The 70,473-nt window shown below is 45.7% G+C and overlaps 3 protein-coding genes across 3 annotated transcripts; 1 reads left to right on the forward strand and 2 right to left on the reverse strand.

The window, feature by feature from the left end:
* Nucleotides 1–3,128: 3,128 nt before the first annotated feature.
* CSTF1 (cleavage stimulation factor subunit 1) lies at nt 3,129–13,315 on the reverse strand. The gene is made up of 6 exons (XM_081255467.1): nt 13,001–13,315; nt 10,662–10,862; nt 8,674–8,951; nt 8,312–8,509; nt 7,163–7,553; nt 3,129–4,336 (listed from the first exon to the last, which is right to left on the reverse strand). The coding sequence occupies exons 2-6, from the start codon at nt 10,828–10,830 to the stop codon at nt 4,077–4,079; spliced, it is 1,296 nt and encodes a 431-aa protein (XP_081111593.1). The 5' UTR covers nt 10,831–10,862; nt 13,001–13,315; the 3' UTR covers nt 3,129–4,076.
* Nucleotides 13,316–13,471: 156 nt separating this feature from the next.
* AURKA (aurora kinase A) lies at nt 13,472–31,297 on the forward strand. The gene is made up of 9 exons (XM_081255468.1): nt 13,472–13,555; nt 17,193–17,236; nt 19,752–20,031; nt 21,818–21,872; nt 22,945–23,136; nt 23,927–24,065; nt 28,369–28,517; nt 30,369–30,543; nt 30,685–31,297. Exons 2-9 carry the CDS (start codon nt 17,198–17,200, stop codon nt 30,862–30,864), a joined length of 1,209 nt encoding a protein of 402 aa, XP_081111594.1. The 5' UTR covers nt 13,472–13,555; nt 17,193–17,197; the 3' UTR covers nt 30,865–31,297.
* A 1,124-nt stretch (nt 31,298–32,421) lies between these two features.
* On the reverse strand, nt 32,422–43,722 carry FAM210B (family with sequence similarity 210 member B). Its single transcript, XM_081255751.1, has 3 exons — nt 43,496–43,722; nt 35,002–35,177; nt 32,422–34,787 (listed from the first exon to the last, which is right to left on the reverse strand). Exons 1-3 carry the CDS (start codon nt 43,679–43,681, stop codon nt 34,571–34,573), a joined length of 579 nt encoding a protein of 192 aa, XP_081111877.1. The 5' UTR covers nt 43,682–43,722; the 3' UTR covers nt 32,422–34,570.
* Nucleotides 43,723–70,473: the final 26,751 nt, after the last annotated feature.

Consider the following 70,473-nt stretch of genomic DNA (forward strand, 5'->3'; position numbering starts at 1 on the left):
CTGGGCCAGTGAGCCATGGCCGCTGAGCCTGCGCGTCCGGAGCCTGTGCTCCACAACGGGAGAGGCCACAACAGTGAGAGGCCCTAGTACCGCAAAAAAACAAAAAACAGAAAACCCAGCTCCTTTGGTCAAAGTAGGATTTCATAAATTGCCAACAAATTCATCTAAATACCCTAGTATAGGGATAATACAGGGAGGACTGCGATTCTACAGCTACTTATTATTAGTGAGAACTGAGCTTAAGAGCCTGAATTTTGATCCCAAGGTTGAGAGGGAAAAAGAGTAAGAGCAAGACTTGAAAAAACGGATGCAAAGGAAACACTGCAGGTGGAGAGGGGGTGTAAAGCTGGAGGAAAAGGCTGAATGCAGACAGGAAGATCAAGAAAATCCGGGGCAGAAAATGACACCACAGGCCAGTAGTCATTGCAGGTGAGAAGCCAGGAAGAGAAGAGTAAATTGGCCAGAAAATGACTGGGAAAGAGGCTTCATAGATGAAAACACCCACTAAGGGAGTAGCAAGGCAAAGGCAAAGGCTCTAGAAAAAGGGCAAAAACATGAGGTACGAAAGCTATGGACGTGTTGAATGTTTTATAGTTTTTGTTGTTCAAACCCACTTGGTTACTTTTGACGTCTCTTGATCCCGGGCCCCATTTTAGTTATTCTGTTTTAGTTCTTCAAACATATTCTACATATATATTGTGCATCTGCTAATTCCACTAAGTCTGACTCGTTTCTGATTCTCATCACAGTGGCTGTTTCCTATGTTCACTTGTGAACACGTGATTCTTAGCGCTTTCTCTGGGAGAAGGAATTGAGGCCTGGTGATAAGATGTGCTCATCCATAAAGAACTGGTGCTGGCCTGTCTGGCACTCATGGCCACTATCAGCTGGAGTTGCTTGAAATTCTCAGCTTGCTTTTCTCCAAACCACATAGGTAGTGTGGACTGGTTCAACCTTGCTTGTGGATGGGATTCTCGAAGACCCTCCCCTGTGCCAACACTCGACCCTTCCCTGCAAACCTGAGCCAGTAGTGTTGGGCGGCATTCCTCTTTCTCTGAGGTGGGGATTTTGTCCAGTTCACCCTTTTGCTGAGGGGCCACCTTTTGGACTCTGGGTTTTCTTTCTGGGTCTTGATCAAAGTTCCTAACCCCGTGAAGACTCAGAGCCCAGAAATCTTTAGGCTACAAGGGACTGACAAATGTCCTTGGTGCAACCGGCAGCTCTGTCACTGTTAATCCTCTGGATTTGTGCTTTGTGTGGGGTCTGCCTCAGAAACCCCCTCACTTTCTTGCTAGCTCAGCTATCTACTTAGTGATTAAAAACAAATTCTATCCAGGTTCGTACTGAAAGGGTTCTGTCTGGCCTGCTGTTTTTTTTCAGTAGAAGTGTCCTGCAAGAAGTAAATGTTATTCCCCTCCCCCAATTCTGTTTATATCATGTTTTTAAAAAAGGAGGTTCAGTGATTGAAGTGCATGTTGGGGATGATTTTGATAAAGTTCTTCAATCACAGAAAAGGAAGCTATCGCCTGGAAATGACTTGCCTGAGACTTAGATGCCCCCAACATCTCCTTTCCTAAGAGAAACCAAAGCTTAAGGCAAAAGCCAGATTTCTCTGAACGATCTAAAGAAATAGATTATACTAAAAATTGTACATTCATAGAAGAGGAAAGATACGCAGCTAAAGGTGATTAAGCTACGAAAATCTGGCTTCTAGAACAAAGCACTAAAGAAACAGTGTGAAAAGTGTCAGTCCAAAGTCACAACTGCTGTTCGAGAACTTACGTTCAAATACAGAAACATTCAAGGCAAGCTCCAAAACCAAACAAACAAACACTAGCTTTAAATTATCATTATATACAAAAAGTTTATTTTAGAAATCACATGTCTTTAAAAAATAACATAGATGTTATGAGTTCTTATCTTAACTGGATATTACTCACCATCTGAATGTCAGGGTGTTATGTGGTAAAATTAAGTGGTACAATTAATGATGTGATGAAACCAAGTCCATGTAATATCCCTGGCATTTACACCAGTTTCAAACATTAATGTGATTTTTAAAAGAAAAAATTTTTTAAAAGAAGTCTATTTTGGAAACACACAAAAGCATCTTGATCTTGTAAACAGAAGTCCTGAAACTACAGATCTATTGCTGAGACTATTCCAAAAGCTGGAAAAAGTAGGCAGTATCATTTAAATTCATGAACAGTTAAAAAGGTCCAATGGAACTTGTATCAGGCGTGCAGTGTGGTCATCCCAGTGCGTGTGCCAGAGAGAATAAGCAGAAAAGTTGAACCTTTGCTTTATAGTTTCATAGGCTGAAAGTTGGAAAACGTGGGTAGTTTTGGTTGGTAATTTTGGGGTAGAATTGGTTATCCTTGTTTCTATTCAATAGGTTTCTTTCGGTCGTACAAGAAGAGCACCCACAGATGGCCAAGCTCAAATACCACAGAATGAGAACACAAAATAAATTTAAACTCACTACGGACCAAAAAATATAGCTCTTTGGAAATCTGAACTAAAACCTGTGACTTAACACGTTAAGAATGCTGAAAATGGTTTTATAAACCAAAGAGTTAAAATGATCCTTAAGGATGAAGTCTAAAGCAGAATTTTTTTTTTTTTTTTTTTTTTTTTTTTTTTTTCTTTTTGCGGTATGCGGGCCTCTCACTGTTGTGGCCTCTCCCGTTGCGGAGCACAGGCTCCGGACGCGCAGGCCCAGAGGCCATGGCTCACGGGCCCAGCCGCTCCGCGGCATATGGGATCCTCCCAGACCGGGGCACGAACCCGTATCCCCTGCATCGGCAGGCGGACTCTCAACCACTGCGCCACCAGGGAGGCCCTAAAGCAGAATTTTTATACAGTAAACTTCAGAAGACTATAAAATTCCTGTAACATAAGACGATTACTTTTATTTCATATCTTTATCAAATGATCCCAGACTGTATTTCTAGGTACTCCTACCCAGACCATGAGGTATTTGTATTGGGAGATAATGATAAACCAAAGTTTCTCTCTGTAAGGGGAGCTCAGGGCTCTCTGACCTAGCTAGAGTTGAATCCAGAGAACCACTGTCACTGCCTAAAAAGTTTCAAGAACCAGAAAACCTGATTAGTTTGTTAATTGCAAAAAAAAAAAAAAAAAAAAACAACTTCTGAGAGTGCAGCTGCTGGGTGTATCCACGATGAGTAGTTACAGCTCATGCTGAAGGGAACTGAAAAATAAGATTTAAAATTACATAAGAACGAAGTCAATCGATAGTAATCATTCCTGAAGATGAGCAACACCTGCGAGCAACACCTCGGGCTCAGCGGGCTCACCTAATTTTGATTTTACACTGGATGTGTTTTCAATGTTTCCTATCAAATGGTAGTAATCTCATCAGAAACACATTTACTGAGGACAAGCATTTTAGGTTGTGAAAGGATAATGTGGGACGTGTGATGGGAGATATACCTTCTATAAATCTTCAGGAAAAGCTGGCCATTAGTTTCAATGAAGTGAAAAATGTGTTAACAGTAACGTCACAGATCTGAACTTTATTATCAGAATGATGTCACTTTAGGATAGAATTGATACTATCGATTTTCTAACATGGTTGTAATATGGCATAAAACTCTTGATTCTCAGAGCCATATGCCCCCGTATCTGCCAAAATGTATTTTGAAAGGAAATGTACAAAGGGAATGTAGAACAGGCACAAAAGTTGACAAAATATCCAGATGAACATTCCTCATGACAGATCCACTTGAGATCTAGAAAGCACTTGAATACTCTATCCTTCTTCAAATGATCAAGGGAAATAGCAAGTCCTGTATTTACAAAACTGATGAAAATCACACTGCAATAATCAGTGACTGCAGAACAACCGTACAGATCTGTGTTTCCAACTTTTTCCACCATGATTCTCCATCAAGGTAAAAAAAATTCTTTCATACAAATCCCAGAAGGACGCAGAGGTGGCAGTGCGGCTGCCGAAGATGGTACAATGACTTACTACTGAGGCTGATGACGGGACACACGGGCAAGGAGGGGCAGAGTCCTCGAGACAAGAACCCTGTTTAACGCCGGCGGCTCTAGTCCGTGGTTGACCTCCGGTACCAAAACCGCGCCCTGAAGTCGTCGCTGCAGGTCATGAAGCCGGGGTTGGTGGGCGAGTGCACGATACAGCGCACGATATTGTTGTGGCCCAGCGAGAGCAGGTTCCGGCGCTCGGCCGTCCTCGAGTCCCAGCAGCAGAGGCTGATGGTCCTCTCGTCAGGCAGCAGCACGTAGTCCTCCGTGTGGTTGAAAACGGCCTGCGTCCGGTGCACCTGTCGTCCGCTCAAGCCAGCACCTGTGCAGTGACCGAGAGGTTAAGGACTGGGCGCCAGGGCTAGCTTTCCAGTTCACATCTTAGAGCCCAGACTGTTCTACTTTTGTTATTAGCTCTGTTGACGTAAAAACTGCATTTTAAAATTGCTGAAGTAATATACATTTATTGTGCAATTTTGGTAACTCTAAAAAAAGTATGAAGAAGAAAATCACCTTTGGGCCCACCACCTAATGCAACTCTGTTAATGTTCTGATGTATTTTTAGGCATAAAAACACCTTAAAAAATACCAAAGTGGTGCCACATTATCTAACTTCATGTTGGATACGTTGTGTTTTTACTGGCTGCAAAGTATCCCATTGTTTGGAAGCACCATTAGGTAATGATTCTTTTCCTGCTAGGCAGTTAGTTTGTATCCAACTGTAATATTGTGACAAACATTCTTTGTGCGGAACACGTTATTTCTTTAGGACTAAATTCCTAGGACTATAATCACTGGGATGGATGAACAGCCACTCTCCAAGAGGAAACTCTATGCTTTTTTTTTTTGACCATGAATTAAAAAAAGCCTATTTTATGTTTCAAGTATTATATGAACTATTAAAAAAAATCTGCCTGATAATTTTACAGAGTCAACATTTTGATGAATATCTTTTCCAAATATCTACGTGCGTTGTATACTCGTTTGTAATTTTTATAAATCAGGGCACACGGCATACAGTTTTTATTCAACAGTTTGTGGTGGAGACCTACAAAGAGGGAATATAGCTTAACGGATAAAAATACACACTGGGCTTCCCTGGTGGCGCAGTGGTTGAGAGTCCGCCTGCTGATGCAGGGGACGCGGGTTCGTGCCCCGGTCCGGGAAGATCCCACATGCCGCGGAGCGGCTGGGCCCGTGAGCCATGGCCGCTGAGCCTGTGCGTCCGGAGCCTGTGCTCCGTAATGGGAGAGGCCACAACAGTGAGAGGCCTGCGTACCGCAAAAAAAAAAAAAAAAAAAAAAAAACACTTTGGTGCTGGATCTGGACTCAGTACTTATTAGCGATGTGACTTTGAACAAATGACTTAACATCCCTGGGCCTTAACTGTCTCCTCTGCTCTGCAGGGATAATTACAGCACCTGCCCACAAGATGTTGCAGGGATTAAAATGAGGTGTAATGCCCATTCAGCTCTGCAGTATAAGTGTTCAACAAACATTACTATGAGTGTTTATTTTTAAAGGCTGCATGCTGTGAAAGGCCATGTAACAACTTACTCAGTGCTTCTTCTGGACATTTATATTCTATCTAACTTTCTACTACTCCAGATAATGCTGGGATGAGTATCTTTTTCTGTGTGCACGTGCATGCTTCCCAAGAATCTTTTTAGGTTAAATTTCTAACAGTGGATATAGCAAGTCAAAAAAATGTATATTTAACATTTTGATAATATGACATCAAGCTGCCCTTCAGAAATATCTTACCAACCACACTCCTAACAACATGTGATTTCCTGGAACGTTTATCAATACTGTATAATACCAATCTTTCCAATTCCTGAAATCTGATGAGCAAAAAGATACTTCCACATTCATTTCTTAGGTTTATAGTGAAGCTGGTCATCTTTTCTTGGGTTCACTGAGCAGTGTCTGACCTATGTTTATTACCTATGCTATGAATTTTTTTTTCCCTAGCCAGCATTTAATTTCGTTTAGAGCGTTTAAAATTTTTAACATAAAAATTTCTAATGTTTACTTGATAGTTTTCCCTTTTCCTTCATTATTACAAGAGCCCTCTGAATTCTGCTAAAGATTAAAACTGGAAAAGCAGATCCACAAGTGCTGACATGAAGGGGTCTTAAACTGTGAATTAGAAAAAGAGGGAATCTGCATATAAATTCATTATAATCTCACTTTAAAATCAAATCCCAATTCTCCAGAAAAACAAACCAATCAGCCACATATAACCATAAAACATCCCAAACATCCATAAAACAAAAATGACTCTTCCCAAGACTTGCTAGCTAAACGTATCATTTACACCAGAAGCCAGAGATGGCAGGAAGCAAACTCTGGTTACAATGAGATAAATCTATGGTAGGTTATGCTGCACCCTAGTGGTTCAGATGTCACCAACTCTTCAATTTTCTTCACTTATTAACATCCCAGCAGTCCCTTACAATAGTGCTGTTTTCTTGTGAGTTTTAAAGTTCTGGTCATGGCAATTTCAGTGTATGACACAAACATCTCACAACAGAGGAAACTAGCTGAAGTTTTCTACCAAACAGCCTTTGCTGCTACAAGGAACAGAAGAATGAAACACAATATTTTAATACTTACTATCAAATAATTAGACAAACACTGACTACTAGTGATAGGATAAATTGAAACAGATCTCATAAAAAGAGCTCACAGGCACAACTGTTACAATTAGAGACCGACGTGAATTAGACTATCAGACTAACAATTTTGTGTTTCTGTCTGAAGGGCCCACTTTATATCTAGGTTCAGAACACTTGGGGTCTCTTTTGGGGCTCCTTCTCCTCTCTCAGGCATGAGCCCAGATCCTTCCTCTCGCTTACTGAGTCTCTTCTCTGGACTGCTTTCATGTTTTTGTGGGAAGTGGGCAGGCCATGGGTCTGCAAACGGACCACCTAATTCTCAAGTGTTCCTTGCATGGAATCAGACCCAATTTGAGCTGTTAACCTATTGAGAAGGGCAAAGTGAAGAAAGGGGGGTTCCATTGCCGGCTCTGCCTCTTGTTTGATTCACACAGATGTATTGTGTGGATCTAGTTCGAGGATCTAAAAGAGAGTTCTGCAAACTAAAATGCCTCAGAAGCGTGAAGTAATATCAACGTCTCACATACCTGTGTATCTGACCAGGGTTCGTCCTGTTGATATTTCCCAAAGTTTAGCTACAGAGTCTTTTCCACTTGACAGAATGTATTTTGAATTTTTGGAAAAGATGGCGGAACACACTTCAGCACCGTCATGTGCTTTCTCAAAGGTTGTGATGCAGCGGTTTGAAACCCCGTCCCACAGCTTGATGCAGCCGTCCTTGCTGCCCGTCACGTACATATTGGCACTAGGGTTGTAATTAACGGAACATATGGCATCAGTGTGTTGATCTTGAGGATTGCAAGAGACAAAGCACTGAAATGTGTTGATATCATAAAGTCGAAGAGTAGGATGCTGAGTTCCAACAAGTATAAAGTCTCCAGAAGGATGAAAAGAGATGGAGCGTAACATTTCAGCCTCCTGTTGGGAAAGAGACCAAGCGGTGAACAATTAAACCCAGAGGAAATGTGGAAAATATTGGGCTGATGCAAAGAATCCATAGAACGGTGACTAGATATTACACAGGTAAGAGAAGAACAAAGAACTCTCTGGAATACACAAAAGGACCATCTGAACAAAGATTTCCGAAACTATCTACTGGTGAGATTATTCCAAAGATCACAGGTGCGCTTCATCATTTGCACATAAACAGTGGGTAAACTCAGAAGGGAATACTATCAATCTGTGACAGATTCACATACGATTAATGAATAAAAATAAACTATAAGAATGGTTTCTTTCATTTGTCCCAGGGCTCCAAATATTGAGGTGGAAGCCACTACTAAAACATTAGTCTTTCTGAACTGCAGATTCAAAACAGAGCAACAAATGTCGCTTTTCCAGCAAACACCTGAGAATTTCAACTGAATAATTTTTAAATTCCCCTAAGTTAGAGAAGTTCGTCGTGTTTTCTCTTTAAACAGGAATCTGCAACCTTTAAAGAGTGATGTGGATTCTGAGCTGTACCTGTGACCGGCAGCCATCCTCACTGGCCAGAGGAAGTGGGCGCGTGATAGCACGAGAGCCGTGCCATTTGCAGCGGGCGCTGCGTCCTGGCTGCCATCCTCTTTATTTACAGGATGACCACCGAGACGACTTTTAAAAAGAGAAGAGCCACACAACAGCTCATTGTATTTAGGGAAAAAAATGCATACAGCTCCTTTCCAAACATTCCTAACCTGAATGTATTTGAAGGCTCTTTTTGCAGATGGTTTGGAATAATCAAATAATTTAAGAGTGTAGTCCCTTGAACCAGAGGCAAGGATCTGTTCCGTTGGGTGGAAAGCGAGACACGTGACTTCATCCACGTGGTCGTAAAGAGTTCGAATCACTGGGTGGTTTTCCATGTTCTGCTGTGCAGTCTCATTCATCATGACCTAGGCCAGCAAGAAGAGAAGAGAATCTCAAAGTGTAAAATCTGTCTGGCTCAAAGTATACATCCTACAGCCATGCTAAGTTAAAACTGGTTTAAACTATGCTCTCATTCTCCCAAGAATGAACAACAAAAGGCAAATGGTAAGTACATTACCAGGATTTTTACCTCTATTGGCATGGCACTTTTGGCCAACATTCTTTCTGTGTCAAGTATTTTTATGGAAGCGTCAGCAGATCCAGTAGCTATTAACTGCCCATCTCTACTATAGGTAGCTACACGACATGGTCCTTTATGGGATGTGACATAGCATGTTTCATACTCTGAAGCCTCTGGGGACATAGTCTGGACATCTGCATCAAACTCCAGGTCAATTCCTGTGCCAGGGGCAACTGTATCTGACCGACCAATTGCATACTGAACTGCAGTATCATCGTTTTCCATTCCTGAAAGGAATAAAAATTAAGGGCATGAAAAAACGTTATTTTAAAAAGACAGGACAAAGTTCTGGATCCAAACTGGGAAAGGTGTTTGCTGATGTCAACTTACTCTTTCTTGGAGCTGCACGGTACTTAATACTGTACCAAGTTATGTATTGTGACCTGGGTGCACACACAGTGACAACGCTGTAAGGCAACAGGCGTTGTGTGGCAGGCTAGGCTCCAACAGGTAAAGTCACCTTCCCAGATACTTGCCTCCAAAAGTTTCTACTTTAACCACAACTACAGAAACTGAAAAACAGCAGTTCTGTAGCTAAATTGTCCGTTTTTCCCCATTCCAAATTTTAATATTTTTAGTGTTGAGCTCTGTTAGTAGCAGCTCTGAAGCTCATTAAGTCACAGCTATATTGACAGTAGTAACATTAATGAAACAGCTTTGAAAGAATGTTGAGGTTTAAACAAACTGAAGTTCCACAAGGAAATGCACTTGAAATTGAAAAATAACGACATAGCACATAAACAATTTTTATTAATATCGGAAAAATCAGAAATGCAGATAAACAAAAAACAAACATAACCTTGTATTATATCACCCAGAGTTAATTACTGTTAACATGGCGGTATGAATTCTTCTGGACCTTTCTCCACGCACACAGTTGTTTCATTTCTTAAAACACAAATAAAATCACGATATGTAATGTGGTGTGACATACTCGGTCATTTACTCATATGGAATAAACACCTGGCCAGTGTAATAAACGTTCACCCACATCATGTTGTTGGATCCAACTTTATGAATATGAGAACATGTACAACCAATTCCATATTGTTGGGCATTTCAGTGGAATTCATTTTATTTCCTCAGGCAAATTCGAACAGTTTACACTGCCAAGTCAAAGAGAATAAATACATTTGGCAATTCTGTATTTTACTGAGTGCTTGCTACAACACAGGCAAGCACCTGGATACACTGTTGAACAAGACAAGGTTCAATATCTTTATTAAACTTGCAGTCTGGGACTTCCCCAGTGGTCCAGTCGTAAAGAATCCGCCTTCCAATGCAGGGGATGAGGGTTCTATCCCTGGTTGGAGAACTAAGATCCCACATGCCGTGGGGCAACTAAGCCCGGGCACCACAACTACTGAGCTCATAAGCCGCAATGAGACAGCCCACGTGCTGCAAACTACAGAGCCCTCGTGCCACAACTAGAGAGAAGCCTGCACATCACAACAAAGAGCCTGCATGCCACAACTAAGACCTGACGCAGCCAAAATAATAAAACCCAAACCAAAACCCAAACCAAAACAACTTGCAGTCTTTTGGCAGGTGGTATGGATTGTGTGGGAAACGCAAAACAATATAGAAAATTTCAGACAGTGATTCTGTTATGAAGGAAATGGGACTGTTGTTTTAGAGCCCTTGGGGAGGTACGGGGAAGATGTTCGGGTTATTTTAGAAGAAATGACGAGGACTCTGAGACGACATCTGAGCTGAGACTTGAAGTCAATAATACAGCGGCAGAAAGCTCCAGATAATCCACATAAAGACCCTGAGGCCAGAATCTGCTCAAAGCCTTCACAATCTGGACCTTGCTTTCTCCTTCAGTACCTAGCACTGTGCTCGACACATACTAGGCACTAAAACTAAAGGGCAGTAATCTTGAAAAACATCTGAAACCTTGTCATGGGCTCAATGAATTTGCGTTCACAAGTTACCTAGTTTGATGAGGTGCAGGAGCTGCTCCGAGGGTGCACAGACAGACTGAGGCTTGATTTCATTGATGAGGCCGTTAGCAATGCTGATGTAGCCGTCATAGAGCAGCTGGCTAATGATCAGCTTGTAGAGCTGCTGGCGATCCTTCAAGCCCACTTTGGTTCTGTACATCTTGGAGAAGAGGAAGATAATTTCCCTGCCAGCTGCAAGAGAGAAAACAGGTGATGATGAGGGGCAGAGGCACTAGTAAACCACAGAAGCAACAAAGGAATCTGGTCAGCCTTTCCAGGGCTTAAATCCCAGCTCTATCAGCATTATCTTTGGCCAGCAACTATGTTTCTCTGAGATCAGGGTCCTCAGCTGTTAAAGTCAGTGAAAGCTAAACAAGATGATACATGTAGAGCATTGAGCACAGTAGCACACAGAAATGTTTCAAATCATGTTAGCCAACATTTACAGTAGAACCTCTCTTCACGAACATTTTTTCTCTGCTAAATTACCCACCTGCAATTTTTATTCTTTACCGCTATCCCAGAATCTTCCATTTCTTCTGTTAATGAAACCCTGGCTAATGTTTGCAATAGGTACAACAGCTGCTACTGCTGGACGTCCAAACACTACTGTTTCCACCAGCTAAGCTGTTATGTTTACTAATGTCAGTTATGGTCATTCTTAAAACATGTTTCAAGGCAACCGAGCTTGTTACATTACATAATTTAATTACAGAATACTTTGGAAAGCATTGTTGAATAAAATATTGGCAAATAGGATATGGCCAAAATAACTATAAAAAATGGAAAAATTGGAAGGACTGTGCATTTAGATTGATTTACAAGTGTTTAAGTTCTCTCTCAGGCTCAGAAAGCAAAAGAGAAAATTACAGATGGTTTCCAGTTTATGCCAAAAAAAAAGAACTCCAACTGGTTGACATGATTAGATAATCTGATTATAAAAATCAACGTCTGTACACGTGTAGATCTGTACAGGTATCGGAAGGCTGCAGGAGCTGGGGAACAGCAATAAAGAATAAAAGTCACAGGCAGACAGGTAGCTGTGGCACGGAAGAAAACTGGAAGGCAGAGCACAGGAGAGAGAGAATATAAGAAAGAAGGGCGGGGAGTGGGCAGTTAACACCACTTCACAGGGGTGATTCTGAAAGTGGGAGGTGCTGTAGGAAAGGGGCGGGGTACAGTGTTTTTAACTACCCAAGGCCCTCTGGAGAATTACTGAGGCTACTGATGATAAGAATAGCCAATGTTTCCTAAGTGTTTACCATGTTTCATCTCAATCCTCAACAACATCCTATAAAGGAGGTCCAGTAATCTTGTTTACAGGTGAGGAGGGGAAATAACTTGCCCAAGGTCTCAGAACTAGTGCCTGGAGGAACCAGCATTAGAACGCAGGCGGTTTGACTCCAGAGATGGTGTTGCTCTAATTGTTGCGTGTACTGCTCCTTAAAAACTTAATGATAAACTAGCTAAAATTCATTAGACATTCCGCATATAACACACATGGTGTAAGCAACTAATATGCATTACCTCATTCAATCTTCAGCTTATCCCATTTTAGAGGTGGGCAACCGGAGAGGCACAGGAAGGTTAACTCACCCAGGATCCAACAGCTTGTAAATGGCGGAGCCTGGATCCTAACCCAGAGCCTGCCTGAGCTCTTACTGTGCTCTACTGATGGGTATTAAGCAAATATATATAAATCCATGCTTGTGTAGACAACACTAGGACACAACAGAGATGATGAAACCGGCTCAAAGAGGTTAGGAAATACTGCAAGTAAAACGTGGCTGCGTAACTCGTCCAAGATTAAAGTGGCCACCAGGATTACCCACCCCAGAGCCCAGAGCTTAACCATTATTCCATCCTTCACTCGTGCCAGGCGCATCATAGGGCTACCAAGAGATTAAAATAGGAAAAGAGAGAACGAGCCCTGCTTCTCCACTCCCATAGAACGTCCGTTCGCTGGGCTAGAAAGCGCCTAATTACCGTCCCCAATTTGCAGGTGAAGGGTCTGCGGCCCGAAGACAGGAAGAACCCAGTCCAGGACTGGTTGTACCCGTAGTTGGAAGGAAGACCAGGGAGAGAACACAAACGCCCCCTTCACCGTACGCTCCGCTATGACCCCGAGCTAGAGGCCAGCGAAGAATGGAGTGAGGGTAAGAGGCCTTTGAGGAAGAGGAGGGACAGCGCGGACCCAGCCTGGCAACTCAGGGCGCATGCCGCCCCGCTCACTATTGACTCTTCCCGCCTCGCCGGCGTCCTTCCTGTGGTGCCCCAAAGGCGCTAGCCGACCGCACCCGCCATTCCACGCACCCCGGGCTCCCCCATACCTGCTCGTCCTGCTCTCTCGGTCTCCCGCTCTCTCCTAGAAAAATGGAGACGCGAATCCTGCCCGATCGATCGCTCCGGGCGCACCTTCACTGCGCACGCACAAAGGGCACCGCGCCGAGCGCTGCGCTATCGATTGACCCCACTCGCTCCTGCCCTTCTCGCCATCTTACGGGCGTGTTCTAGAGATTCGTTCACCTTCTCCGACTTTATCTCCGACGCGACAACCCTGACGCCAAGGGACTGCTGCCTCACAGACAAATGTCGGATCCGGAGAGCACCGCGGGCGCTAAAACGGCCGCGAACGTGGCGGGCCGTTGTCTCCATCACTTCCGGAGCCTTACGAAGCAAGTGCGCCTGCGCGCCGTCTCCGCCGGGCCGTGACTCAAGCCGTCGAGTTGGTTTTGAACCAATGAAAAGGCAGCGCCTCTCTAGCCCCGACCAATCAGCTTTCGGGTTCGAGGGTTTAACTCCTATTTAAAATGAAGACTTTGACTCCTAACGGCTGAGCTCTCAGGAGGACTCGGAGGCTTCGGGTTGGAGGTGGGAGGCCGTAGGTACGTAGACCTGGGGCATCTCTGTGGGGCGGGCTGGAGGACCCTGGGTGGCCTTTGGGGGTGGGTGGGAGGGAAGCGGTCTTTGGGGCCGCTGGGCCGGCGAGGGGAGGGTCGGGGCGAGAAAGCCTCCCTTGGTCCCCCAGTTCCTCCCTGCGTCCCCCCGTGCTATTCCAGCGTCCCCCCATCAGCTCCTGGGTCCCCAGACGCCCTGTAACATGCCGCCTGGTGTTTATTAAACACCTGGAGTGCGTTGGGTTGTGTGGCGTGGGTGGGGAGGCTCTGGGGGTGCTTTCTGATGGGATTCTCGTGTTCAGTGAGCACCTGGGTAAGGAAGTACAGAAGGTTTTTGCTGTCTTGGAGTTTACGTTCTGGGGGGTGAGGAGACAGACGATGAACTAGCAAAACTTCCACTAGGGATGAGCGCTAGGAACCGGGGGCTACTTTGGGTAGACTAGCCAGGAAAGGCCCTTGTCCGGGCGGGACGGATGAGTGGGTGAATAAATAACTAACTTCCTCAAAGAAGCCTTCCTGGGCCAGTGCTTCTCAAACCATAGACCTTGGACTACCGTTATCGGGATTATTTGAGCGTCCTTGTTAAAAATGTGAACCCACCTAAGGGATCAGAAGCGCTTGGGTGTAGGACTCAGGTGTCTGTATTTATATCAAGCTCTGCAGGTGATTCTTATGCTTCGTTGAGAACTAGTGGTCTAGCCCAGCCACATACTGGTCATCTGGGGGTGTCTTTGAAACGCAGGATCTAGCTGTTAGGTCTGGGGTTGAGCCTGAAAGTCTCCATTTCTAGCACATGTCCTCCTGATGTAGATGTAGCCATCACCCTTGACTTTCACTGTTTCCTTCTCATCCTTAACCTTCCTAGTTCTTTGAATTAAATGCTTCTCAGCAACATACTCATTTCCTCTCCACTCTCCTGCATCTGTGCAGACGTTTGCAGGTTTAACGAAGGAAGGAAAAGTCTCAACCCACAGTGCTATTAAATCTGTTTTGCTGTTTAGACTAGTAGGATCTCTGGTTTGAACTGCAGGGATCTTGTGCAGGTCGTCTGGACATGTGACTCCTGAACTGGGCTGCAGGCCAGAATCACCTGAGAAGCAGTCTTCTTGCGGCTTTCTCCAGAATTTCTGGATCAGAATCACGTTCCATTCCGTTATTGTTCTTCCTGAGAAGGAAAGTGCATTACATTGGAGTGAATGCCTGTAGCTTCTGTTGAAGACTGTTGAATCAGTGTTCATTGGCCTGTGTGCTCTCGTGAGCCTGCTGCTTGTAACTGTTAGGGAGAGTGAAGAAAGCATCAGAGCGTGTGTGAAATTCACATAATAGGAGAATGTATTTCCTTTTCTTTTTTGTCTATTATGTCTTAATGGCTGTTTGATATAAGGACTCCAGGCTCTTTAGCCTGGTCCCGTCTTCGAGGTGGAGTTATCTGATGACTTATAAAGTGGATGTGAAAGCGTGGGGCTGAGGAGTGCTTTCTGATTGGATTCTAGAATATAGGGAGCATCTGAGTAAGAGGAATAGAGAAAGGTTTCTGCTTTCTTGGAGTTTATGTTCTACTTACTCGATAGGTTGTTGTGCCTGACTCACAGGAAGTGATTCTAACGCTTCCTAAGTGTTAGAAACTATTTTTTTTTATTACTGATCTGCTTTGTTAATGGATTGATTCATTCCCAAAAGATGAGCGTACATACTGTGTGCCAGGCATGTTCTGGGGAGGTAACAGTGAACAAAATGGGACTAAGCTCTTCCTCCTGTGGAGCTTACTTTCTTTAGAGATACTGAGCAGGTAGCTGGGTATCTGAGTCTGGGGACTCAGATGGTAAACAAGTACAAATAATGTTATGTAACGTGTTAAGTAAAAGTAAAAGAGAGATGATCTGAAAGGGACATCTCAGCATGAATGAAATGAAGGAACAGCCACACTTCTGTTATAGGGAGGAGCCTCATAGGTAGAGGGAACAGGAAGTGCAAAGGCCCTGTGGCAGGGGACTTCTCTGCCAGGGAAAGGGAGGAGCCCTGAATGGCTGGTGTGCAATAGACAAGAGGAGGAGATCCGGTCACAGAGGTGGTCAAGATCCACATTCTGTGAGACTTTATAGGCCTATATGTGCAAGTAAGATTTTGAATTTGAGTTGAGCAACCATGAGGGGCCTCTGAACCAAGGACCATATATCTGACTTGTTAATGGGATCATTGGGCACAGTGTTGCGAATGGACTTAATGGGAGAAGGGTGGAAGCAGAGTGACCATTGGGAGCCCTTTGCAAATAATTGCGGGGAGAGAAAACTGGTTTGACGAGGTGGGAGTAGTAAAGGCTGTGAGCAGTGATTTTGAAGACAGAGCCTGTAAGAATTGCTGATGGATCAGATAAGGGGTTTGAGGGAGAACCGTGTAAAAGATTGTGCGAAGACTTTAGACTTGAGCAACTGGCAGGATGGATTTGCTGTCTACTGAGATGGGGGCAGCCCAGTCCGCAGTCCGAGAGAGCGGGTTGCCGGAGATGGGGGTGGGGAAGGGAGCAGGACTTCAGTTGGGGACAGTTTAAGATTGAGATGCTCTCAGATTACCAGGTGGTCAGAGTTCCGATGGAAATTTGGGGATCCTCAGCCTGTGGATGGTACTGAAGGCCAGGAGACGGGATGAGCTCACCGAGGGAGTGAGTGTAGTTGGGAAAGAAGTGTTTCTGGGCATCCCCCATGGCAAAGGGGAAAAGAAGTGTGCCGGAGAGAAGAGGTTTCATTTGGTGTGTTGGGTTGAGACGCCTGGCAGACCTTCCTGGGGGATCCTGAGCAGGTTGTTAGAGAGCCTGGCAGTCGCAGGAGAGGGGAGGGCAGTAGACGCAAATTCGAGGTCTCTTGATAAAGATGTTCAGAGCCCTGGGGCCCTAGGCAGGTGTAGATGGAGACCTGCGGAGTCCATTCCGGCGTCACCCCAGACACTGAGATTGGTGGTACACGTGAGGCTGATCAGCAAAGGCGGTTGCGGTGGGACAGCAGTGAGGTGGAGACAAATCTGCGAGCTGAGTGAAGAAAGGGGTGGAAAGAGTGCCGGATCCCCTGGCATGCAGGGAATGCGCGTTCGAGGAAGGCCGAGAATTGACCTTTGGGTTTAGCAACAGCAGGGGTCAGTCTGGAGCTGGGCTGGCGGTGGGGATAAAAGCCCTGTGGGAGGGAGCTTGTGGCAGCGTGAGGGAAGTGGTAGAGACTTGCAGAGCTTTGCTGTTGAAAGGGGAGGCCAGAGATGTGGTCATAGCTTGAGTCAGTTTTGGGGTAAAGAGGACCTTTTTTATTCTGAAGGCGGCAGGTGTGGAAGCTGGCTTGTACAGTGATGGAAGTGGTCCATTAGAGAGACCATGGGGCAGGACAGGGCGGTTCAGGAGTGAAGTCTGAGTATTGGGGAGGGGCGGGCTGCAGTGTGTGAGGTGGGGGGAAGGCCCCCACGCCTGCACGTGGTATCAGGCAACAAAACATTGCTCCCTTATCAGCCTCATTTGGATGACAAAACATGTAAAATTCTGTGTGATGTTGAGGCTTTTTCATCAGGATTTATAACCCTCATCCGGCATAACACTTGGAAGCAGGTGGATTTTTACAAGTTAAAGGTGGTTCTTTTTTCTTTTCAGGCATCATGGACAAATGTAAAGAAAACAGCATCTCGGGGCCTAAGGTAAATCGAATAATCTGTAATCTCAAATCACATTTATAAAACCCAAAGGGAGATTGGGTTTTATTTTATTATTTATTTATATTATTATTATTTTTATTGGGGTATAGTTGTTTGAGATTGGGTTTTAAATCTAGAATTCTTTTTACCTTTACCTTGGGTTGTAACTTTAGATCCCTCTACCACGTTCCTGCGTGGGAAATTAGTCATTTTTCTACGCATTCAATAACACTTCGTTGCTTCTTTCACCGTAACTTTTATTTCCTCTGCTTTGTCTTACAGTTAGCTGTTTAAGTATCTGTATTGCTCCATTGCATGCTGGATAATGATGTACGTAGTAGGTGCTTAATACTTGCCCGCACTTCCTTGCTTGCCAGAAATTAATTTCTTTGCCATAGTTGGTTCTGCTCACGCTTTAGAGGAATGTCGAGCAGCAGTTCAGTGGGCGCTTCCCGGGAGCCCCCTTGGAGCCAGGTTCTGTGTCAGGTGCAGGGATCACAACGGTGAAAAGCACGTGGTCTTTGACTTTAAAGAACTTAGAGCCCTTCTGGGTAGGTGTGTGAGCCAGGACCGTACTATATATACATATAGCCTGAGTAATTCCTAGGAGGGGTGCTCAGTTCAGCTTGGGGTAGATTGGAATCCAGGAGGAGAGACCCCCTGGCCCTTACTTAGCATTTGATGAATATTTGTGGAGCAGTTAGGTGAATGGGTCTCTCACAGAAAGATCCTTTTAATATAAGTAATCCCCAGGTTTTTTTTTTTCCTTCTAGGAAATTAGAAGAATATAAATACTGCTTGTTTTTTGGTTTGTTTTTTTTTTTTTTTTTTTTGAGGGAACGGGTTTGGTTTTAGAAGTCTTCATCTTCGAAAAATGGATACTTAGCCTTTTTTACTGGCTGAAAGTGTAAAAATGACCAACCAGAAAAAGGCTAAATTGGTTCACTGTATTTGATTCTCAATTCTGATGATAAAAATCATTTTAAAAAATTGCTCTAGGGACTTCCCTGGTGGCACAGTGGTTAAGAATCCGCCTGCCAATGCAGGGGACACGGGTTCGAGCTGCCGCAGAGCAACTAAGCCCGTGCGCCACAACTACTGAGCCTGTGCTCTAGAGCCGGTGCTCTGCGACAAGAGAAGCCACCGCAATGAGAAGCCCGTGCACCGCAACTAGAGAAAGGCCGTGCGCAGCAATGAAGACCCAACATAGCCAAAAATAAATAAATAAATAAATTTATATAAAAAGAAAATCGCTTGATGTTTAAAATGTTTTTTGCTGCCTGAATGTCTGCTGTGTTGTGGATGCTGCTAATTTCAGAAGCAAATCTCTTTTTCCTGTAAGTTGGAAACCCTCTCTTGGAAAGCACTTGTACCAGCAAGCTGGTGATGGATTCTGAGGCTTCTCTTCTGGCACTGTTGTTTATGAGGAAATTTCCTCCACTGAAGCTAGAGGAAGTGCCCCCTGCCCTGTGTTTGATTAGCTCAGGGCCTTAGAATTTAAGTATTTTAGAAACGTGTGACATCCAACTTACAGGCATGTAAATAATATATTTTGGTAGTAACTTTTTGAAGAGCCTGTGTTTATTTTGTCTTTTGCCTCAGATGCATTTTGTCAGTATTGAACACTTGGAAATTAAAACACTACTAAATCAGTAGTAATTAGCATTTTGGACTATTAAAACTGTGGTCATTGTAAAAAAAAAAAAAAAGTAGTAATTAGCTTTTGTGGAAAATCTGGCGAGTACAGAAATTCTCCAAAACTTCTTTACTCAAAGATAATCACTGTTGAGGGCTTCCCTGGTGGCGCAGTGGTTGAGAATCTGCCTGCCAATGCAGGGGACACGGGTTCGAGCCCTGGTCTGGGAAGATCCCACATGCTGCGGAGCAACTAGGCCTGTGCGCCCCAACTACTGAGCCTGTGCGTCTGGAGCCTGTGCTCCGCAACAACAGAGGCCCACGCACCGCCACGAAGAGTGGCCCCCGCTTACCGCAACTAGAGAAAGCCCTCACACAGAAACGAAGACCCAACACAGCCAAAAATTAATTAATTAATTAATTAATTAATTAAAAGAATAATCACTGTTGAATATTTTGATGTATTTCTTTCAGTCTTTTTTCTAAACATAGGTATTGTCAAAGAAATGTTGTTGGAATTGGGATTTTGGTATAAAGTTTCCAAATTGCAGCTTCTTGCTAAATAATCATTCCCAAGTCATTGTGAATTCTTAGTGTTTAACGCCTCCCTTTTCCGATGAAAGTTTGTTCACGAGCATTTGTTTATGGGGGCGTGCTTTCTAGGGGTGGCTGTTGGGGAAGGGGAGGCAGTGTCATTCAGGTGTTGCAGCCGTATACTGACTGTATGCTCTGGAAGTGCTGATTAAATCGCTTTCCCCTTCCGTCTGTTATCAGTGAGTGACACTCATTTTCTTATATTGGAAAACAGACTTTTGGAATATTCTCATGATATTCAGCTTTCGTTCATGGAGACCATAAAGTTCCTTTTTCCTCCCCAATCTAGACGACAGTTCCACTTGGTGATGGCCCCAAACGTGTTCCGGTGACTCAGCAATTTCCTTCTCAGAATCCGGTGTCTGCGAACAGTGGCCAGGCTCAGCGGGTCTTGTGTCCTTCAAATTCCTCGCAGCGTGTTCCTTCACAAGTGCAAAAGCTTGTCTCCAGCCAAAAACCCGTACAGCCCCTGAAGCAGAAGCCGGCGCAGGCAGCCAGCGCCCCTCGTCCTGTCTCCAGGCCGCTGAGTAATACCCAAAAGAGCGAGCAGCCCCAGCTCCTAGCACCTGGTAATCAGCGCTCTGAGGCTCATTGGAGAGCCGTTCTTTTCAGTTGCTAAAAAAGCAAGTGTGTAGACGTGTGTTTATTGTTTGGAACCCTCGCTTTTACGTCATGTTCTACTGAGGCTGGGGAGAAAATCTGGTGTCTGGGTGAAGTACCAGTGTCTCCCGTGGGCCAGGCCGTACTCCCACCCTCAAGGAAGAGTTGGCAGCCGGGGAGGACACAGCACCAGGGCCGTGTTCTTTGACTGCATATTAGGGGCGGAGGGGAGGGATGGGGTTCTTGTAGCAGGTACTCTTGGAGCTGAACAGCTCCAGGGTTCTGGGGCATGGAGGGAAGTGCCGGGCGTGGGGAGTGGGTGGACTGAGGCGGGCCAGGTCAGGTCGAGGTGGGCACTGCTGGCCGCGGTGAGTGGGGCTCCATCCCGTGTGCACTGGGAAGCTGCTGAAAGGTTTTTGAGCGGAGGACGGGCTGACTTGCCTTTATAGAAAGTTCATCTGAATGTGGGGCATGAATTGGAGAGTAGCGTTGCTGGACCCAGGGGTACCAGGTAGGAGGGAAGCCACTGTGGTTTGGGGCCGATATGGCAGCGGCCTGACCCAGGCGGAGCGGGTCGGTGCTAATAGTTAGCATTTACCAGGTGTGAGCGCCCACACAGCAGGCTTCCTTCATCCGCGTTGTGTCATTCTGTACTCGTAACCACTCTACAAAGGCAGCCATGGTTTTTAACTTGGTTTTGGGGAGGAGGAAGCTAAGACTTCGAAGTGTTAACTTATTTGAAGACAGCCAGGATGGAGTGGTGCAGACAAATCCGAGAGCTCACTTAGGATGCAGACTTGACAGAACTGGGCAATAAACCGGACATGGGGGTGGTGGTTATACTGGTGGCCTTAACTGAGATTGTGAACCAGGGAGGGGAAGAGTCCAGCTGAGGCCTGAATTCAAATACCTGACCAGAGCAAAATGTGCTGCTGTTAAGAGTTTGAAGTGCTGGAAATAGACAAGTGGAAATGTCCCATGTAATTTCCCCTTGGCCACCAATACAGTGGAAGGAGGGTGGTGGTTGGCTTATGCTTTGTTGCACGTTGTGTAGCAAATGGACAGCTGGCTGGCCCACCTCCTGGGGAAAAGGTGACGAGATGGGAGCTTGTAATGGATGGGAAGATTGGTAATTCTGCTTTAGAAGCTCTTCATTTAGAAACTGAGGCTTCACGGAGATTATCTAAGGGCCTAGGTATATGTATCTGCTTGTCTTTACTCTCGAAGTTCTATAAAGACTTGAAATGGCAGGAGTCAGGTTACAGTGTAGTAGTCTTTTTTAAAAATATTTTATTTATTTATTATTTATTTATTTTGGCTGCGTTGGGTCTTAGTTTTGGCACGCGGGATCTTCGTTGAGGCATGCGGGATCTTTCGTTGCAGCACGCTGGTTTTCTCTTCTCTAGTAGTGGTGCACGGGCTCCAGGTTGCATGAGCTCTGTAGTTGAGGCACGCGAGCTCAGTAGTTGTGGTGCATGGGCTTAGTTGCCCCTCGGCATGTGGGATCTTAGTTCCCCGACCAGGGATAGAACCTGCATCCCCAGCACTGCAGGGCGAATTATTTACCACCGGACCACCAGGGAAGTCCCTTTTTAAAAAATAAATAAATAAATAAAACTAGAAATAGTTCAGATCTATCATTCTGGACATACACTAATATTTTGGTGGCTATTCTTTGATTCATCTCTAATCAAATATTTTTAACTTATTCTGTATAGTTATCCTAAAAACAGGTTTTTAACTTACTCTATCTAGGAAATAATCCTGAAAAGGAAGCGGCATCAAAACAGAAAAATGAAGAATCAAAAAGGTAAGTTTTATCTTGTTTACAGAGTTCTGTGCCATCATTCTACTAGAATACACCGTGTAATTGCAAATTTAGTTAAGGGAACACTTTTAAAATAGGTCTTTATACTGTATTTTCACCTAGAAAATATAGATGTTTCAAATTTCCAATCTTTAAAAACAGGGAGAAGGAATTTTAATGATGGATGTTTGTTAGGGACCCGAGTTTTTCTTACTGCTTTCCAAATTTAGAAATGACTTGTAGGAATCTGTTACAGAAATGTGTGAAGTAAAAATTCCTCTCTACCTTCAGAAGTAAGTACTACATATGGTTTATGTATGCTTCTATCCTTTTTTCTATTCTAGTAAAGAGGTGGAAGTTAAAAAAAACAACAACAAAATGTGGTCCTATTGCAGAGCTATGGACTAATACATGACTGTCTGAGTATTTTGAAAGTTTTGATAGAATTATTATACTTGTTCCTCATAATAAAGCTTGGCTGTATTTTCCCCTGCTCTCAGTCTCTGAACTGTCTAGATTCTAGAATGTGATAGGAGCCAGGAATGAACCCACAGCCTCTTTTGCTCTAGCGCCTACCGGAGGCTTTCTGAGAATCTACATCCAATGGTTCTCACCCCACTGCCCTGTGGCCTCCATCCCGCTTGCTTAACCAGAGTGGTTGTTCTCCAACTGAGAATGTTCACATCTCCGGGGCTGGAGGAGGCTGTGCTTGGTTTGAAAGAGGCTCGCAGGTGGTTCTGCAGCATTTTTCCCTCTCCAATTACTCATCTAATCCTTCTTACGGTCCTAAGTGTTGTTGTTAATAGGTCTGTGCTCCAGAGCGTAGTACTGCCTTGGGACACTTTCCAATGAGTGCTTCAGCTCTAACAGTCCAGGTTGTTCCTCGTCACAGAGTCACTCAGCTGATGGCGGGTGGGTGACTCATTAATTGTGGTTATTGGTTTGGTTCTTGCAGAGGGTACATACTCAATACAACTTTGAATATAAAATTTATAGGATGTCTACTACTCACTAATATACATTGTTAGAAAAGATGTGTTTTCTTCACATTTTAAAATGTTCAATTCTTTCCTAGAAGGCAGTGGGCTTTGGAAGATTTTGAAATTGGTCGTCCGCTGGGTAAAGGGAAGTTTGGTAATGTTTACTTGGCGAGAGAAAAACAAAGCAAGTTTATCCTGGCTCTTAAGGTATTATTTAAAGCTCAGTTGGAGAAAGCAGGAGTTGAGCATCAGCTGAGGAGGGAAGTAGAAATACAGTCCCACCTTAGGTAAGTTTTCAGATTGATGTCCAGGAGAGTGGTGTACAGAACTTTAAGAGTTAAATGACTGTCAACTTCTTTGTAGAAGGCTGGCTCTGTAGTACTGCAGAGAGTGACTAAATTCACTAGACTTAAGTGCTGAGGTCCTGAAAAATCTCTTGAAGGTTTGTTTTGTTGATGGAGTAATTTACTGGAGGTGTTCTTGTTTTGTTTTGTTTTGGTGGATAATTAAAGGGAATGATACCTTTTATTCTGAGTCCAGGTTGCAAACTGGCAGCCTACAGGTTGACTTTGGCCAGTGGATCTTTTTCTTTTTGCTTTCAGTGAATTAAAAAAAAAAAAAAAGCAAAACAAAAAAACAGCTAGCCTGTGCTCAGCTGCCCAAAGCTGTCAGCGGCACATCCCGTGCCATTCGTGAACGCTGCCTGTGTTGTCTGTCTCATGGTATTTGGGTTTCAACTACTGTGGGAATGCCATGTCTTTTTTTTTTTTTCCCAATTTGCAGAGACTTAATATTTACCTGATTTCTTTCCCCACCTAAGAATATAGATGGCCTAAAGGAAGGCAATAGTCTTAACTAAACCCAAGGTCCATTAATACCTTGAAATGCATGTAAATTGATAGCAGTGTACATCTTTTTCTTACAGTGGGTCTGTAGTTTCAAATTCTCAAGGTGGGTGGAAGGTGGGATCTGTGGCCAGCAGCAGTTTTCACCACTGGTTTCACATGAGGATTTGTTTGATACTCAGTACATATCAGCTCCAAAACCAGGTGTTAGAGTGTTCGTCCTTCGTTGCAGGCATCCAAATATTCTCAGGCTGTATGGTTATTTCCATGATGCTACCAGAGTCTACCTAATTCTGGAATATGCACCCCTTGGAGCTGTCTATAGAGAACTTCAGAAACTGTCAAAGTTTGATGAGCAGAGAACTGCTACTGTAAGTTTTCATTTGTTGTCCAGACTAGTTCTGTTTCCTCTATACCTGTCCTACCTAGCAGTGTACCTTTCATTATATAATAGAGGGGGTTTTGTCTCATGGGAAGATAGCTTAATCAGATCAAATATTTGAAATGGAAAAATCAAAATAGCTTAGGTGTACCTTTTATATACAGATAAAATCAGGTACCAAATGGAATATTGTGGTTGGTTTCCACAGCTGTTTCTGTGGAAATGTATAGTTGCTCCCTTTAAAAAAAAAAAAGAAAAATTTGTTTTAGATTAGTTTTTAGACTTATAGAATAACTGAAGATAGTACAGACTTACTTTCTCCTATTAATACACACCTAATTTCTCCTATTTATATTTTATCAGTGTGGTACAGTTGTCATAACTAATGAACCAATACTGGTACATAACTATTGACTGAAATCCATACTTCATCCAGATTTCTTTAGTGTCTCATGATTAGATTAGGGTTATGGGTTTTTGAGAGGAAGATCAGAGGTAAAATGCATTCTCGTATCAAGGGTACATACTATTAACCTGGCTCATCCCTGAGCGTCGGCCTTGACCACCTGGCTGAGGTAGTGTTTGTCAGGTTTCTCCACTGTAAAGTTACTCTTTTTCTCCCTTTGCATGCTCTGTCCTTTCAGAGGAACAGCCCATGGGGGGTTATGTTTCATCTCCTATAGGGCAGGGTATCGACATAAGTTATTTGGAATTCTGTACCAGATATTTCTCTATTCTCCACTATTTATTTACTCACTCATTTTTATTTATTTATTTATTTTTGACATTTGGAAGTAATGTTTACTTCTTATATAAATTTGGTAATAAATTTTGTAATCCTGAAGGAAAAAATAATAGAGAAATGGGCAGAAGGTAATGTTTGAAGTGATAATGGCTGGGAATTTTCCAAATTTGATAAATGATATAAATCCTTTGATTCACCAGACAAAATTAATCCATAGACATAAAAGACATATAACAACAACAGATATCCACACCAAAGGCACAATGATGTTAAAATAGTCAGAAAATGTAGTCAATCCTTTATTAACATGGACTTATGGATTATTTTATACATTGAGTATAATCTAATACCACTTTGCTCTCATTGTTCCAGTTTTGGCCACTGGGAGCTCTCTCGTGGTTCCTGTGTCCTTTGGATATGTCCCTATCATTGTGTGTGTTGCGTGCATGTAAAAGCACTTTCTTGTTTCCTGGTGCTACAAGATGTTCCAGCTTCATCTTGTACATTTCCTATCCCCGTCTTAGAATTTGTTATTTCTCCACGGAGCTTTGGTTCCTTTTACTGGAAAATGTTATTAGAAACCAAGATCTGGGCGCTGGATATGACCATTGCTACTGAGTGTCATTACTTCTAGGCTTTCAGCTGACAGAAAGCAAGGAAATATGTGTATAGTAATCCATGTAAATGCATGTATCTAAAAGTATTTCTATATTTATCCATCCGTATCTATATTAAGCAAAACATGAGTCCATCATCGCATGGATCATTTTACCCTCCTCCCTTGCTTATCTGTAACCTCCACCCCAACATTGAGAAACTTGGGTTCCACCCTCCGCCATCCATTTATCTGTTCAATTCCAGTGTTCATGTGTAGTGGTAGCATTGTTAACCAGTTACCCTGTGGGAAACAACTGTATGCATTTGAGATTCATCTGTATCTTTTTAGGGTTTGATAGCTCATTTCTTTCTATTGGTGAATACTGTTCCATTATTATCTCTTCACCTACTGAAGGGCATCTTGGTTTCTTCCAGTTTTCGGTGATTACGAGTAAAGCTGCTATAAACAATTGCATGCAGGTTTTTGTGGGACATAGGTTTTCAAACTGGCTGGGTAAATACTTAGGGGTGCGATTGCTGGCTTGTATGGTAAGACTACATTTAGCTTTTAAGAAACTGTTAAACTGTCTTCCAAAATGGATACACCATCCTGGCATTCCCACCCATGAATGAGAGTTCCTGTTGCTCCTTACCAGCAGCTGGTGGTGTTGAGCTTTTTGGATTTCAGTCATTCCAGTAGGTGTACAGTGGTGCCTCACTGTTTTAATTTGCAGTTCTCTAATGACGTACAATGTTGAGCATCTTTTAATGTGTTTGTCATCTGTATATCATCTTTGAGGTGTTTCTTCAGATCTTTTGCCCATTAAATATTTTTGTTGTTGTCTTACTGAATTTTAAGGGTTCGTGTGTATTTGTGATATGTGTCCTTTATCACGTTTTCTCCCAGTCTGTGGCTCGTGTTTTTATTCTCTTAACTGTGTTTTTCAGGGGCAGACTTATTTTTTTAAATTAATTAATTTATTTATTTTTGGCTGTGTTGCGTCTTCGTTTCTGTGTGAGGGCTTTCTCCAGTTGTGGCGAGCGGGGGCCCACTCTTCATCGTGGTGCGCGGGCCTCTCACTGTTGCGGCCTCTCTTGTTGCGGAGCACAAGCTCCAGACGCGCAGGCTCAGTAGTTGTGGCTCACGGGCCTAGTTGCTCCGTGGCATGTGGGATCTTCCCGGACCAGGGCTCGAACCCGTGTCCCCTGCATTGGCAGGCAGATTCTCAACCACTGCGCCACCAGGGAAGCCCCGGGGGCAGACGTTTTTAATCTTAATAAAGTTCAACATTATCAGGTTTTTGTTTTGCCCCCCCCCCACGAATTCTACTCTCCTTTATTGTGTGAAAATTGTTTGAAGAAGCTGAGTCTTAATTTGGGCTGTTTTTTGTTGAATTAGCCGATGATGGGCCTGTTGAATGGTGGTTACTTTGTTCTGTTTCTTGGTGGAGGTCTCTGGGTAGTATGTACACTCATTTTCTTTTTGGCATTCATGTAAGTGGCATTAAGTTCAGGTGGTTTTACTTTTATCTTCTGCTGAAATCACAGCACTATTGGTGAATGACCCTCCGGTCCTGTCTGTGCAACGAGGACGTACTATTTTAAACTTAAATATTTGCCCTTTGGGTAAGTAGGAATCTATTTTATTTGCTTTTTAAATATTAGTTAACCAAACTAGTTTCTTATTTAATTGACAACTAATATTTGTAGTACTCAGTTTTCTTCAGTGCAGATGGAGTTTACTTTGGTGTAAACAGATAGCTCTTTGAAAGAAAAGATTGGTTCTTTCTAGATTCCTTAGTAGTTTGGAGATATATATACGCACCTGTTTTTCTTTTCTGATTAATTAAAATAAAACATTCTAGAGAAGTGTTAGGGACCTTTATGTGTACCCACAATCTAACGTGGGAGGTGTGGAGGGAGCTGGGTGCCAGAGAGCTCTGGTTCTTGCCGAGGTTTGAGCAGGCACAGCCTGTTGCCCCCCGGAATTGTAACGTGTGCTCCTAGAGCATCATCAACCCAACTTTGGTGCAGGAGACGAGCTTTCTTTGCCTTCACTTTCAGTTTATTATGGTCTAAATTTTGGTCTCTGGCTTTGGCTGAAAATAATGAAAAATGTCCTTTCTGACGATAACATCTGGTTTCTACCCATTTGTTTAGTACACCTTTTTGGGTATAAAATAATGTTCAGTCCTGTCTAGAGTTACTTTTGGGAAACAAACACTTCTCTAACTTAAGTCAGAGCTAAATATATTCTTTCAGTATACTATAAAACCATTCTTATTTATATGTTAAAGCAAATTCTGGACCTGCTTGCTAGATCTTTTAGTTGAAATGGAAACAAAACGAACGAGAGGACTGACTTGCTTGTGTACTTTGAAGCTGACTAATGAATTACTATGTAGTGTGTCACCAAATTTAGCCCACTACTTAACGTGTCAGGACAGCTGCTCTCAGTTTATTGTTCAGGATTTTTTTCCTCCGGTGCTCTTAGAGTAGAATTTTAGCTTCAGACAAATCCTTTTGTTGTAAATTGGCCTTGGTTTAAAAATGGGAATGGTCTGTACTTAAGAGTTTTTGTTTTAAATGTTAAAAACCGTTTACACGTCTGACTCCCTAATTTATACCAGTTTTTCAATATTGTCTTAATTCATTGCTGCTGGGCCATATATTGCCACGTGGGGATGTAGTGCTGTCTTGGTGTTTTCCTGTCTTTCAATATCACATCTGCTGTGTGAGCAAATAACGTAGCACAGAATCACTTGTACTTAATGCTGCGCACTAACTTGGTTTGTTTTCTTGTAGAGTCATCCATTGTCTCTAGTTTTGGCTTTAAAAATCTACGAAACATGTTAAAATCTATGTTGGGTTTCCTTTCAGAAGAGATGTCTAAAATTGTTATGTAAGTCTAAAACACAGACTTTCAATACTTTTTTTTTTTTTTGAATAGTATATCACAGAATTGGCAAATGCCCTGTCTTACTGTCATTCAAAGAGAGTTATTCATAGAGACATTAAGCCAGAGAACCTGCTCCTTGGATCATCCGGAGAGCTTAAGATTGCAGATTTTGGGTGGTCAGTACATGCCCCATCCTCCAGGTATGTAACTTCAGACGTGGAACTTGTTTGTTTGGTTTAGCAAAAGCCCAGGGGCTAATCATGAGCTAAATAGTAAAATACATAAAGTATAGATGTGTGCTGAGTTGGGGCAGATAACTGACACACGTACTTTGGTGTAATTTAGGCCTGATAGTAAACTAGTGTCTTCAAGAACATTTTTATTCTGCAGCCATTTTGGGCTGTTTATCCTGTCCTAAGCCTGGGGTTAAAAGATGCATAATGTCCTTAGAGACTAATGAAGGGACAAATAAGTAAAAGATATGACAGGTGTATGACAGGTGAAGTGCAGCATGTGTACAGGGGCAGTAACACCTGACTGACTGGTGTGAGGGAGACTCCACTGCTTCCCGGACCAGGAGACAGAAGTTTCTGAGGGCATCGCTTGCAAAGATCTAGAACCAAGAGCACGGTTCTTCAGGGAACTTAAAGGAACCAAACTGGTTTGGATGGAGCTTTCAGGGTGGGGGGCAAAGATTCTTTCGTCCTCTGTTTGTCAACAGAACAGTCCTTTCCTGTCTCCTCTTAAAGTGGAGAGATCAACCTAATGAAACAATTTAAGTGAACTTTGTCAACGGAGCTAAAACATTTTCTCCTTTTAAAAATTTAAGTGGAGTTTAAATGAGCTTTTGGAACCACGTGTGAAGTGGGGCATTTAAAAGCATACATCCACCAATAAGAGTTTGTCGACTTTGGGGTAGGTCTTTAAAAAGTTTTAGCCAGATTACCTTAAAGCCAGTTGAAAAAAATTGTGTGGTCTAAAATAGATGCCATTGGGCGTGGGGAGCTTTGTTTTTGTTACAGACCACTCCTAATTGTTTCCAGCAAGGCACTGAACCTGCTGCTGCAGTCTCTGTTTAAAAAAAAAAAAAAAATCTGCTGGTCTGCTGCGGGTGGGAGCTGTTGGCACCTGGCTTCGTGGCATCGCAGGGCTAAACTGTACCTTAAAACCTCCCAGTGGTGTCATCGTGATAGGAAAGGTAGCCGATCCTTTTCTGAAGAGGACACTATAAATGTTGGTCACTTTTCCTCGCCTCCCGTACCTTGCTAACTGTAAGAGCTCCTGCGATATTGTGCTGTCATTTGAGAACCCCCCGATTCGGGCCGTCTCCTGAATCTCAGTGGTGAAGAGAGGCTAGATGTCTGGAGAGGTAGCTCCTTAATCCTGGGTCACCACGCAGTCGAGCGAGCATTTGTGCGCTCACTGGGCACCAGGCAAAGAATAACTGATATAAACCAGCAAAACCTGCATGGTCTTTGCTCCTGTTTTGATGTTTGTTTCCAACCTCTGTTATAAAAACAACATACAGACGTGCCGAATTGGTCACCTGTCTATCCAGTGCCTACACTCAAATAGTTGTTAACATTTTGCCATGTTGGGTGTGTCGTCTACTTATAAGTTGCAGACAACGTGCTTTGTCCTTTGAGTGCTTCAGTGTGCATGTCCTAAAAATAAGGACATTGTCCTGTATAATCACAACCATTATCACGCCTGAGAAAATTAACAGCCTTGTTAATATCTGCTATTTAGTCCATGTTCAAATTTCCCTAGTTGTCCACAAAATTTTATAGTGGTGATACTTTAAATCCTATATTTTATATCATTTAAGGAAGGTCTGGAGTTGGACAGATTTGGAGTGCAGCTTGATTGCTAGCTGTGAGATCTTGTACATCTCCCTGTCTAAAAGTGGGGATTTATAATAGTACCCGCTTCGTAGCACAGGATCTAGCCTAGGAAAAGCACTCAACGTTAGTGTAATGGTTGGTGATTTTGAGCAGCTGTTGTGCATCAGAAACAGAAGCACGTCAACCTGAACCTGCCTCCGTTTTTAGGAGAACCACCCTCTGCGGTACCCTGGACTACTTGCCGCCTGAGATGATTGAAGGCCGGATGCATGATGAGAAGGTGGATCTCTGGAGCCTTGGGGTGCTTTGCTATGAATTTCTAGTTGGGAAGCCTCCTTTTGAGGCAAACACATACCAAGAGACCTACAAAAGAATATCACGGGTAAGACATCACTAGAAAGGGCCCATCATTCTGTTAGAACTCCTTCCTTATCAGCCTTGACTTTAGGCTACGATCTGAATGTTTATCCTGTTCTCTCTTAGCCACGTTTGTGACTCTGTCACTTATTGTACACTTACCCAGGTGGAATTCACATTCCCTGACTTTGTGCCAGAGGGAGCCAGGGACCTCATTTCCAGACTGCTGAAGCATAATCCCAGCCAGCGGCCCACCCTCAAAGAAGTACTTGAACACCCCTGGATCACGGCAAATTCAAAACCATCGAGTAGTCAAAAAAAAGAATCAGCTAGCAAACAATCTTAAGAATCTTTGGGGGCAGAAATCCTTGAGACATGCTGGCGTATCTCCCTGCTGCCTGCCCGCCATCCAGATGCTACAGGAAACACTGTTGATGAGCAGGCAGTGCTCGGCCTCCCAGTTCAGAGCTCCGCCTCTGCAGACACGACACTGCAGTGGGAGCCGTGGTTATATAATCAGTCTGGAGGCAAGGTTCAAGTGCAGCCACCCCGCAGCCTGTTTTGAGTAAGGTGTCCTTGTGGAAGATGGACTTGCAGCCTGGCTGTGGGGTAGGGCGGCTGCTTGGTCCTGACTCGACCCGTTGAAAAGCTGTGCAATAACTTTCCAAGTCCCTGTGTGCGTGTAACTTATCGGGTGGCCCAGTCTGGTAAAGCTGTCGGAATGAACATGTGATTCTTTCTTTTAAATGTTAAAATAAAGACTTTGGTATAGACTTGTATTTTTACCTCCATGGCATTCCTTTAGGACCGCTCTCAGTGTCCGTCCAGTACCCCCGCCGAGCCTGCTTGTTGGTCCTCAGCCGCTTGCCTCCTGGTGAGACTGAGCGGGGGCCTCTGGGGGACCACCAGAGCTGCAGGTGGTCCGGACAGAGGGGAGGAGTCCTCCACATCCACACCTGCCCAGCTCCGGCCTCTGACTGTGTTCTCAACAGGATGGCAAAGGGCTTCACACGTGGGGTGAACCAGTTCTTGGCAAATGGATTTTCCAAGTGTGGCTTTTGTCTTGATTCTCTGGTGGAGGAGTGTTTGCCTACACGGAATCCCTCCTCCCCAGCCGTACTTGGGTCTGGGCGCGTCAGTGTTCATCGTGGCTTATAAAGTGGACGCCTGCTGCCCCTGCAGTACAGCCAGCAGAGGCTGCTTCCCATGGGACACACTGGAGTTGTGGCATCTGTGTGAACTTGAAACCTGAGTCCACAAATACACCTGTCTGCAGTGCATGGGTAATTCTTTTCACCACCTGTTCACTCTTGGCCTAGAAATGAGGAGGTGCCATGAGAGGAGCTGGTCTCAGGTTCTATGTGTTCCTATCACGTAAAGTGACGTATTTCTAGCTGCCAACATCTGTCCATCAACCAAAGATGGTGAACTTGACCATGATGAAGGCCAAGGTGGAAGTGTTGAACTTACTGAGAACTAGGAGAGGAAGTATGCTTTCCTGGCCGACTTTCAGTGCAAGAGGCCTACAGAGATCAGAAATGTCTACACAGAAGGACGTGGCTATACGCTTCCATGTCAGAGTTGCCGAAGCAGTCGTGGAAACTTAAGAACTGAGTAAAACTGCTGTGTCCAGTTAGCCCCCTTGGGACAGAGGAGCTTTTGGTTCCCACAGTCTTGAGCTTTTACATCCAGAGTAGTAGTTCATCCATTCACCCCGGTTGTAGTCAACACAACATGACTAACCCCACCAGTGATACTAGCTAAGCTGTCATTTCCCCAGACAATCCCACACAAGCACAGAAAAGAGCTCACTGTAGCAGCACAGCATTAATAAACTAGTCACACGCACTGCTGCTTCATAATCAGCAGCAGTGATGGCTTTTTAAGAATAAAAAGTCCTTCATAAACTTTACAAAGATGTTTATTTGTTTCACGGAATTTAAGCTGCTCATTTTGTCAGATAAAAAATTAGAGGTGAACAATGGCTTAGTGTTTAAAATAGATGATCAGTTTTATTCCCCTAGTTCCATAAAAACAACGTAAATACAAGTGATCTGTACATCTTGCTGGTGAATTCACATAATGCTGTAACTCCCTGATCCTTTGATTGCCTCTCCTCTCTAGTTACTCTGTTCTGTTCTGACAACTGGCCACTGGAGTGGAGTGGAGTGGAGTTGGGGCTTAAAAGAGAACGCTATGGCTATTTGGTATAATTTGTTTTATTGCTTGCCCCTTCAGTCCACTCCCATTCAAGCCCTTAAACCTGTAGGAATCCCTATCGGCTTTTTTGCATAGGCATTCCTCACGATCTATGGTTGGGAGGCCGGTGAGGAAGGCGGTTAGGAGCCCAGAGCCAACTGTTCACACACAGACAGCAACACAAAAGTGCTGGTCCTGCCCTCATGAGGAATTACCTAGCACTGGTGCCGTCTTTCTCTGCTGTGAATGTGTCCTGGGGATTAGACCCCAGAAAGGCAGTCTAATTCCAACTTTGAATTGCTAAAACCCTTTGGCAGTGGGCTAACTGCTTTAAAAGGGGGTGGGGTGGGGGTGGAATAACAGATCCACTTTAAAGATCTTGCAAGTGGAGAATCTGGCTCACAAAGATTCTCATAAAAGTTAACAGAAATAACTGATTGACATGGGTTACTACGGGCTAACGAAACTGTCAATAGTCAGATCTCAGTAAAACCAGGACGATCAGCTTATAGTTCCTTGAGTTTTCTGATTGTCACAAATGTAGTTAATCAAACCAAAAAACTAAAATAAAAAAATAAATCTGGGAGCCAGAAAGATAAATGCAACCCCTGAACCATGGTGTCAGGGCAGGCTGGTTACACCGGGGTTCCTGGGGTGTGCAGCCAGTGTCCTGTCAGTGATGCTGAAGCCCACGGGAATATATTCCTTCTCCGTTGCTTGCTCCTGACTGTCTCAAGGAGAAAGTGTCAACTGGGATCTGTGTGCTTGCATTTCTATCTTAACCAACGTCCCAAACAGAGAATGAGGGGCCTAAAGTCACACGCCCTTTATCTGGTAAACTAGCTCGGTCCCTGCCCGGCTTGTATTATTTTGCGGTTGTCTCCCATTGACAGCAACTGCTAGTAATTTTACTTTTTTAGAGAGTGATACAAAATCTTTTTTTGCATACATAGTTTTAACTCAATTAAAAAATATAAGTAGCAACACAATGTAAACACTGTGACACTAGTTCTGGAATGTCTGAAGTCTGAGACAGTTAGGCCAAGATTGTCTCAGCTTTGCGTATGTGCGCAGTATCCAGATTCCTCTGAGGACACAGGCATCCGGGGCCAACTGATGCCATTACGATTGGATGAAGTTTCCGTATTTTACCGAAACAGAGACAAATGATTCTGACCTACTTTAATAAAGTTTGGGAAAAATCAGCCGAGGCAGGTCCCATCATGTCCAGGTTTGAAGGTGTCTTGGGATCAGTAAAACGTACCGGAAGTACTTGTTTTTCTTTCCCCCCAAACAAGTGTAATGAATGTCAAAGTGTTGATGCTAATTAAGATCCTGATCCCATATTGTGAAGTCTTAAATTCTGCTTCATTAATTGTAGCACTGGCAGCTGTTCTGCACAATACTGCATATTAAAACGAAGGCAGCCTGACAGCAAATATTGGAGGAAGGGGAATTTTAAACACCAGCTTAATGAATCGCTGCCCTTTAAGAACTTGAGCAAAGATGAACCCCTGAGGCTTCTGCACGCAGAGCCTCACCAGTGATCTTCCAGAAGGAACATTTCCTGGCTGACGGTTTTGTTTCAGATGATAACTCAAAGGTGATGCTTTGCTGACACTTTAGATGATGCAGACAAGCCCTCTGATGAATAGCATTACCAAAACTTATAAAGCAAAACAATTACCGTGATTTGAAACCCTGAATTTTTGCTGGCGAAAGTAAATGCTATTCATGAGAAGACAGCAACTAGCCCGTGCCTCACCCCCACCACAAGCCCTACGTCATAAAACCAGTCCAAACCGTATCATTTCAACGAAATTAGGTTTTCAGGCCCACAACTGAAGAGTTCATCAAGGCTTTGCAGCTGGAGGTTTAAAAATTCCCACTTTCCGAAAATATCTGACAATCAGGGGCACGGAAACGACGGTAATGCTGATCCTCACGGGTGCAAACAGCTTGTGGATGGCATAGGCCACCACGAAAGTACTTGTGCCTGCTGCCATTTTCGACTGTACCAGTGACTCTTTAAACCCGAGTTTAAGCAGGATGGCTGACATGTCCACACCACTGGAGGGGAGAGAGGCAAACAGACAAACACAAAAGATGTTTACTACGGCAAGGGATACGGTTAACCGATCAATTTGGCTATGACATTTACAGTATTTTAAAGAATGTGATGAGAGTAGCTAGATGAATATAAAGTCTTAGGAAAAAAGTTCTTATTCCCAAAGACACTTGGATGACAGCGAAAAATAAATATCTATTGCTGTCAAAATCTTACCTTGAAACAACCATGTAAAACATGCCCAAAGAGATTAATGAGATTCCAATGTGCAGCGACACGCCAACGGCACCATATTCTTGAAAGATCTTTTTCAGCTGCTGCGACTTGCTTTGCTTTTTCTCCTCTGTACCGCTGACGTTGCCGCCTGGTGTCACAGTGATTTTGCTGGTGTCCTGCACACAAGCCAAAGAAGGGAAGACGCTTTAGGGCAGGAGCAAGGATGTTAGTGGTTGGTCATCAACAGCTTCCGACTCGGGCAGCGTTCTGCTCTTTCCTGTCCAGTGAGGGATGAGTTACTTTCTTTCTTTGTCAGCTGAGGCTAATGCCCGCTAAGCCACTGAGTGCAGTGAAGGGCTGGGTACCAGGTACGATGGGCAGAACGGTGGCCCCAAAGGTGTCTAGGTCCCCAGAACCTGTGAATATGTTACCTTACGTGGCAGAAGGATTTTTTGCAGGTGGGGTTAAGTTAAGGATCTTGAGATGGGCGAATCATCCTGGATTTTCTGAGTGGGACCAGAGGGACCTTAATCATGAGGGTCCTGTGAGTGGACAGAGAGGGGCAGGAGGGTCAGAGGAGCAGATGTGAGGCCAGAAGCAGTCAGATTTGCAGAGGTTTGTGCTGCTGGCTCTGAAGACGGAGGAAAAGGCCATGAGCCAAGGAATGCAGGCGCCTCTAGAAGCTGGAAAAGGCAGGAAATGGATTCTCCTGTAGAGCCACTGGAAGGAACCAGCCCTGCCCACACACGGACTTTAGCCCTGTGAGACCCCCTTTGGGCTTCTGACCTCCAGGGCTGTAAAAGAATTAATGTGTGTCGTTTCATGCTACCAGGTTTGTGGTGACGTGACAACCATGCCAGACTCTACAAGACAGTGGGTACGAGACAAAACGGAGCAGAAACCATGACGTATTTACTTCTGGAGTCAAGATTTACCCCTGAGATCTGAACGGAGAAAGGGAGGGCTAGTTCCCAGGTCATAAATGCAGTGGCCGGGTTAGTACAGAAAGCATTCATTGCGTGGGGTGTTTGTTAACAATTACTGAGCACCCACAAGGCCTGGAATGTTTGGGAGAAAAAAAAAACCCACCACCTTGGATTAAAACGACAAAACTCCTCAATATGGAGAGTGCCTTTTTCATCAAAGGATTTCTTCAGCTCTAACGGCAGACCTCAGAGCTCTTCTCACAGGCAGCATCTGGGTCAGTCAGCTCCGGCTACTGACTTTGCAGCGGGACGGCTGCTTTCTTGTATTTTTAGAACATGCTGCAGTAGAGCCATGCTTCACAGGCTGCGGTGGGGGGTGGGGGGGTGGGGACACATGACATGCAGCGTGGCATCCCCAGGGATGAAAGTGAAATGACACAGGTGCACAGGGAAGCAGCCTCCAACCGCAACGAGGCACAGGTCCTCCCGGCCCTGCCCTGCTTCAGAGCCCCTGCCAGGCGGGCAGGCGGGAGCTGTGACCAAGTACATCTGGGGCTTCTCAAGAGCTCCCAGGGGATCCGGATGCTGCTGATCCATCTGTCTGTGCCCAGGTGCCCAGCCTCTGGTTTCATAGATGTGGGGTGAGGCCTGGGCACTGCAATTAGGTATCAGTTCCCCTGGTGCTTCTAAGTGATCAGCCAGTGTTGCCAGGTAAACGCCTGCTCAGCACTCCTGCCTCCCCTCGCCCTGCTCCTGCCCGCCCTCAGCAGGCCCTCCACGTGGCCTTCCCTTCCGAGGTACCTGCCTTGCGACAGACTGGAGTGACGCCACTTCCTAAGCTGGAAACACAAACGTCACCTCCTCCAAGAGGCCCTCCTTGACCCCCTCAGCTGCCTGCCCTCAGGGGCGGCCATGGCATCACATCTCTACTTCCCTCTCTGAGATTCACATCTCCAGGGGTTGTCCTGCTTAGAACGTAACAAATCTAACAAGTACGTGTAGGTAAGCGTGCCGTTCTTCGCTTGTTTGCTGTTGGCCAGAGGCCCGGAATGTGTGTCTCCAGGGAGCAGGGACCTGGTCGTCTTGCCCGGCTCCGAGCACTGCGAGGGTGAAGGGACCATCTCGGCCCGGTGTATTAGGGGTCGAGCGGGATTGCATGCACAGGTACTAGGATGTGATCAAGAGTTTTTACTTTTTTATTTTTTTGGCCACGCCACACAGCTGTGCCTTGGGATCTTAGTTCCCCGTTCAGGGATTAAACCCGCGCCCTCGGCACTGAAAGTGCGGAGTCCTAACCACTGGACGGCCAGGGAACTCCCTGATAAGGAGTTTGAAGTGCAGCAGGTCCCCTTCCTCCTCAGATACTCCCATTGCCCACCCAAGCCTCGTCCCCCCATCGCACGCCAGGCCCGCACTGCGTCCTCCATCCCTCGTGCTCATCCGTGCTGTCCCCTAAGCCAGCAGCCCTGGTGGCCCACCCCTGCCCTTCCGTCCTTGGGACGTGACGGTGTCGGCCCATCAGAATCCACTGCCCCGCCCTCCACCGGGCCCACTGCAGTCGGCCTCCTGGGCTGTTTTCTTTCTTTGACGGCACTCGGACCAGACCTCCCGAGCTACTCTTGCCTGGGCTGTGGGCAGGAACATGAGAGACCAGGGGCCACCCAGGGGCCCGGGGCCTGACCTTGCAGGTCTCCCATGAGGGGCTGACCCTACAGAGCAGCAGACAGGGCTACTGACCGGAGGGGCGCTGAGTGGTGCCAGCCTAGGTGGGTTTAGGGAACGCTGCTTCAGGACCACCTGGCCCAGGCCCTTCATCTCTCCCCTGGGTTACTGTGATGGCCTCCCTCCCAGCTGGTCCCCCAATCCCACCCTAGACCACTCAACACAGTGGCCAGAGGGAGCCTGTAAAAACCGAGGTGGGATTACAGCACCACCCCCGTCAGAGGCCTCCTGGAAGCACCAGCCCCTCAGCCCTCCGGGCCCCACCCCCCATTCTCCTTCCTGCTACCCATTGGGGCCACGTGGCCTTCTTGCTGCTTTAAGCAGGACAGGCCAGGACCGCTCCAGGCCTTGGCATCTGCTGCTCCCTCTGCCTGAATGCTTTTCCCCAGACGTCCTCATAGCCCCGCCTCCAGGTCTTTATTCCGACATCACCTCAGGGAGGCCCTCCTGGAGCACCCTCTTTAAAACCGAGACCCTCACACAGCCGCTCCTGTGCAGTTCCCTCCATTGGGCCGTCCCCACCTAACGCCCCACCTGCGTTTCTTCCTCCTCCCCAGGGAGGCCCATCCACTTTGGTAACAGCTTTGCTGGTATATAGATTACAGGCCATAAAGTCCATCTTAAGGCTTAAAACATACAGTCAAATGGTTTATGTGTTTGCAGTTGTGCAACCATCGCAAGGATCTAATTTTGGAACATTTTTGTCACCCAATTAGCAGTCACTCCCCATCCTCTCTCCCACATCCTGATGGGGGAAAGCAAACATGAAACTCCTTTCTGTCTATGGATTTGCCCTTTCTGGACGTTTCATGTAAACGGGGCCGTACAGCATGGGGCCTTTTGTGACTGGCTTCTGCTACAGACTGAATGTTGGTGGAAACCCTCCCCCGCCCCAAATTCATATGTTGAAACCGAATCCCCACCAGGATGGTATCTGGAGGTGGCAGGTGCCTAGGTCATGAAGGTGGAGCCCTCACGAATGGGATCAGGGCCCTTATAAAGGAGACCCCAGAGTGCTCCCTCGAACCTTCTACCGTGTGAGGACACGGCAAGAAGACAGAAGACAGCTGTCTGTGAACTCGGAAGCAGGCCCTCACCAGACACAATCTGCCCGTGTCTTGACCTTGGACTTCTTAACTCCAGGACTGTGAGGAATGAATGTCTGCCGTTTAAGCCGCCCAGTCTATGGTGTTATAGCAGCCCGAACAGACTACGGCAGCTTTTTCCACTTATCATCATGTTTACAAGGTTCATCCACATTGTAGCAGGTATCAAACTTCATTCCTTTTTATGAAGCAGGATTTGATTCAACTGAAATACAAAGTACAGATTCTAAAATTTACTCTTCAGGGCAAGCTGGGAGCCACAGTACATTTTGCCCTACAAAGAATGTCTGCAGTGTCTGGAGCCCTGTTGTGTCTGGTAACCCCTGGGGCAGCCTCTCAGCTTGGTTTCATGCTGGACAGGAGGGCTTGGCTCCGGACCAGCCGCCAGAATGGAAGATAAACCGTGGCTGCTGCACGTACGTAGAAGATAAGAAGGCACAAAAGCAGACTCTCCTACTGTCCCCAAAAGAACTAAGTAAGGCTCAGTGAAGGGCCACATTCCACGCATGGTGAGGAGGGGGTGGAATTCAGTCTTGGATTAAAACTTGCCCAGAATTGGGAATTCCCTGGTGGTCTAGTAGTTAGGACCCTGCGCTTTCACCGCCGAGGGCGCGAGTTCAATCCCTGGTCAGGGAACTAAGATCTCACAAGCCGCACAGCGTGGCCAAAAAAAAAAAAAAAAAAAAAAAAAACCTTTCCCAGAATCATCCTTGATTTTTAATCATACACAGCAGCTACTCATTTGCCCCTACTCCCAAAAAAGTTGGTACAAAACTCAGATTTATTAGTTGAAAGAGTCTTTTCATTACCTCCCAACTGAAAGAGCATCTCTTTTGTTCCCAAACTGCAGTTGGGACTGAAAAAAAAAAACCAACCAGCCAAAACCCCAAAACACCTGGAAGCTTTAAATTAAAGCTTAAATTAAAATTAAATCTGTTTCATTAAAGGCTGCTCAGTCCCTGGGAATTAAGTGTTAAGGTCCTAAGGCGGGGGACAAACTGTATTTCCTCTCTGCCTTTAGCTTTGACTTCTGCGGGCTTTTTTCAGACTTATGAAAACAAACACTTTAAAAAAGGGGAGTGGCTACTAAAATCCAGTATCCATTTATGGGGTCCCAGAGACTGGCTCTGATAGGCAGGAAAGCATAACATTTTTTGAAAGGTTTTAGGAAAACCACCAGCGTCCTCAGGAGAGGCCCCTTCTACTGAGCCAGGTACCGGGCTTAGCACTTTAAAGGCGCCATCCCGTAAAAACCCTCACAACCCCACGACGTGGGCACCTCTGTCGCTCCCACTTTGACAGATGGGAGACCAAGGTTTGGGGCAAAGCTATGAGCTGGCTGGCAGCGCCCAGACTGAGTTCTGCGCTGCAGGCTCTCCCCTTCACGTCCCCCAAGAGCTGAACATTCCTCAAGGAAGAGCCTGTTCCAGAACGTCAAGGCTCTGGAGGGGAGAAGGGAAACTGTCACCAGTACCCTTCGGTGGGGCCGGCACCGCGCCCTCCCTGTTCTCTGACGCCCAGCAGCCAGAATGGCCGCTGCGAGCTCAGGCTCCTGATAAACAGCTCCCCACCCGCCTTTTGGCTGCGGATGAAGTGCCCGGATGGGAGAGCTGCCAGGCCCTGATAGGAGAAGCAGTGCACAATCCCCGGTTCCAAGAGCCAAACAACGTCCTGAGGCTGATGACGGGTGAAAGCCCCTTTCACTTCCCACCCTGGACATCTGGCCCAACCGGACTTCATTATGTCCCCTCTGTCTACTTGCCAGGACCGGGCGGAACTGTCTCTCTTTCTTGAGAGCCCTTTTCTGTACGACCTCTATTTTGGCAAAAGGCCTTTTGGCCAGGAAAGAAAAATAAAAAGGCAGCCAGGGCTTCCCTGGTGGCGCAGTGGTTGAAAATCTGCCTGCCAATGCAGGGGACACGGGTTCGAGCCCTGGTCTGGGAGGATCCCACATGCCGCGGAGCGGCTGGGCCTGTGAGCCACAACTAATGAGCCTGCGCTCCACAACACGAGAGGCTGCGATAGTGAGAGGCTCGCGCACCGTGATGAACACTGGCCCCCGCTCGCCGCAACTAGAGAAAGCCCTCACACAGAAACGAAGACCCAACACAGCCAAAACTAAATAAATAAGTTAAAAAAAAAAAAAGTTGTTCCTTAAAAAAAAAAAGAAAAGGCAGCCAGACTTCCAGCTACAGAATAACCAGTATCTACTGCAAGACAATGGGAGGGACAAAATATTCAGACACAACAGACAATTTCCTGTTAGCCGGTGCTGTGGTTAGTTTTTAACTTTCTAGAGTTAGAATCTTATATGGACAATTTTCTTCCTTTTATCCCGGAAATCTCTTTAATCATGTGGGTCATGCATTTTTCTTCCTATCCCTGCAGGAGAATAAAGAGACTGAAATAAAGGAATTTATGAGGCGATGACCTGCAAGGAATGGAAACTTTTCAGACATTCATTTCTTCGTGAAACATCACCTTAAGAACCTGTGATGATGTATCCTTAGTCGCTGCCCCGGATGCAGACAACATCGTACCTCCCCCTGTGTCTGTTCTTAGATAAGTGCTTTCCTATGCCTGCAGATGGCTTGCTCTCTGAGCCCCAGTGTCCTCCTCACCTCCCAGTTCTCGCTCACACGCTGCCTTTTCAGGGAGCCCTTCCCTGATGACCTTATTTATGAAACTGGCAGCATCCCTCCCTGCAGCCCTGCCCATGTGCACCCTCCCTCCCCCCTGGGCATTTCTCAGTAGCGCCTGACATCAACAAGCCTGGCATTTTCCTTTTCTGTTCACTGTCCCTCCCCTCTCACTGGGCGTCAGGCTCCCTGAGGGTGGGTTATGTCTGTTTTGTTCATTGCTCTATCCTCCCCCCTTAGAGCAGCGCCTAGCACAGTGCAGACACTCACAAATAAGTGAGGAGCACAGCACAGCTATTGAGGGCAGAGCCTTGGAATGAGACTGGTTTGGATCCCAGTTCTGACAGGTAACCTCTGTGTGATTCTCAGAAAGTTACTCAACCTCTCTGGGCTTAAGCGGGGGGGATGACAGTGTTGCTTGCGTCACAGGGTTGTTGTGAGGATTACATGAGTTAATATTTTCAAAGTACTCAGAACAGCGCCTCGTACAAAGTAAACACAATATAGTGTTTATTATTAATATTAGTTATTGCATGAATGAAAACAGGTGTCACTCTAAACAATCTGAACTTGTGAGCAAGATTTTTGGCTCATTCCTCAAACCTTCCTGACCCTTCTAATACAGGATTCTTACTTTAATAAATATGGGGTGGGGGAGCAGTACACACACACACACACACACACACACACACACACACACACACACACACACACACACACACACACACACACACACACACACACACACACACACACACACACACACACACACACACACACACACACACACACACACACACACACACACACACACACACACACACACACACACACACACACACACACACACACACACACCTGCCAGTGCCAGGCTCACAAGACAGACAGACCAGCAAGTCAGGAGGACATATGATGAGCGCATAGAAGATGCACAGCCATGGGGCTGAGGAGGGGGCCAGTGGAGGCACCCAAGGTATCACTGGTGGTCAGGGAAGGCTTCCGGGAGGAAGGGACAGCTGGGCTGATCGACAGAGAATCACCAGGAGACAGCTGGGTGTGCGCGGAGGGTGCCAGACGCATGAGGACCCCCTAACTGGGCTCAGGAGGCAGAGACAAGATCTACCGCCTGTCCGATGGGGGAGGAGGAGACGGGGAAGGAAGTTTCTCCACCTGTGGCAGAGGCATGGTAAGGTCATGGGTCAAATGCCTATGCAATATTCAGGAAGCACTGGCTCCCGGGGGCACCATGTTGAGGCCCACATCAGCTCATGGAACTGTTCCCCAAACTGTTGTTGGGAAGGTGCTATTTTAAATGCCTGCAAGGTCAGCAAACAGGCTCAGAGGCCTTCAGCACTTGGGGTAGGGCTGCACCGCTGGTGAGTGGATGCAGGCAGGCAAAGGGACCAAAGGTGCAAAGCTCCAGGCACTGCTTGTCCCAACTTGTTAGCTCTGGATCTCCAGACTTCACTGCTTACCACCTTTTTTCTCTAAGGAGACCCACTTCAAAACTTTCAAAAAGGGATAGTCTGCATTACCATTCTGAATAGAAACCAGTGTTCAGTTAGCATACACAAAAGCAACCGAAGTGAAATATTGATGCAATGAAGTAACACTGGGTTTCTTGTGCGCGTCCTTCCTGCAGTCTGACAGGGAGGCCTGCCCACTAGTTTAGATAAAAAGGGAGTGGCAGCAAGTGTTGGGGGGTGTTAGAGACCGCAGCACCCACCAAGCCTTTCTCCTCGGCCCAGGGAGGAGGCCCTGGCTCAACTTCAAAGGAACAACTCTACCGCCCAGTGAGAACGTCGATACCAAGCCCAGGCCCCATCTCCAATCCTCTCGGCCACCACCACAGTACAGCCTGACGCTTTGGGATCCTGGGATCCCCTGGAGGCTGTGACCTTAGGCAGTCGCCACACCTCTCTGAGCCTCAGCTTCCCCGGCTGTCAACTGGGAACTTGCTTCCTTGACTTGTAGAGATCTGAGGCCTGCGGACCCTGGAGGTGCTCGGTCTCGGGCAGCTGCGCGAGTCAGGCTCTCCTTCGGCGGAGATGGGCCGACGATCGGGGCGCCCGGGGTTCGGGGTGGGGGCGGGGAGGCTTACCTGGCGGCCTTGGCAGTTCCCGCGGGCCGCGCGCAGCCCCGGGGCGTCCAGCCCGGGCCCGAGCAGCGGCAGAAACACGGGCGGCGGGGCGCGGGGGGCGGCAGCGCCCAGGAGCCAGGTGGCGCGAGACCCGACCCGGGCGCCCACCCTGCCCGTGGGGCACAGCAGCGCCAGCAGCCCGGCCATGGTGCACAGCCCTGCGCCGCCGCCCGCACAGCGGACAGCAGAGGGAGCAGCGCAGTGGGCGGGGCCCGCGGGAGCCCGAGCCCGGAGGGGCGGGGTGGGGCCGGGGCCGCGCGCCGTCCTTGGCCCCGCCCACCTACCCCCGCCCCTCCGCCGCCTGAGCGGCGAGGGCGGGGCTGGAACCCTGCGGGGGCGGGGCTGGAGCCCCGAGCGGCCGGGGCGGGGCCGGAGCTGAAGGACCGCGAGAAATGGGAGGACCTGCAGACGTGCACCCCTTCCTACAGCCTGCGAATTCCAGTCGGCGGATCCTGACTCATCATGTTGGTTACGAGCGAGTCAGAGGCCAGACCATCCCTGATTCAGGAGAGAGGGGGTCAGATTCCTCCGACTTGACGGGAAGTGACAAGGTCACGTGTGGAAGGGCTTGTGGAATGGGAAATGTTGTCGTGACCATGTTTGGGAAATGCAATGTACCACGGTAGTCAACTATTAACTGTAATAAAGATAATAATTTTTGGTCTCCATTCTGCAGAAGAAGAAACTGAGGCTCACAGAAATGAAACCTTCCCTGAGGCCTCTTATCCTCATCCTTTTGTCATGCCTGAACCCCCGGTAGCATTTTTTGGTTCAAACTAGAGGATCCAGAATATTTCTAGATCTTTGCTATTTTAAGCGGACAAAAATTTTCTTTTTAACCACAGGGAACGGTTGCTTGGAAAACCATTGGAAAAGCTGGAGGAGTGGACATTAGGCTGCCCCCCCAGGAACGGCTCTCTGTACAGAGCAACACGGGCCAGCGAGAGGGGGGACACAAGCCACAAGCCGTTAGGTGGGTGTCAGGGGTCGGCCAGTGGAATGAATGAATTCTAGAGCACACTGCCAGAGCCGTGACCCCAGGATCAGGAAACTGCCACTGCAGCTGCTTTCCAGCTTCTACAGAACAGATCACTGGACACCAGAAAGCAGGGTCAGGTGGCTGCCTCGGCCACAACTAACGGTCCACACCCATGGGCTGGCGACTGCACACCTAAATTCTGCTGCAGAAAACCTCACGTCTCCGCACACTTGTTTACCAGCAGCAAACAGCCCAAACCGCAGGAGGATGCCTCCGCCTCCTTTCTGCCTTCGAAATATTCTGCGAGTGCATTCAATTGGCAGAAATGAGTTCGTATCCAGAAACCTAGGTGCAAAGGGAAATTATAGCTATTCTGCCAGCCGTTCAGCCGTTCTACACTGGAAAGAGATGGGAATCGATGTGCCCAAGTTCAATACCTCAGGACCCTCCCGCCACCTTGAGAAGCCCCTTCTGTCTCACTGGCTACAGCTGAGTCACAGGACACTCTTAGCTGCAAGGGAGTCTGGAATTTGAGGATCCGGCAAAAGAAATAGGCCTGGCTTAGGTCAGAGCAGGCACATCGTCTTCCTGAACACAATCGGGGTTCTGTTGGCGGGGAGGTAGAGGGGGTGGCTGCCGGGGGACGGGGGTGGTAACTCCAGGCAGTGCGACAGGGCTGTGTGCCGGTGCACGGCGGTGAGTGTCACACAGGAAGTGCACGTGTACTGGGGGAAGGGGCACACATCCGTGTGTGTGTGTGTGTGTGTGTGTGTGAGAGAGAGAGAGAGAGAGGGGACTGAAACCTAAAGGGGGCCGGGGTGCTGGAGGAAGAAAAAGGAGTTTTCCCTTCTGGTGGAGGAGGAACTACTTCTTCCCAGTTACCAAGGGAACCATGGTTAATCTGCTCAGGGGTCCAGGGCCTCGGGGTTACTCACTGTGGCTCATTTCTATAAGAATGTGGGAAGGTAGATTCTGGAGCATAAGCAGATAAACTGTGATAAAATAGAAAGTGAACAGTGTTTGGGACACATTGCCACGTTTTCTCCCATTACATATTCTCTGGTTGTATACCTGAGTCTTCCCGAGGACGAGAACAGTTTTCTTCCCGTTCTCTTTCTCTGTCAGATTCTGCAGTGCCTGCTCTAAACAGTTTCTGCCCACCTGGAGTCCTCCTTCCTGCCCTGATGCCTTCTCTCCTGGCACATACCCTGGCCTCCTACTTCTCAGGGGAAGCCTGAGTCTTAACTGATGGCTCCAGCCCACGTCCCTGTTTCCCTCCACCATTCCCCACCTCCTGCTTCTGTCCCTCTTCCCAAAGCAAATCCAACTACCCGTGACCATACGTCACTTCTTGCCTCCTCTCCGTTCATGTCCAATCAGCATTCATTATTCTGAACACCTGCTATGAGCCAGCAGCGGGCAATGCAGTAAAAGTAAGGCTTTCTGGTTTCATGATTTGTTGGTTAGCATCACAGCTTTGGTGTGGTGCAGGCCCTGTTTAGAATCTTTGTTAAGTGACTCCAACGATCTAAGTCTCTTGTTTCCTCACTTGCAAGAAGTGAGAGTGATAATACCCGTCTCAAAGGGTTACTGTGAAAGTTAAAGGAGATAATATATTTCAGTGCCTGTAGAACCAGGCGTGTAATATACTTCAGTGCCTGTAGAACCGGGCGTGGCACAGTGAGGACTCAAGACATGGCAGTGTGGCTGGCGTTTCTGTCTTTTTTGTCTGCCCAGCTCCCTCTTTCTATTGGAGATGCCCCTCTCACCCTACTGTAGTTTGTATGAAGCTGTCCAATCTCAATGGTTGGTGGCCCTCTGGTCAGGGTATGGGTGTGAGATCCAGATCTTGCCAAAGTACCCCACGCCCCTAGTATTGGTAGGAATGGGGTGATGTTGTATATATGTATCTTAATGTGACTTTTTCACGTCATCTGTCACTAATGTCTTTCCTGTTGAAACCATAATTGTGCAATATTATTATTTAAAAGCTGCAGAGCATTCTATAGTATAGGTGCTCCATGATTTATTTAATCCAGCGTCCTGGTAATGGGTGTTATGGACTGAATGTTTGTGTCTCCCCCCAAATTCATATTTTAAAGCACTAATTCTCAGTATGATAGTGTTTGGAGATGAGGCCTTTGGGAGGTAAGTATGGTTAGATTAGGTCGTAAGGGTGGGTTCCTCATGATGGGATTAGTGCCCTTATCGGAAGTGGAAGAGACATCAGAACTCTTTCTCTCTGCCACCTAAGGACACAGCAAGTAGCAATCAGCAAGCCAAGAAGAGGATGCTCCCAAGAACTGGACCACGTTGGCACCCTGATCTTGGACTTCCAGCCTCCAGAACTGTGAGAAAATAAACTTCTGTTGTTTAAGCCACCCAGTTTGTGGTATTTTGATATGGGAGCCTGAGCTGACTAATATAGGTTATAATAAATATATACGTGATTTCCATTTTTTTCTCTATTGTAACTTGAACTATCGTTAGCGACATCTTGTAGCAGTAGATCCTGTTAGTCACCCTCTCCTTGACAGAGTCTCACCCATTCACTTATCAACACGCACTTACTGGGTGCCGACCACGTGTGCACATTTTCTTCCATCATGTGGCACCTACTGATTCTTCTGCCTCTGTGAGGCAGGGTCTTCAGAGGCAAACGGGTCAGGGTGGAGGTTGGGAGCTCGTGACACTAGCCGTGCGGCCCCAAGGAAAGTATGTAACCTGCTTTAACCTCAGCTTTCTTTTCCTGTGATATGGGAATAACAACACATGTGTCTGTGACTTCCTGAAAAAATGAAGAGCAATCCCATGTGTACGCAATGGGCATGGTATCAGTCCCCACAAAGGCTTCACTCCCCACCCCCTTTCCCTTCAGCACGACACAGATGGCCTGTGGGGGCACAATGAAGGGAGGAGGAGCGCTAAGGAGAAAACAGGCTTCCACGCCCCACAGACCACGTCTGAACTGGGAACCACGGAGGCACGCACTGTAGGTCTCTGTAGGGAGAGGTGCATTCGCTCTCAGTTGTTCAGTCACTATTAATTCAGCATCCATGTCATGCTCGGGGCTCTGCTAGGCACCAAAGGGGGCGTGGAGAATGTCACCAGTGGTAGATGCCACCACCCACTTCCGAGCGACCTCTTTCTCCTCGTGGCCCGCCCTGTGGGAGCTCTGTCCTTGTCTGAACTTGGGCTGACATTGGATCATCATCTCTGCTTTTCTTCATCATTTTGGGGGGAAATCGTCAGTAAGAACACGGGCCGTGGAGGCGGAGAGACCTGGATATAATTCCAACTCAGCCACTGACTGACTGCGGCACCTTGGCGAATCACGACACCTCTCTGTTTCTCAGGCTTCACCTCTGGGATGTGGACAGTGAGTGAACCTCTCTTAGTTTGGTGTGAGGCTTAAGTGGGATAACACCTTTTGTGTGTGTGTGTGTGTGCGTGCGTTACGCGGGCCTCTCACTGTTGTGGCCTCTCCCGTTGCGGAGCACAGGCTCCGGACGCGCAGGCTCAGCAGCCATGGCTCACGGACCCAGCCGCTCCGTGGTATGTGGGATCTTCCCAGACCGGGGCATGAACCCGCGTCCCCTGCATCGGCAGGCGGGCTCTCAACCACTGCACCACCAGGGAAGCCCCAGGATGACACCTTTTGAGTGCTGTGCCTAGTGCCTGGTTGATGGCAAGAGCTCAGAAAATGTGAGTTATTAAGAGGAATTCGGGTTCCTCCTGCCCCAGGTTACTGCCTGGCTGGGTTTTTCTCTTGTTTCCACAAATAAGGTAGAAGATTAGTCCAACGCTTTGAAACAAATGGTGTTTTATGGCTTGGGGCCAAGAGCTGGGGCTTTGGGGTCAGATTGCCTGGGGGTGTGTCCCCCCATTATGGTGCACTGACTGTGTGACGGGTCAAGTCACTCAACATCTTGGGACCTCAGTTTTCTCATCTGTAAGGTGGGAATAATAATAGCACCATATCACAAGGTTGCTGTGAAGAATAAGAGAAATTTCATGCACGTGTATGCTCGGCACAGGGACCAGCACATAACGGTGCCTTCCCGAAAGCTGATCATGGTGAACACAGTGGCCATTACTATTATTGTTCCTTTTCATTCATTCGTTCCGAGAAGAGTATGAATGGCGTGGGCTGGACACAAATAAAAGCTTCGGGGTGGGGGGCACAGGGCGTAGAACCTGAGCTGTGCGGTCCAATGAGGCCACTCAGGGAGAGAGATGCTACTTGTAAAACCACCACCAAGAAAAGCGGTAGCTTGTTGAGGATGAGGGTGTTGATATGGTTTTCCAAGAATCTCCTCTCAACTGCGTTGGAGATAGAAACGATCACTTCTCGGTACTCAGGAAGGATCTGGATTAGCTGGAACTATGATGTTTGAAGATTTTCTTGTTCATTCGATGTCTCAATATGTTGCTAATAAGAATGTCTTAAGTACTTGGTAATAACGATTTAAAGACTACTGACTCATGCCTGAGAAGCATGGGGATTAACAGGAAATAAAATCAATATCTGTTAAGCAAACCAGCGGCTGCCTTTTGTATGCACAGCTGTGGAGTCTTTAAAAGTTTAATTGTTTTTTAACAAAATTATTGTCATAGGTAACATTTGATCATTGTAAAAAACGAAAACTCAAAGGACACAGCCAGCAACTTCTTTTATTCATTCAATAAACAGGTTTTAAGCACCTCCTCAGTGCCGGGCACACAGTCGTGAAGTAGGAAGACAAGGTCCCCCAGAGCTTATGTTCTACTGGGGAAGACAAGCGGTGGAGAGGGGTGGTGGGGAGAATTCAAAACAAAATCTGCTGACAGAAAACCTTTCCACAAAAGGAGAAGAGAAAGAAAAGAGTTTTATTATTGAGTAAACATTAAGCTAGAACGTGATGCAGATCACGGGCAATTCACTAAAGAGATCTCAAAGACAGGAAGAAAGCGCCTTGTTTTATGCAGCTGAGCAGATGCTTCATCCAAAGACAAAAAATAACTAGTTCTCAGGTAAGAGGACTTGACATCACCGTTTGTCACACATCGTTCACCCTCGTTTGTACTTGCTAATTGTCTTTATCCAAAGGAATAATACACTTCCCGTGCCTCTGTGACAAGCATGTAATTATAGCACAGAGCTAGTCACCGAAGTTAAACCCTCACCTGGCGTAGGAGATAGGCTGCTATCTTCCTTGATGTTTACATTTCAAGGAGACAGCTCTCAGACTCTTAACACATTCCTGGGTCTTAAAAACCTGCAAGCGGCTTATTTCGCCTTTAAAAAGATTTACATACATCTCAAAGGGGCAGAGAAAGAATCACATGCTCTAAGAAAAGGAGAGTGGGAATGCCAAGGTTCTCCTCTTTTTTTGCACCAGGGAAAATCAACTTTTTTCTTTTTCAGTTTATTCTTATCCTTACAGAGACGGGCATCAGACAAATAAGTGTGCCCTCTGGTGTCGGGCAGCAGCAAATGCAGCGTGGAAGCTGAGTAAGGGGCTGGGGAGTTGGGGCTCTGTGACTGTGAATAGGGCAGCCTGCTAGGTCTCGAGGAAGAGTTCCATGTGCTTAGAGCCTGGAGCGAGAGACCCGGGAAGCCCTCCCAGCAGTAGCCAGCATCAGCCAGGTTTGTGTGTCCTTCCAGCCACGTCTCTGTGTGTGAACAATCACATCTGGCTGTTGTTTTCTTTGATGTTTTCCCAAAAAATGGGATTATAACATGTGTCCTTCATTTTCTTTTTTTTCACCCAGTGTCCCATCAAGGACACATGTCCATGTCAGTAAATACAGAAATCCTTCTTTAAGCGGCTGCCTTGTATTCCCTGTGAGGGGGTGTCCTTTCCCTTATGTGGTGGACATCTAGGGCCTCCTTTCTGGAGGCTGAGAGCATGAACTCTGGAGTGAAGCCCAGGTTCAAGCTTGAGCCATACCGCTTGCTTCCTGTGGACACTGGGCAAGTTACCACACTTGAGCCTCAGCCTCTGCACATGTCGGATGGGGACTCGCAGTGAGGATTAAATGCATTAACACATGTGAAGTGTATGGAAGAGCTCCAGGCTCAGAGCAGGCCCATCCTGGTGTTGGCTATTATCATCACAAATTACGTTAATAATTACTGATTGTTCTCCCATGTCTGTCTCCTCATTCCTTCCCTTTCTCCCTCCCTTCCTCCCTCCCTCCCTCAAATAGTTTTTGAACATCTACGATCTGCCCTCTACTCTGCCAGGTTATGCAGGTGGGTGGCTTGGAAATGGTCCCTGCTCTTAGGGAGCTTCGAGTTGGGTGGGCCTGATGGGCAGAGCACAGATAGCCAGGGGAGGACAGCATCATGAATTGTGTTGGGCGAGGGGTGATCAGAAAGGCTTCCCGGAGAAGGAGGCATTGGACATCTGGAAGGTGCCCAGGAGCAGACGTGGAGCTTCCAGGGGGAAGAGGGCTCAAGCAGAGGGACAACTGGGTGCAGGTCCAAAGGAGGAAGAAAGCGATGTGGGTGGCAGGTTGGGGGCAGGAGTGTCAGAGGAGGCCTGAGTGGCCGGTGTGCAAGGAGTGAGGGGCTTGAGGGGTTTGGGAAAAGTTGCCAGGGGCCAGATCAGCCGAGTTTATTCTAGCTGCGGTAGGTAAGCATTGAAGGATCTTTTTTTTTTTTTTTTTTTTTTTTTTTTTTTTTTTTGTGGCCTCTCTCGTTGCGGAGCACAGGCTCCGGATGCGCAGGCTCCGCGGCATGTGGGATCTTCCTGGACCGGGGCACGAACCCGTGTCCCCTGTATCGGCAGGCGGACTCTCAACCACTGTGCCACCAGGGAAGCCCTACACTGAAGGATCTTAATCAGGGGAGCCACACAGCCTGATGACCACGTTAAACAGGCCCCTCTGCTTGGCGCCTGAAGGTCGTGGTGAGGGAGGAAGATGGAAGACGGGGTCCCCTCGGGCAGCGTCTGCAGAACTCTGGGCGCTGCGTGGGAGGACTTGGGAGACACAAGCGAAGCCTGGAAGTGGGGTGAAGAGAGGGAGGGCTCGGGGTTGTAGGAGGAGGTCATCGAGAGCACGTGACCTCCGCTGGACCCTTGAACTAAGCCCCGACGATTGGAGGCTCCTCCCACGGCCTTGAAATGCACTTCCGCCCACCATCTCACAGTGGGAGCCATTTGGAGGACGCAGCCTGAGAGTCATGTGTTGTTGAGACGGTCTGGATGACGAAGCCCCGCTAAGGCCTCGACATAAACTTTTAAGATTCTCGGGCGCGGGGTGGAGAACTGCTTGTTACAACTTTGAAGCCTCGTGTGTAAGTTCCCTGCGTGTTGAAAGCACCACCCACCCATCTGGAGGGTCCGCCCCTTTCTTGGGCCTCCCCTGGCCCTCGGTCCACAGGGGTTGGTTTCGGATTTCACCCCGCAACTCTGGTGCTTGCGAACCCAGGGCCTCATGCCGGTCCTGATGCTCAGGGCGGATGGACAGACAGACCGACAGGCATCTGACGAGCCGGGCGGACTGGGGAAGCGCCCACGTACAGGGTGAGTCTAGCTTCTGCCTGAGACCTTGTGGGAACTCAGAGCCTCCTTTGTCTCAGCACGCTGGGCCAGTTCTCAGACTTCAGCACGCAGGGGCGTTGAAAAGTGATGTTGATTCTTGGTTGACCAGGTGTGTGTGTGTGTGTGAGCTGTGTGTGGTGTGTGTGTGAGAACTGTGTGTGTGGTGTGTGTGAGTGTGAGGTGTGTGAGGGGTGTGTGAGCTGTGTGTGGTGTGTGTGAGTTGTGTGTGAGAATTGTGTGGTGTGTGTGAGGGGTGTGTGTGTGAGTGTGTGTGAGGTGTGTGTTTGAGTTGTATGGTGTGTGTTGAGTATGAGGTATCTGTGGTGTGTGTGTGGTGTGAGGTATGTGTGGTGTGTATGTGGTGTGTGAGAATTGTGTGTGTTGTGTGTGTTGTGTGAGGTGTGTGTGTGAGCTGTGTGTGGTGTGTGTGTTGTGAGTGAAGTGTGTGTGTGAGGGGTGTGTGTGTGGTGTGTGTGTGTGAGGGGTGTATGTGAGCTGTGTGTGGTGTGTGTGAGTTGTGTGTGAGAATTGTGCGGTGTGTGTGTGAGGTGTGTGGTGTGTGTGTGAGGGGTGTGTGTGTGTGTGAGGTGTGTGTGAGGGGTGTGTGTTGTGTGTGTTGTGAGGTATGTGTGGTGTGTGTGTGGTGTGTATGTGGTGTGTGTGAGGTGTGTGAGAATTGTGTGTGTTGTGTGAGTTGTGTGTGGTGTGTGTGTGAGATGTCAGTTGTGTGTGGTGTGTGTGGTGTGTGTGTTGTGAGTATGAGGTATGTGTGGTGTGTATGTGGTGTATGTGTGTGGTGTGTGTGGGAGAATTGTGTGTGGTGTGTGTGCTCACCAGTCTCTCATCTGTCTCCCGGCAATTTGGGGGCGTTTTTCCTCAGCCTCCCTCACTTGGCTTCAATGAAGCTACGAAAGCTAACGCCCTGGCAAGCTTTGTGCACGTGACTGGGGTCTTGAACCGGGTCAGTGCGGCCTAGACCGCGGGGTTCTGGCCTGGGCACCCGCCCCTGGCTTCTGGGAGTGACAAGTGATTGGAACTGCTTAGCCTGACCTGGCTTCTCCATTTTCTTTCTGTAAGATGAGGACAAATACCCAGGGCCGCCAGGCCCGTGAGGAGCTCTGCACGTAGTAAAAGCGCCACGGAGGGTCTTTGGGGGAAAACAAAGCCATTTGATTCACTTAGTTTCCCTTTTTTAATAGATTATCAAGGAAAAAAGGGGGGAGGTGGGGAGAGTTTTGACTTGCTAATATCTATCCAGGAAGAAAATTTTTTTATTACTTCTAGACACAGGTTGCTGGCTTTTGAATTTTAGTCCTGCTACTTGCTTCTAGCTGAGTTTGGCCAAGTTACTTAATCTGAGTTTTCCTTATCTGTGAAATGGGGATAATAATGTTATGGACTTTATGGAAATGCTTGAGGTTTAAAAACGTTCAAAACACCTAAGGGTCTTGGAGCTTGGCAGATGGCAAATCCCCGGTACTTGTTACCACACTCCTGGTGGGTGGGGAAGGGGACCGCTATAGATTATTCTTGTTATGTTACTCTTATTCAGAGGAGATTCAGGCCTAACCTTAATAGCTGCTACTTGTTGTGCACTCTGCTTCCAGGCTTTGAGGGCTTCCTCTGGATTGTCACATTTGCACCTAACAAGCACCTCATGGGGTCGGCATTCTTATCATTTCCATTTTGCAAATGAGGGAATTGAGGCTTAGGGAGGTTAAGGGGAAGGTGGTCTGGGGCTCTGAAGGTGGCAGGTGCTGCAGAGCTGGGCCTCGGAAGTGGGTGTTAGGGGACCCCGGCTTCACCGGCTTGCAGCTGAGTGATGCTTGTAAGTCCCTTAGGGTGAGGATCTGTCCCGGACTTACCTCAATTACCCTGCTCTGAGCCCCGGGTGACCCTATCCCAGGTGCCCTCACCCAGCAGGGGGCGCTGCAGGCCCTCCCAAGGCTCCCACCAAGGAGAGGCAGGCATTACCAGGGATTCTGAGCTTTGAGGCAAGTTACAGTTTGTAAATGCAAGGACATAAAACAGCTCCCTGGGCCATTAAGTCTCTGGATCTTTCAGCAAATCGCTTCTGCACATGAGTCCTGAATTGGTTTTTGTAGGAAGCCTGGTGTAAACTCACAGCTGAGCTGGGAAATAACCTTAACCACTCATTTCTCTGAGTGCTTTTCTGGGTTATTTTTCTTTTGTTTCCTTTTTGTTTTTGTTTTCTTGCCTAACTTTGTTACATCAAAAATGGGTCCATATTTATGCAAAATGTATGGATCAACGAACATAATGCATTTTCAAGGAGAAGTAAGCAAACGTAGCAGGGACAGTTTTACAGACGAGAAACAGGCTTAGAGACACTAAGTTCATGGGGTCTTGGAGCTACAAGGAGAACCCAACTCTGTTGGCTCCAAAGCTGCTCTTTTCCTGAGTCTTCCAACTACTGAAGAGTCACCCTCCTTCCCCTTTTCACATCCCCTTCCCCCATTAATTCTCAGAAAATGGGATATTTATTGGGGGAGGGGAGACAGGGTAAACAGAAAGGAGACGTTTTCTGAGAAGGGAAAAGTGATTCCAGGGTACTGACAGTGCGTGCAGTCATGGCTGGGGACGGATCTTTGGGATACACAGGGTGGGAGCTGCTTCTGGGATTAGGAATGACAAACCCTGCCATGCCCTCAGGGCCAGACCGTTATGTAAATGAATCATAAGGGCAAACCTTGTGCAGAAGGGCACTGACATAGCCCTTAAGGGAGCAGGTACCTCTATACTCTAGCACACTGTGTGGTTCCATCTGTTGATTTCTTAAGATAAGCTGTGTGTCAAGTTGCAAATTCGGCCTCAACTTCTTCCCCTCCTATCCAGAGGTGGAGTCTGTTTTTCCACCCTTTGAATCTAGGCTGGCCTGTGACTTGCTTTGGGCAATAGAATTCAGCTTAAGTAATGGTGTGTGAGTTTTGAGCCCAGGCATTGAGACCTTGCACACCTGCTCTGGCTCTTGGAACCCGTGATTGCCTTGTCAACAAGCCCGGGCTAGCCTGATGGAGGAAGAGACCAAGGTGGAACAGAGCCAATTGTCCCAGCTGAGGCCACCCTAGACCAGCCAGCCCCCATCTGATCCGGCAGCTGACCACAAACACATGAACATGGCTGGCAGAGATCAGTTAAGCCAGCCCAGACCAGCAGAGCTGCCTGGCTGAGCCCAGCCCAAATTCCTGAACCCCAGAATCATAGGACAATAAATGGTTATTACACAGAAAATGCTAACTGACCCAGGCTTGCCATCTGCGTTGAGTGTAAAACCTCCTGAATTTAAAACGTTGGCAATGAATTCAAACAAACAAAGAACCTCTACAGGTGTAACCAAATATTTCTGAGCTCCAGATGGGGCCCCAGGAATCACCAGTTTGCAAACAATGCGATAAAGACTATGGAATAGAAACAAATCTTGGTTTTCTGCTTGCGGCAATCTTGACACATGTAAATCTTAGAGAATTTATAGATACTGATTGAATGTGAGTGTAGAGAATGGTTTATTGTGACTGCTCTCAAAGGGCCTGCATCGATGCGGGCTTGCCTCTTGGGGTGTGGACTTTCAGTTTTGCATCCATGGGTTTCTTTGATCAAGATTATCTCTGGTCTTGTTTGAAAATAGAATCTTTTTTCTTTTTTTTTAATGTATTTATTTATTTATTTATGTATTTATTTATGGCTGTGTTGGGTCTTCGTTTCTGTGTGAGGGCTTTCTCTAGTTGTGGCAAGCGGGGGCCACTCTTCATCGCGGTGTGTGGGCCTCTCACTGTTGTGGCCTCTCTTGTTGCAGAGCACAAGCTCCAGACGTGCAGGCTCAGCAGCTGTGGCTCACGGGCCTAGTTGCTCCGTGGCATGTGGGATCTTCCCAGACCAGGGCTCGAACCCATGTCCCCTGCATTGGCAGGCAGATCCTCAACCACTGTGCCACCAGGGAAGCCCCTGAAAATAGAATCTTTATGCTTCGCACCAGCCGAGCTCTAGCTTTCTCACATCAACCTGCTTTAATAACTGCAGTGGTGAATAATCAGTGGGTATTGACTAGGGCCAGGAAATGATTATTTTGAATCAGCGTCCCTGAGAGAGGTAAGGGAGGTGGTAGGAAAGAACCAGCTCTTCTTTTCACACTTGAGAGTTTCAAGGTTTCCATGTTGTTTTGCCTGCATTGTCCATGAGACTCTAAAGAACTATTAAAAAACAGTCTTGGTCCCGAACATCTGGTATAATGAAACAGATGTAATTCCCTCAGATTTGCAAAATGGGGAAAGAAAATAAAAAGCCTACAAGAGGTAGGAATGGCTATAGATTCTTCCAGAGGAACTTTTCTCTGAGTTATTCACTGGTGGATCTTTTCTGAGACAGAGAAAAGGATTGTGATTGTATATGTTTTACACAGTGGCTCTCAGCTTGCCATCCCCTGACTTCAGACTTGGAGAAGGCCTGGCTCGAAAGCATGCTGGCAAATGCTTTCAGTGTTATTCCCATCTCACCAGCTGTGATGGCTCAGCTAATGGATCAGGGGAGAGGAGACGCCAGCCTTTAGAGCATCTTTTCTCTCAGAGCATCTCTACCTATATTGGGATCACCTGGGGGATGATTTCTTTATAAAGCAGATTCCTGGGTCCAGGCTACAGCCACTGATTCAGAATCCCTGGGAATGGGGTCTGGGGATGTATAGTTTAGCAAGCTATCAATACTTAGGTGGTTTTCTGCAGTGCTTTAGAGGTGGGAGGGAGCAGGCAGTGTGGTGCAAGGTTGAGCTCTGGAAAGCCTTCCCCTTTGTTAAAATGTCTAAGCTGAAAGCTCTCAGTGAGATGCTGACCTGTAACTTAGAACAGAGAATTGGCTTTGATTTTTACCACTAGGATCAAGAAAGAATTTTGTAGATAATTAAAACCATGTCTTAGTACAGGCTGAAAGGACCACTTCGTTTGAAAAAGACCCATCTTTTTTTTCTTCCCCCCCCATGTTTATGTATGATTTATTTAATTTATTTTCAGCTGCGTAGGGTCTCAGTTGCAGCACACAGGGTCTCTGTTGAGGCATGCTAGATCTTTCGTTGTGGTATGCGGGCTTCTCTCTAGTTGTGGTGTGTGGGTTTTCTTTTCTCTAGTTGTGGCGTGCAGGCTCCAGGGCGGCTCTGTAGTTGTGGTACACGGGCTCCAGAGTGCATGGGCTCTGTAGTTTGTGGCTCACAGGCTCTAGTTGAGGCGCACGAGCTCAGTACTTGTGGCATGCGGGCTTAGTTGCCCCGTGGCATGTGGGGTCTTAGTTCCCTGACCAGGGATCGAACCCCCATCCCCTGCATTGGAAGGCAGATTCTTTACCACTGGACCACCAGGGAAGTCCCGAGACGCATCTTTTTATCTGACTTAGAATAATGTCATTTGGAATTAGTCATGTACTGTGAAATATGGCCATTCAATAAGATGGCTGACACTACAGTAAAGTGTAGTAGTTATCTATTGCTGTGTAACAAGTTACCCCAATGCTTAGTGGCTTAAAACAATAATAAACATTTATTATCACTTATAGTTTTTTGGGGTCAGGAATTCATAACCGGGTGGTTCTGACTCAAAATTTTTCATAAGGTTGCAGTCAACACAAAGGCCAGGGCTAGCATCAGGTGAAGATTTCATTGGGGCTGGGTGATCCCTTTCCAAAGTAGCTCACTCACATGGCAGGCCAGTTGGTGTCGACTGCTGGAGCTTCCTCTCCACAGAGCAGCTTGAGTGTCCTCACAATATGGTGGCTGGCTTTTCCCAACCCAAGGAATCCCAAGAGAACAAGGCAGAAGTTACGATGCCCTTTGTAGCCTAGCTTTGGAAATTACACACTGTCACCACTGCAACATCCCATTTGTCAAACAGGTCAACCCTATTCAGTGTAGGAGGAGATTACACACAAACGTGAATACCAGGAGGTGAGCATCACTGGGGACCGCTTTGGAGTCTGGCTACCAACCTGAACAATATTTAGCTTGTCATAAAAATAATAATGAACTACCATTGATGGGGGGCTTACTCTTGCCAAACACTGTGCCATGCTGTTTACACACATACTCTCGTAATAATATAAAGGCTATTCACTGGTTTTCAGTATTTAGACTTAGCTTATAAGTTTAGTAATACCTGATGGCAGGTGTTACTCTATGTTGGAATACCACCCAACGTAGAGTAATACCTGCCGTCTGTGCAAAATATGACCCCTTGTCTAGAACACCTATTGAAAATTAGCTTCTCATGTCATTCGTTTATTTGTACATTTATTCATTCACCCAATAAATATTTACCAGCCATCTTACTATGTACCAGATACTGTTTTTGGTGCTGGGGGTACTTCTGTGAATAAGAAAGACAAAAGACTGCCTTGAGAGGGAATGAACTGTAAATAAGATCTGTTTAGAAACATAAAAGCAAAGGAGTCTTGGGCAGAAGTTGTGACATGGATTGGAGGGAGGAGAAGGGCAGGGAGGGGATGGGCGCTGATGAGCATCTTATAAAGCAGGGGGTCCAGGATCCCCTTGTTGATGGAACAAGAAATAGAGGATTGAGCGTATCATCTAAAATTCTAGAGAGTCACAGAACTATAAATATCAAAAATTGAGATGGAGAGGGGAAGTTATGGGCTAAGTCCTCTTGGTGGGGAGGTAATATGTGTTACCTAAATCAGGAATAATGGTACCAACATATTATTTTGAGCGCTGGAGGTGAACGCTGGGGTTTGTTGGAGATTGGTACTGTGAGCCCAGATGGGACGATGCTGCCCAGGGAGAGTCGTGGATACTAGACTACCTGGAGGAGGGTTAGACCCTCGGGGACTTCCCAGGGGGAAGCAAGCAATGGTCTCAGACTTGAGTTCATACCAGAGTCACCTGTTGGGCTTGTGAGAACAAGACTGCTGGGCCCCATGCCCAGTTTCTGCTTCAGTAGTCCCGACTGGTCTGAGAGAAAAAGGCTATCATGTTTTTCTTCTACTACTCACCTCTGGGTCCAGAAGTGTAGGTATTTCCGCCCCCCCCCCCCCACACACCAACCAATTCTCAACTGGCTGTCCTAGAACTCAATTCAGTTCTGCCTCTGTCTACCTAGGGTTAGTGTCAGATCCCACAAGTTCAGGGTTCCGTCCCACAAGACTGACCCCACTTCAGATGCCAAATCACAAGTCCCAGGTTGTCAACTGTACTTCTGACCAACCGGCTATAAATCAGGGTTCCCGTGACCCCCTCCTTGGGTTTGATAATTTGCTGGGACAGCTCACAGAACTCAGGGAAAAGCTGGCATCCACCCCTCCCCAGACACTCGGCGCTGTCCTGAAACCCGCTCCCGCCTGGCCCTTCCCTTGGGGAGTTCTCAACCTGATGGATGAACTGGCAAGACAAGCACAGAGGAGACTTGATTTTTTTTTTTTTTTTTTTTCTTTTTGGCGGTATGCGGGCCTCTCACTGTTGTGGCCTCTCCCGTTGCGGAGCACAGGCTCCGGATGCGCAGGCCCAGCGGCCATGGCTCACGGGCCCAGCCGCTCCGCGGCATATGGGATCTTCCCAGACCGGGGCACGAACCCGTATCCCCTGCATCGGCAGGCGGACTCTCAACCACTGCGCCACCAGGGAGGCCCGAGACTTGATTTTTAAAAACGTAAAAAAGTGTGCTGACAATAAGACTAATATCTTTCCACGTCTCTCTTTTCACATCAAATTATTATACAGAAGCATGAACACTTTTGAATTAAGTGACTAATTTTCCCCTGTAATTGTATTTCAGAACAATGGCTTCTTAGAGGTCTCCATGGTACCCAGGGAAATAATACAGATGAACTGGAATACCACCTAGCATAGAGTAATAACTGCCTTCTGTGCAAAATACGACCCCTTGTCTAGAACACCTGTTGAAAATTAGCTTCTTGTGTCATTCATTTATTTGTTCATTCGTTCATTCACCCAAATAATATTTACTGGGTGTCTTACTATGTACCAGACACTGTTCTCGGTGCTGGGGATACCGTTGTGAATAAGAAAGATGGAAGACTGCCTTGAGAGGGCTGACATTTTAGTGGGGTGAGAGACCCTAAACAAGCAAATACTGAAATACATAGGATGGCAGATCATAATGCAAGCTATTGAGAGGAAAGAAGGCAGGCGAGAGGGATCGTGGGTGTCAGGGATGAGATGCAATCAGGGAACCCTGGGAATGTCACAGAGTGGGGACATTTGATCAGAGATCTGCGTGGATTATGGTAGTGAGCCATGTGGCTTCCTGCGGGAAAAGCATTCTATGAAGAGGGAACAGTAAATACAAAGTCCTGAGGCCAAAAGGTGTCTGAAATTTGTCATCGATGGGGAGAAAAGGTGAACGAGAAGAAAAAAGTTCGTAGTTTTTCAGTCCCATCTGTGCTTCCTCAGTCTCTGGCTTACTGACTCATTTTTTCCCTTTCCACTCTAGCCTCTGAATTCTTTAAAAAAAAAAAAAAAAAGAAAAAGAGAAGACATGTATTGTCTCTATTACAATAACTTGCTTAAGAAAAAGAGAAAAAACATAAATCATAATTGCTTTTTAATCAGGGTGGAATCTTGTTAAATGGAAAGTGCTTTGATTCTTGGTTTGGATACACAAAAATGAGCATGGTACTGGATTGGAGGGAAGGGCCTTGGGAAAGCAGGATTTCTTTTTTTTAATTAAAAATTTTTTAATTGAAGTATAGTTGATTTACAATATTGTGTTAATTTCTGCTGTACAGCAAAGTGACTCAGTTACACACACACACACATATATATATATATGCATTCTTTTATAAAATATTCTTTTCCATTATGGTTTATCATAGGATATTGAATATAGTTCTCTGTGCTATACAGTAGGACCTTGTTGTTTATCCATTCTCTCGATAATAGCTTACATCTGCTGACCCCAGCCTCCCACTCCATCCCTCCCCAACCCCCTTCCCCTTCACAACTACCAGTCTGTTCTCTGTGTCCGTGATTCTGTTCCTGTTTCATAGATAAGTTCATTTGTGTCATCTTTTAGATTCCACATATAAGTGATATCATATGGTATTTGTCTTTCTCTTTCTGACTTACTTCACTTAGTATAATAACCTCTAGTTGTATCCATGTTGCTGCAAATGACATTATTTCATTTTTTATGGCTGAGTAGTATTCCACTGTATATATGTACCATGTCTTCTTTATCCACTAATGTGCTGATGGACATTTGGGTTGTTTCCATGTCCTGGCTATTGTAAATAGTGCTGCTAAACATAGGGGTGCATGTATCTTTTTTTTTAATTTTATTTTATATTATTTTTTTATACAGCAGGTTCTTATTAGTTATCTGTTTTATACACATCAGTGTATACATGTCAGTCCCAATCTCCCAGGTCATCCCCCCACCCCACCCCAGCCGCTTTCCCCTCTTGGTGTCCATACGTTTGTTCTCTACATCTGTGTCTCTATTTCTGCCTTGCAAACCAGTTCATTTGTACCATTTTTCTAAATTACACATATATGTGTTAATATATGATATTTGTTTTTCTCTTTCTGACTTACTTCACTCTGTATGACAGTCTCTAGGTCCATCCACATATCTACAAATGACCCAATTTCATTCCTTTTTATGGCTGAGTAGTATTCCATTGTATATATGTATCACATCTTCTTTATCCATTCGTCTGTCGATGGACAGGTTGCTTCCATGACCTGGCTGTTGTAAATAGTGCTGCATTGAACATTGGGGTTCATGTGTCTTTTTGAATTATGGTTTTCTCTGAGTATATGCCCTGTAGTGGGATTGCTGGGTCATATGGTAATTCTATTTTTAGATTTTTAAGGAACCTCCATACTGTTCTCCATAGTGGCTGTATCAATTTACATTCCCACCAACAGTGCAAGAGGCTTCCCTTTTCTCCACACCTTCTCCAGCATTTGTTGTTTGTAGATTTTCTGATGATGCCCATTCTAACTGGTGTGAGGTGATACCTCACTGTAGTTTTGATTTGCATTTCTCTAGTAATTAGTGATGTTGAGCAGCCTTTCATGTGCCTCTTGCCCATCTGTATGTCTTCTTTGGAGAAATGTCTATTTAGGTCTTCTGCCCATTTCTTGATTGGGTTGTTTTTTAATATTGAGCTGCATGAGCTATTTATATTTATATTTTGGAGATTAATCCTTTGTCTTTTAATTCATTTGCAAATATTTTCTCCTATTCTGGGGGTTGTCTTTTCATCTTGTTTATAGTTTCCTTTGCTGTGCAAAAGCTTTTAAGTTTCACTAGGTCCCATTTGTTTATTTTTGTTTTTATTTCCATTACTCTAGGAGGTGAGTCAAAAAAGATCTTGCTGTGATTTATGTCAAAGAGTGTTCTTCCTATGTTTTCCTCTAAGAGTTTTATAGTGTCCGGTCTTACATTTAGGACTTTAAACCATTTTGAGTTTATTTTTGTGTATGGTGTTAGGGAGTGTTCTAATTTCATTCTTTTACATGTAGCTGTCCAGTTTTCCCAGCACCACTTATTGAGGAGACTGTCTTTTCTTCATTGTATATCCTTGCCTTCTTTGTCATAGATTAGTTGACCATAGGTGCGAGGGTTTATGTCTGGGCTTTCTATCTTGTTCCATTGATCTATATTTCTGTTTTTGTGTCAGTAGTACCATATTGTCTTGATTACTGTAGCTTGTATAGTCTGAAGTCAGGGAGTTGGATTCCTCCAGCTTCTTGTTTTCCCTCAAGACTGCTTTGACTATTCGGGGTCTTTTGTGCCTCCATACAAATTTTAAGATTTTTTTGTTCTAGTTCTGTAAAAAAAAGCCATTGGTAATTTGATAGGGATTGCATTGAATCTGTGGATTGCTTTGTGTAGTATAGTCATTTTCACAATATTGATTCTTCCAATCCAAGGACATAGTATATCTCTCCATCTGTTTGTGTCACCTTTAATTTCTTTCATCAGTGTCTTATAGTTTTCTGCATACAGGTCTTTTGTCTCCCCAGGTATTTTATTCTTTTTGTTGCAATGGTAAATGGGAGTGTTTCCATAATTTCTCTTTCTGATTTTTCATCATTAGTGTATAGGAATGCAAGTGACTTCTGTGCATTAATTTTGTATCCTGCAACTTTACCATATTCATTGATTACCTCTAGTAGTTTTCTGGTGGTATCTTTAGGATTCTCTATGTATAGTATCATGTCATCTGCAAACAGTGACAGTTTTACTTCTTCTTTTCCAATTTGTGTTCCTTTTATTTCTTTTTCTTCTCTGATTGCCGTGGCTAGGACTTCCAAAACTATGTTGAATAATAGTGATGAGAGTGGACATCCTTGTCTTCTTTCTGATCTTAGAGGAAGCGCTTTCAGTTTTTCACCATTGAGAATGATGTTGGCTGTGGGTTTGTCATATACGGCCTTTATTATGTTGAGGTAGGTTCCCTCTGTGCCCACTTTCTGGAGGGTTTTTATCATAAATTGGTGTTGAATTTTGTCAAAAGCTTTTTCTGCATCTACTGAGATGATCATATGGTTTTTCTTCTTCAATTTGTTAATATGGTGTATCACATTGATTGATTTGCATATATTGAAGAATCTTTGCATCCCTGGGATAAATCCCACTTGATCGTGGTGTATGATCCTTTTAATGTGTTGTTGGATTCTGTTTGCTAGTATTTTGTTGAGGATTTTTGCATCTATATTCATCAGTGTTATTGGTCTGTAATTTTCTTTTTTTGTAGTATCTTTGTCTGGTTTTGGTATCAGGGTGATGGTGGCCTCATAGAATGAGTTTGGGAGTGTTCCTTCCTCTGCAGTTTTTTGGAAAAGTTTGAGAAGTTTGGGTGTTAGCTATTCTTTAAATGTTTGATAGAATTCACCTGTGAAGCCTGGACTTTTGCTTGTTGGAAGATTTTTAATCACAGTTTCAATTTCATTACATGTGATTGGTCTGTTCCTATTTTCTATTTCTTCCTGGTTGCCCATTTTATTGACAGAGTTGCTTGTAGTAGTCTCTAAGGATGCTTTGTATTTCTGCGGTATCTGTTGTAACTTCTCCTTTTTCATTTCTAATTTTACTAATTTGAGTCCTCTCCCTCTTTTTGTTGATGAGTCTGGCTAATGGCTTATCAATTTTGTTTATCATCTCAAAGCAGCTTTTAATTTTATTGATCTTTGCTATTGTTTTCTTTGTTTCTATTTCATTTATTTCTGCTCTGATCATTATGATTCTTTCCTTCTGCTAACTTTGGATTTTGTTTGTTCTTCTTTCTCTAGTTCCTTTAGGTGTAAGGTTAGATTGCTTATTTGAGATTTTTCTTGTTTCTTTTTTTTTTTTTTAATGTTGAGCCTTCTTTTAATTTATTTATTTTTATTTTTGGCTGTGTTGGGTCTTCGTTTCTGTGTGAGGGCTTTCTCTAGTTGTGGCAAGCGGGGGCCACTCTTCATCATGGTGTGCGGGCCTCTCACTGTTGTGGCCTCTCTTGTTGCGGAGCACAGGCTCCAGACGTGCAGGCTCAGTAGTTGTGGCTCATGGGCCTAGTTTCTCCGCAGCATGTGGGATCTTCCCAGACCAGGGCTCGAACCCGTGTCCCCTGCATTAGCAGGTAGATTCTCAACCACTGCGCCACCAGGGAAGCCCATGAGATTTTTCGTTTCTTGAGGTAGGCTTGTATTGCTGTAAACTTCCCTCTTAGAACTGCTTTTCCTGCATCCCATAGGTTTTAGATTGTTGTGTTTTCATTGTCATTTGTCTTTAGGTGTTTTTTGATTTCCTCTTTGATTTCTTCAGTGGTCTCTTGGTTATTTAGTAATGTATTGTTCAGCCTCCGTGTGTTTGTGTTTTTTATGTTTTTTTTCCCTGTAATTGATTTCTAATCTCATAGCGTTGTGGTCAAAAAAGATGCTTGATATGATTTCAATTTTCTTAAATTTACTGAGGCTTGATTTGTGACCCAGGATGTGATCTATCCTGGAGAATGTTCCATGCGCACTTGAAAGTGTAATCTGCTGTTTTTGGGTGGAATGTCCTATAAATATCAATTAAATCTATCTAATCTATTGTGTCATTTAAAGCTCGTTTTTCCTTATTAATTTTCTGTTTGGATGATCTGTCCATTGATGTAAGTGAGGTGTTAAAGTCCCCCACTATTATTGTGTTACTGTCAGTTTCCTCTTTTATACCTGTTAGCAGTTGCCTTATGTATTGAGGTGCTCCTATGTTGGGTGCATATATATTTATAATTGTTATATCTTCTTGTTGGATTGATCCCTTGATCATTATGTAGTGTCCTTCCTTGTCTCTTGTAACATTCTTTATTTTAAAGTCTATTTTATATGATGTGAGTATTGCTACTCTAGCTTTCTTTTGATTTCCATTTGCATTGAATATCTTTTTCCATCCCCTCACTTTCAGTGTATGTGTCCCTAGGTCTGAAGTGGGTCTCTTGTAGACAGCATATGCATGGGTCTTATTTTTGTATCCATTCAGTGAGCCTGTTTCTTTTGGTTGGAGCATTTAATCCATTCACGTTTAATGTAATTATCGATATGTATGTTCCTATTACCATTTTATTAATTGTTTTGGGTTTGTTTTTGGAGGTCCTTTTCTTCTCTTGTGTTTCCCACTTAGAGAAGTTCCTTTAGCATCTGTTGTAGAGCTGGTTTGGTGGTGCTGAGTTCTCTTAGCTTTTGCTTGTCTGTAAAGCTTTTGATTTCTCCATCAAATCTGAATGAGATCCTTGCTGGCTAGAGTAATCTTGGTTTTAGGTTCTTCCCTTTCATCAGTTTAAATATGTCATGCCTCTCCCTTCTGGCTTGTAGAGTTTCTGCTGAGAAATCAGCTGTTAACCTTATGGGAGTTCCCTTGTATGTTATTTGTCATTCTTCCCTTGCTGCTTTCAGTAATTTTTCTTTGTCTTTAATTTTTGCCAATTTGATTACTATGTGTCTTGGCATGTTTCTCCTTGAGTTTATCCTGTATGGGACTCTCTGCGCTTCCTGGACTTGGGTGGCTATTTCCTTTCCCATGTTAGGGAAATTTTCGGCTATAATCTCTTCAAATATTTTCTTGGGTCCTCTCTCTCTCTCTCTCCTCCTGCTGGGACCCGTATAATGAGAATGTTGTTGCACTTAATGTTGTCCCAGAGGTCTCTTAGGCTGTCTTCATTTCTTTTCATTCTTTTTTCTTTATTCTGTTCCACGGTAGTGGATTCCACCACTCTGTCTTCCAGGTCACTTATCCGTTCTTCTGCCTCAGTTATTCTGCTATTGATTCCTTCCAGTGTATTCTTCATTTCAGTTACTGTCTTGTTCATCTCTGTTTGTTTGTTCTTTAATTCTTATAGGTCTCTGTTAAACATTTCTTACCCCTTCTCGATCTTTGCTTCCATTCTTTTTCTGAGGTCCTGGATCATCCTCACTATCATTGTGAATTCTTTTTCTGGAAGATTGCCTATCTCCACTTCATTTCATTGTTTTTCTGGGGTTTTATCTTGTCCTTTCATCTGATATATAGCCCTCTGCCTTTTCATTCTGCCTTTCTGAGAATGTGGTTTTCGTTCCACAGGCTGCAGGATTGTAGTTCTTCTTGCTTCTGCTGTCTGCCCTCTGGTGGATGGGGCTATGTAAGAGGCTTGTGCAAATTTCCTGATGGGAGGGACTGGTGGTGGGTAGAGCTGAGTGTTGCTTGGGTGAGCAGAGCTCAGTAAAACTTTAATCTGTTTGTCTGCTGATGGGTGGGGCTGGGTTCCCTCCCTGTTGGTTGTTTGGCCTGAGGCGACCCAACACTGGAGTCTACCCCCGGCTCTTTGGTGGGGTTAATGGCAGACTTTGGGAGGGCTCATGCCAAGGAGTACTTCACAGAACTTCTGCTGACAGTGTCCTTGTCCTCACGGTGAGACACAGCCACCCCGCCTCTGCAGGAGGCCCTCCAACACTATCAGTTGGGTCTGGTTTGGTCTCCTATGGGGTCACGGCTCCTTCCCCTGGGTCCCGATGCAACATTACTTTGTGTGTGCCCTCCAAGAGTGGAGTCTATGTTTCCCCAATTCCTGTCAAAGTCCTGCAATCAAATCCCGCTAGCCTTCAAAGTCTGATTCTCTGGGAATTCCTTGTCCCTTTGCCAGACCCTCAGGTTGGGAAGCCTGACGTGGGGCTGAGAACCTTCACTCCAGTGGGTGGACTTCTGTGGTATAAGTGTTCTCCAGTTTGTGAGTCACCCACCCAGCAGTTACGGGCTTTGATTTTATTGTGATTGTGCCCCTCCTACAGTCTCAATGAAGCTTCTCTTTTGTCTCTGGATGTGGGGTATCTTTTTTGGTGAGTTCCAGTGTCTTCCTCTCGATGATTGTTCAGCAGTTAGTTGTGATTCTGGTGCTCTCGCAAGAGGGAGTGAACGCACCTCCTTCTACACCGCCATCTTTTGCATGCATCTTTTTTTTTTTTTTTTTTTTTTTTGGCTGTATGTGGGCCTCTCACTGTTGTGGCCTCTCCCCTTGTGGAGCACAGGCTCCGGACGCCAGGCTCAGCGGCCATGGCTCACGGGCCCAGCTGCTCCACAGCATGTGGGATCTTCCCGAACCGGGGCACGAACCCGTGTCCCCTGCATCGGCAGGCGGACTCTCAACCACTGCGCCACCAGGGAAGCCCGCATGCATCTTTTTGAATTATAGTTTTGTCTGGATATATGCCCAGGAGTGGGACTGCTGGATCATACGGTAGTTCTAGTTTTAGTTTTCTGAGTATCCTCCATACTGTTTTCCACAGTGGCTGCACCAACTTACATAAAGCAGGATTTCTTCGTACAACAGGAAGAGGGAAATTTGGAGTTGGAAGGGAGCCAACTGGGAGGGAGGGATCGCAGAAAATATGGGAAAGCGGGGAAGAGGGTGCAGGCTCTGAAGGACTGAAGACAATTCTGGAAAATCTCGTGTGGTGGGGTGGCCGAAGGATTTGATGAGTAAAGATTTTAAAATCTGAAATAATCATTTATTGTTTTTGCAATTTATTTTAATTTATTTAATGAAAACTTCCTTAGCACTTAGCCAAGCATTGTTCTGAGTGCTGTTCAAAATATTTTTTTTGAGACATAATTCATATGCCATGAGATTCACCCTTCTAAAGTATACAATTCAGTGGTTTTCTTCTGTTCAGAAAGTTGTACAATCATTACCACGATCTAATTTCAGAACATTTCATCACCCTAAAAAGAACCCTCATACCTTAACCGTCATTCCCCAGATGTACAAAAGATTCGGGCTTCAGGACCATAAAAGTGCAAATTCTAGCCCTTCTAAGTGACTTCACTTATTCCGAAGCCTCGGTTTTTCCATTGGGAAGAATGCTGCTTACCTTGGGGATTTTAGGAGCATGAGAGACAGTGAATAGAACATGCCTTGCACAAAGCTAGTGCTCAGTTAATAGCGGTCAGGCTTAATGTAAGATATAAAGTCACGGTGACCTCGGGGATCTGATCTATTAAACCCTGGGCTGGCATTAATTTGGAATTTAGTAGAAAGCACAGCAAGAAATTGATATAAATGAAATCCATCCCTAACATTTTCTAAAAAACTTTCTAATGAAAGAGAACTCCCTAACCTGTGAAACTGGCAGACCTGGGGAACTCAGTGCCAGGTAAATAGGCTTTTTGCAGAAAAATGTCTGAGCCCTCTTAACATTTAAATGGTACAAAACAGTGCATTTTGTCTCTCAGGCAACCAACAAAGTAGATTCCACTTCCAGGTAAAAAAATGTGACTGTTCTTCAGGGAAGGATCGAACTTAAGGCGCATTTATATCAGGGACCACATTTCTCAGCTCCAAATCCGAACCACGGTGTTTGAAATGGAAACAGACTCAGAAAATTGGGCTTAGATAGCCATGTTCAAAACTAGCCCGAGCTGACTAATCCTGGGAGCCCGTGGGGAAGAAATGTCCTGACTGCTCTCTCCTCCTGCCTTTGGACCTCCTGTTGTTGCCTCCCATTGGCTGCGACAGGGGACTTTCGTAAGCCAGTCTCTAGAATCGGCTCCCAGGCCACCGAGCGGGAGCAGGTGGACAGAGAAACGAGCTCAAGATGCAAGGACAGTTTATTGGAAATCCATGGAGCAACCCAGTGCCAAAGGGAAAACCCAGTCCCCGAGAGCACAGAGCTACAAGTTGGTTTGGCAGACCATGGTGAGGTTTTGGGGAAGTTGCTGGTGCAAAGTGTTGCCTGGGGTGGATTTCTAGACCTCCCATTTCTCTGAAAAAGCCTTCTTTCTTTTTTTTGGTTGCACCGTGTGGCATGCGGAACTTCCTCCCCGACCAGGGATAGAACCCTCGCCCCCTGCGTTGGAAGCACAGAGTCTTAACTGCTGGACCACCACGGAAGTCCCAGAGGCTCCTCTTGTATCTGCTTTTTATTGAGATCCTCCTTAAGGTTTATTTTTATTTTTATTTATTTATTTTTTACATCTTTGTTGGCGTATAATTGCTTTACAATGGTGTGTTAGTTTCTGCTTTATAACAAAGTGACTCAGTTATACATATACATATGTTCTCATATCTCCACCCTCTTGCATCTCCCTCTCTCCCACCCTCCCTTAAGCTTTTGTCAGAAGAAAATGTTCCAGATATCAGAAGCCTATTTTAAAAATCACCCTCGAGAGCCCTCTCACCGCCACCTGCTCCCTTGTCTGTAAGTAACCGGTCACGTTTAAGCAAAACGCTCCGTGAACTCCAACCTGAGCTTTTCTTTCACAACCTGGAATAGAAAACCCTCCTGTGATTGTTGTTTCCTCTGATGTTCTGTCGAGTTGATGCCCCCCACGGAGCAGGCCTGACAGTTAAGACGGAAACACGTTCATTCCTCTTTACATTCTAAAGAGTGGAGGAGGGGCAGGTGTGAAAGTCTGTTTGGGACTCAGAGTCTGTGCTTTTCCTCAAGGTTCACGAGGAAGGTGGCATCAGTTCTGCTGGACTGATTAGCGTATTTAACAATTCAGATAAGAAACTCTCGGGAGAATGGGATTTTAAGTGCACAGAGCTTTCATGGTGCCACTTAGAAAATTCTTTTGATTTATCCATGTTTTCTGCACTGCTTGTTCCTAGAAAGATCACACCCCCAAAGTAAGAGAAACCTTGATCTTTGTTTTTTAATCCGGCAGCATTTCAGATGGAGGAAGTATCCTTCCCCCACTATCTTTTTGTGGTTTGTAGTATGGCTTACTCCTTCTGTTCAAGAATCTCTCATTTTAAGTGTTAGAGACTCCGATTTAGGCTGAACAAAAAAAAATTTTTTTTTTATCCCAAGGTGAGAGAAGGCAGTGAAACCTCATTTCAGATTAAGTCCAGATGTTACCTAGCCATACACTTGGAAAATTTACCTTGGCAGCTTCTCCAGGAATCAACATGACTGCAGCTCCAAGCCCCCCACTAGCCCCAGTGGTGTC

This window comes from Mesoplodon bidens (assembly GCF_964165515.1).
Source record: "Mesoplodon bidens genome assembly, chromosome: 15".
Classification (NCBI taxonomy): domain Eukaryota; kingdom Metazoa; phylum Chordata; class Mammalia; order Artiodactyla; family Ziphiidae; genus Mesoplodon; species Mesoplodon bidens.

Excerpts from the sequence above, each read along its gene's own strand:
- CSTF1 (XM_081255467.1), bottom strand. The coding sequence starts at position 10,830 with ATGTACAGAACCAAAGTGGGCTTGAAGGATCGCCAGCAGCTCTACAAG. Across the intron at positions 7,554-8,311 it reads GAGCCTTCAAATACATTCAG|GAGGCTGAAATGTTACGCTC; the intron begins GTTAGGAATGTT and ends CTTTCCCAACAG. Across the intron at positions 4,337-7,162 it reads AACCCTGGTCAGATACACAG|GTGCTGGCTTGAGCGGACGA; the intron begins GTATGTGAGACG and ends GTCACTGCACAG.
- AURKA (XM_081255468.1), top strand. The coding sequence starts at position 17,198 with ATGGACAAATGTAAAGAAAACAGCATCTCGGGGCCTAAG. Across the intron at positions 21,873-22,944 it reads AAAAATGAAGAATCAAAAAG|AAGGCAGTGGGCTTTGGAAG; the intron begins GTAAGTTTTATC and ends ATTCTTTCCTAG. Across the intron at positions 23,137-23,926 it reads GAAATACAGTCCCACCTTAG|GCATCCAAATATTCTCAGGC; the intron begins GTAAGTTTTCAG and ends CCTTCGTTGCAG.
- FAM210B (XM_081255751.1), bottom strand. The coding sequence starts at position 43,681 with ATGGCCGGGCTGCTGGCGCTGCTGTGCCCCACGGGCAGGGTGGGCGCC. Across the intron at positions 35,178-43,495 it reads GGAACTGCCAAGGCCGCCAG|GACACCAGCAAAATCACTGT; the intron begins GTAAGCCTCCCC and ends GCTTGTGTGCAG. Across the intron at positions 34,788-35,001 it reads TTTTACATGGTTGTTTCAAG|TGGTGTGGACATGTCAGCCA; the intron begins GTAAGATTTTGA and ends TCTCCCCTCCAG.